The sequence below is a fragment of the Octopus sinensis genome, linkage group LG1 (genome assembly GCF_006345805.1).
Source record: "Octopus sinensis linkage group LG1, ASM634580v1, whole genome shotgun sequence".
In the NCBI taxonomy this organism is placed as follows: domain Eukaryota; kingdom Metazoa; phylum Mollusca; class Cephalopoda; order Octopoda; family Octopodidae; genus Octopus; species Octopus sinensis.
In genome coordinates, this window is record NC_042997.1 from 97,549,756 (window position 1) to 97,621,844 (window position 72,089).

The following is a 72,089-nucleotide window of genomic DNA, read 5'->3' on the forward strand; positions in this document are numbered from 1 at the left end:
GAGGAGAGAGAGAGAGAGAGAGACAGACAGACAGACAGACAGACAGAGACAGAGTAAGAGGGAGGGAGGGAGAGGGAGAGACAGTAAGTCTATTTTGTCAAACTTCTAAGTTCCGGGGACGTAAACACACCAACACCAGTTGTGAAATGATGGTGAGGACAAACACAGACATAGACAGACAGACACACACACACACATACACACATACATACATACATACATACATACATACATACATACATACATACATACATACATACATACATACATACATACATACATACATACTTCCCGTCTCATATCTGACGGGTTTCTTTCAGTTTCCGTCTACCAAATCCACTCACAAGGCTTGGTCGGCCTGAGGCTATAAGTAGAAAATACTTGCCCCAAGGTGCCATGCAGTGGAACTAAACCGGAACCATGTGGTTGGGAAAAATGACATTGGAAAGAAGAGGTGAAAATTCACCGAGTTACAGAGAGAAGTATGAATTAAGTAAAATGGCTTAACGGAAACACAGACTGTATAGCAAAGAAGTATTTCCAAGACTTCACTGACATTCTATGACGCAGCTACTCGAAAAGAAACAATCAGTTTTGATAGAAAAGGAAATACTCAAAAGGGACAACGACGCATTCAACATTTTATTTCTATTCGTAAAACTAATAAAAAAAAAAGACATTTTAAGTTCTTTTATATTGCATCAATGTCGTTAAATTCTTGAAAGAGAATTATTCTCAAAAATTGGAAAAATTCTGAAATAAAATATTTGTGATCATTGAAGGGCAACGAGCTGGCAGAATCGTTTGCATGCCGAACAAAAATGCTTAGTACATTATTTAGATTATTTACATTCGACGGATATTTGTCCTCATCTTGTTCGTTGTTAACACAACGTTTCGGCTGATATTCGGCTGATATTCTAACACAACGTTTCGGCTGATATGGCGTAATGGTTAAGAGCGCGGGCTAATAACCCCAAGATTCCGATTTCGATTCCAAGCAGTGACCTGAACAATAATAATAATAATAATAATAACATTGAAAAATACCTTAGGAATGAGAACCCAGGTTCAAAATTTTCCCAAGACACCTGAAGAAGGTTGGAGGGTATATCAGCCGAAACGTTGTATTAACAACAAACAAGATGAGGACAAATATCCGTCGAATGTAAATAATGTAAATAATGTACATAATTCCAAATCTCTTAAATAAAGAACTGTAAAAATGCTTAGTGTTCTGAGTTCAAATTCCACTGAAGTCGACTTTGCTTTTCATCCTTTTGGGGTCGATAAAATAAGTACCATCCGAGCACTGTGGTCGATTCAATCGACTAGCCCCCTCCCCCAAATTGCTGGCCTTGTGCCAAAATTTGAAATTAACATCTGTGATTAATGGTGATAGTTTTATCGACAGTATTATTATGGTTTTCTATCAAAATACAGTTGACATTAAAAAAATTCCGACTCAGATATTTTTCGGTTGAACCAAAGACCACATTTCTTTAAGTGAGCGCAAGCATATTTGATGTAGCAAACCAAGAAGCTTCTATCTCCGCATTTTTCAACTATAATTAGTGATATAGACAATGATTGTTCTTGTTTCTTTATTACCCACAAGCGGTTAAACATAGAGGGGACAAACAAGGACAGATAAACGGATTAAGTCGATTACATCGACCCCAGTGCATAACTGGTACTTATTTAATCGACCCCGAAAGGATGAAAGGAAAAGTCAACCTCGGCGGAATTTGAACTCAGAACATAGTGGCAGACGAAATACCTATTTCTTTACTACCCACAAGGAGCTAAACACAGAGAGGATAAACAAGGACAGACAAACGGATTAAGTCGATTATATCGACACCAGTGCGTAACTAGTGCTTATTTAATCGACCCCGAAAGGATGAAAGGCAAAGTCGACCTCGGCGGAATTTGAACTCAGAACGTAACGGCAGACGAAATACGGCTACGCATTTCGTCCGGTGCGCTTTCGATTCTACCGGTTCGCCGCCTTTGATTGTTCTCATCACTAAGGATGTAGTTTTTTTTTAATAATTAAAATGTCTACGTTAGGCAAAAGAAATCGATGGAATAAGTACCAAATTTTAAAATTAGTTCTGCAGTAGATCTGTTCGACCAAACCCTTCAAAGCGGTGTCTCAGCATTGGTCACAGTTCAATGATTGAAACAAATAAAGATAAAGGCGAAGATTTTAAAGTTTTTAGGCAGTAGTATCTGCAATGTCAGATATATTTTTTTACTGACAGAGTATTCCTGTAATTTTGTGAGAACATGGGAGAATCGTGGTAAACTCTGACAAACTAAACTCGTGAGACATGCACTAACACAACGTATCTGTAATTTCGAGACATAATATTTAGCTCCTGAAAGGCGGTGAGCAGGTAGAATCGTTAGCACGTCGGGCAAAATGCTTAGCGTCATTTCGTCTGCCTTTACGTTCTGAGTTCAAATTCTACCAAGGTCGACTTTACCTTTCATCCTTTCGGGTCAATAAAGTAAGAACCAGTTGACTACTGGGGGTCCATGTAATCGACTTACCCTCTCCCCAAAATTTTCAGGCCTTGTGCCAAAATTTGAAACCAGTATTTAACTCCAGCTCTATACCTTGTTCAAGTTTACATACACCTGGAAATATCTTGACTTTTCCCTTTTCATACTGAGAACTTAGTAAAGTTTAGAAAAGTTCCCACCGTAAAAGTGTGTGTGTGTGTGTATAAACACACACACAAGTTTGGGGCTACTTGTAGATAAACGTCGCCCTTTTAAAGCCTAGCCAGGCTCATGGGCCCGGTTTCTCGGTTTCTGTGGCGTATGTGTCCCCCCACCCAGCTGGACGGCACGCCAATCCATCGCAGCGTTACTCAAGAAACAGGAAGAGAGAGTGAGAGAAAGTTGTGACGAAAGAGTCATCACCAACCCCCGCCAAAACCTCGTGGAGCTTTTAGGTGTTTTCGCTCAATATACACACACAACGCCAGGTCAGGGAATCGAAACCACGATCCTCCGATTGCGAGTCTGCTGCCCTAACCACTGGGTCATTGCGCCTCCGCTTGTAGTTAAAAGCAACATATATCAAAATGGACTTAAAACAGAACTTGGTTTTTATCCTTGACGCAATGTATGAAATCCGAGTTTTCAGTAGTGACCTTTCGCGAAGATCTTATTAAACGAAGATCTTATTTCATATTCGATTAAACAGACTACAGTTTATTACTGGTACTCATTTAACTGACGGGTGAAATGAATAGATTTGCTTATAAACTAGCCTCTGCTCTCTTAGTGATTCTTGATAAACGTAGGCGAATTAAATGTATGATTCACGATCGATTACCGTTTACATTTACACAACTCACTTCATTTGCTCCATTGCATTGATATTTCATCAACGCATCTTTGACTTTGATTCAGTCATCAATACTAACTCAGATTACACATGGGATCTTTCCTTGACCCAATTTTCAATAAATCATTGTAAAAAGCATTTGAAATGATTTTATCATTCATAAAGCCTTGTAAAAGAGACAATCATTATTCATAAAATAATCTTAATATACTCTTAATATAATATATTAAGGTCGGCTCATAACCTCCACTCACTGAATAAATGGTAATATTTGTTACTATTTATTCAGTGGGTGAAGGTTATGAGCCGACCGTAATATGTTATATTTAGCTCATTGCTATATGACATTTTTGTTCAGCAATTTATCTGAAAGCAGTTCTCCATTAACAGTAAGTGTTAGATTTTGTTTTGTTTTGTTTTTTACAGTTTCGTCAACATCTGTTCATTTTATTGAATTAATATGTGTAACGTTAAATGTGCAGTCAGCTTGGTTAAATGTTTTGAAATAAAAGCAGACTTTAATTATATAACGTCTTGTTAAGACCAGTGTTTAGCTCCAGTTTATATAGCATCAAGCCGACGAGAGTATCATATTGTCTTGTAAGTAGCTTTTCTTGAGACACATGGAATGCAATTATCTTTTATCTTTTTTATCATTTACTTGTTTCAGTCATTAGACTGCGGCCAGCTGGGGTACTGCCTAAGAATTTTTTGTCGAATGAACTGATCCCAGTACTTTTTTTAAAGACTTGTAGCGTAGCTAGGTGATGTCATCACTGTTTGAGAGATATATTAGAAATGATCTCGTGTTAGATAGCAACCATCTTCGGATATTTTGACCCTGTTGTGTCCCCTGCTCTGATTGGTTGACAGTGGCACAGTTTGTCTCTTGACTTATTTCGCGCGAATGTGTAAACCAACCAATCACAACCTTCCGATAAGGTCCCATGACACAGTCTTTTTGGGGTTTCACTGGAGCCCACCTCAGGTTATAAAAGGCGCCAGCAAATCACTATTTTTCGTCTTGGGTTCTAGTCCTTCTCAGGACTAATCTCTGACCACTGAGCGACTCAGTTCCTTGTTCCAGTGACGACCTGACCAGCTTGTTTCAGCGACACAGCCATGTTCCTGCTCCAGTCAACGACGATGCTAACATACACCAGCAACGCAGGACGTTCTCCATCTCCGTCGCCTTCATCTCCAGCACCACCAATATGTTCACACCAACTCGCTCAGGTTTAACCTACACGCTGTTGTGATATTCACCGAGTTAACAGCACAGCACTTCCTGCGAGATCATCTGTACCAATGTAACCTGGCACAGCATTGAAGTCACAACCGCTACACGACATGTGTTCAACCGGCATTCTGCCTTGTGACCCCTACATCCTGTTACAGAACTACAACTATTGTGTAACCTTATTATGAACTGGTAAATTAACTCCATATTATCTGAAATATCCTGAGAGACTCATTCTATGCTCTGTATTGTATTCTGTTTTACTCGCATATACCTTTGTTTGTACTTCTGTAGCACACACGAACACAACGGACACACAGACACATGTGCACGCACTCAGACACTCCACTTTGCTAGCACTCACATACGTTCTTATTGTACACATCTGTAAATAAAGTCTTTCTTCTCTCAAACAGTATAACGGTTGTGTCGTCTTTCTTATTCCTTTTGGCACTCATTCTTTATACCATGTATTTGGCTTCTTTGTTCGGGACGACTGTGTGGTGTTTAAAAGGAGACATTTCTGTCACCAACTCCTTACGTACGGTCGTATTATCCCTACAGCCTGATACTTATTCCATCGGTCTCTCTTGCCGAACTGTTAAGTTACGGAGGTGTAAACACACCAACACTGGTTGTCAAGCGGTGGTGGGTACACACACACGACTGGCTTCTTTTAATTTCCATCTACCAAATCTACCGACAAAGCTTTGGTAGGTCCGAGGCTATAGTGGAAGATACTTGCCCAAGGTGCGACGCAGTGGAACTGAACCTGGAACCATGTGGCTGGAAAGCAAGCTTCTTACCACACAGCCACGCCTGTGCAACGTTTTTTTCTCTATCTCACCTTTCCTGCTTGAATTAAAAGCTACATTTCACCGAATTGATATTGTATCAGTAGAAAGGTAGGTGCCTCGTATCATGATGGTTCTTGTCCCAAAATAATAATAATAATAATAATAATAATAATAATAATAATAAAATAATAATAATAATAATAATAATAATAATAATATAATAATAATAATAATAATAATAATAAATAAATAAATAACCTCTCAGTTTCATTCCACAGAGAGGTACATGCAAACACATTGCAAGTATGTACGCAAACATGTGCTCACATACACAGATGTATACTCACTATCATTATGGAATTTTTCAAGGCGAAACAAAACTGTTTTCAGGCTTCGGAGAAAGAGATATGTTCGTTTCAAAATTCAAGGGGGCTGTTACGGTTTTGTTTTAAGAGATGAATCGATCAGATATATAATCGTACCCTTACCGCTATTTCTCTGTTGATTCGGACCAATTTACCAGTCGAAATATTCTTATATAACCCATGTTATATAACCGGGATCCGGACAAAAGCCCCCTAGGACAAAAGCTCCCTAAGACAAAAGCCCCTTAGACAAAAGCCCCACGGTTATATTTTCGGTAGTTTTTTCTCTTCACCTTCCACTTGTTTCAGTCATTAGGCTGTGGCCATGCTGGGGCACCGCCCAGAAGAATTCTTAGTTGAACGTATCGACCCCCAGATTTTTTGGATTTTTTACTTGTTGCAGTTATTAGACAGCGGCCGCCCATGCTGGGGCACCACCTTGAAGAATTTTTAGATGGCTGGATGGAACCAAGAATTTTTTTAAAGCGTGATCAAAGCCACTTCTGTGATATATTTCGTTTTCTTTTTCTTTTTACTTGTTGCAGTCATTAGACTGCGGCCATGCTGGAGCACGACATTAAGGAATTTTTAGTCGAGTGTATCGACCCCAGAATTTTTTTTAATGATGTTCAATCAGCTCATGAAGTTAAGCCTAGGTTTCTCTACATGCCAGAAATACCAGCCAAATCTCACAAAATTTTCTTTTTATAATTTCACGTAAGCAAAAACGGAAATCGCGGTAGTAAAAAAAATCATTGGCAAGACTTCCGTCCCCCCGCCCCCAAACCACCCTTTAAAAAATTTTTTTCGACCCCCCTACCCCCCTTTTCGGCTACGGGGAATATGAATCAGCAAAAAAAAATTTGGCAAAAATCAACATTTCTAAATTACCACCCCCACTTCCATTTCTTTCATTTTTAACTTTTTTCACAATTTTTTTTCAAAATATGCAGAAAAATACGGAGATTATGATTCTGAAAAAAATTCCAAAAATCTTTGTAAAATTTTCTTTTTAAGAATTTTTTTTCTAAATATGCGGAAAAATACGGACATCATGATTCGGACAAAAATTTCAAAACATTTCTGTACTTACAGTTACGGTTTTAGGGTTAGGGTTAGGGTTAGGGATTTATGGTTAGGGTTAAAGTTTTATGGTTAGGGTTAAGGGTTAGGGTTAGGGTTTTAGGGTTAGTATTGGGGAAAAAAGTAAAAATTGAAGAAGTTGGGGGAGAATTTTGGCAATGCTGATTTTTGGCAACTTTCCGGAAGCTCCGTATCCGAAAACGGGGATTTTTAGCAGAAAAAAAAAATTACAAAAATAAACAAATTTAGGAGAAAATTGGGGAGGGGGGGAGTCTTTCCAAATTATTTTCCAAAATTCCAGTTTTTATGTAAACAAAATATATTCAATCGAAAAACGGTGTCAAATCATCTGTGTTCCTCACAATGGTATGCTCCATGTGTTTCAATTATTTTCCTCGTTTTTAGAATAATTTTGAAGTTTGAAAATGAAAATAGGGTTAGGGTTAATGTTAGGGTTAGGTGTGGGGGGAAGGGTATCTTTTTTTTCTTCAGAAATGTAAATAAACCCAATCTGTTTCTTAAACGAATATATAATATGTAATGTGTGTATCTGTGCAACAGAGAGGGAAATTAAAACTGCATACGTTGTGAACTTAGAATATGTGTTTATTGATAAAAAAATTAATAACGATAATCTTTTATTCAAACGAACGTAACTGATACGAAATATGTCATAAATAACAGTGACGAATTGATATGACACCGCCAGAAAATGTTGTTGATAAAGAACCGGAGAAATTGTATTCACCTCAATAGACGTCATTGATTGGTTGAAATTGCCGAAATGATAGAAATTAAACAACAAATAGCTTACAAACTACAGAATTTTCTCAAGAAAGCCAAGAGAAAAAGATGTTTTATGTAACACATTCTACCAGTATACGAAGTTTAAAAGTGTTTAGTTTCAAAGAAATTATTTTAAAAATCTGCCGGTCAAAGCGAAAAGATCCGTTCCATCTAATGTAACTCCGTTCAGAAGGTTGTGTTGTTGTGGCAGGAACCCGATAAAGAATGTATAAAACACAAGGTGGTAACTTTGACACGTTTATTGTGGTCACACACACGCACACACACACACACACACACACACACACACACACACACACACACACACACACACATATACAAGCTACATGGAAGGTTGATGTACATTTATATATATATCTCCAGGCATCTGCCTAGGTTGTATGTAAGCTGTTAACCCTGGTGAGAAGCTCACGAACATCGATGTAGGAACCAGAGCAGTGTGTTGGTGCTGTGTAGACATTGACGACATTGGTGAGAGACATCAGTGGTGGCGACGAAGATGGAGGTGGCCGCAACGTGATCAGTGATTAGAACTTAGACAGTCTAGGACCAACTGACGTCGAGCCTAGGAAGAGGTAAGCTTTTATAGCTAACGGGATGGCTCAAATGCTTGTTTGGAACATGACTTATCTGCAGGTTGTGATTGGTTGGGTTGCATATTTGCGCGCGATAGAGTATGAGACGAATTGCGCCAATATCAACCAATTGGAGTGGTGGACACAATGGGGTCCAAAACAGAGCCCAAAGGCTAACTGTTACCTGCTACGTTCGTATGTACTTAATAAAAGAGGGGTAGTTCACTAGGGTTCGCTACACACTTAACTAAATCATGTATATATATAAATAAATAATAAATAAATAAATAATAAATAAATAAATATATATATATATATATATATATATATATATATATATAATATATATATATTATATATATATATATATATATATATAGTACCCATTAAGATGTTATATCTGATTCGGCAATGATTTTACTTGGTTAACGCTTTCGACATACTCCTACATACTGGACCGGTCTGAAATCGCAGTCAAACTTTTGGGTGTACCTCGACCCGTTGAGAGTGATGCTTGTTTATTTCTCTCCCCTTAATGCCACCCTCTGTACAAAATTGATCAGCGTGTCAACTCGCAGCAAAATCCGAAGAAAAGTATTAAGGTTATGTCATAAAATAGAATCCATGTGACCATTTACATGAAAATATGCCATTGACTTCCAATACATTATATGAATAATCGATATTTCATATGTCGAAGTTCTTAATTTTATTCATGGGTCAATTTTCTTCAAAATAGTTCATTATTTAATTATGAGTGAATTTTGACGATTTCTGCCTTTCACCAGTTTAATCTTAATCCTACTACACGACTCTGACCATAAACTTCACCTAAATGTCAAATTTCATGAAAATCGGATGAATTCTGTAAAAGTTATAGCATAAAATATTAATCCTATGCATAATTGCATACAAAAAGCCTATTGATTTCTTAATCCCACCCCCACTCACGCACAATTATCGATTTTTTGTCAACTCTTCATGCTGGTATCAACTAATGGGCACAAACTGTAATGACGTGTAAAATTTCTACAAAATCGGTAAGAATGTCTATAAGGAAATACTTTTATGCATTTGTGCCCTTTTCAAGCCCTTTTGAATTAAATAAAAAGCCTTTACCGTCTCCCTCTCAAATTTCATTAAAATCGGATAAAAAATATAAAAGTTACGACCAAAAATAAAATCCATATGGGTATTTGCACGCACAAGGCCTATTGATTTTATAAAACCACTGCTCAGGCGCAATTATCGACTTTTTTTGTCAATGCCATATATATTGACATCAACTGTCATAAGACTCGTTCACTCATCGATTTTCATCAAAATCGGACAAAAAATGCAAAAGCTGCAAGAAAAATAACATCGTTATGGGGATTTCCATTCAAACGCCCGATGTAGCTCACAAAATCGATGCCAGCTAAGCATTATCAAGTTTTCGAAAAATTCCGGCTTTATTTGTACTTCAGGGCATAGGATCTACTTATGTACCAAAAATCATTAAAATCGGTTGGACGGTGTGGGAGGAGTTAGAGTAACCCCAAACACACAGACATTTATGTACACACACACACAAGCACACACACACACACACACACACACACACACACACACACACACACACACACACACACACACACACACACATATATATATATATATATAGGTAGCATACTGATATTCATGCTTATAGTATACAAAGTGGGCTTAACTCTTTTATCTACTTTTTTTTAACCAACAGGCTATTCAAATTGCCTATGTTGGTAGAGTTTCTCTTCCTATATATAAAGGTCTTACCTAACATAATCTGTATCACAAGAAATGTACTTGCTCTATCGTTGACTCAGTGACACGAATCCTCTTTCAAAGAATTTATGGTTTACCCACTTCTTCACAGGCACTTTTACCTAATCTGTTTCATCAAATCGTTGTCCCCCGAAGATTGACTTCTAACAGGCAGGAGACGAAGGGTACCAAATCTAGGCTGTACAGTGGGTGGGGGAACCACCGGCCAGCTCAGCTTGCCGATTGCCTGATTTCTTGCCAAAGATATGAGTGGTCCATTTTTGCTATGGTGAATGTGGATACTTTTCAGATTCTTGTTCGATCTCTTTGTCCTAATGGCTTCTCTAAACCTTTTGAGTTTCAATGTACCGCTTGCTGTTTATGGTACAATCGCGTTTCAGAAAACAATCCCGAAAAAGTCATCATGATTGTCTGTACCGATCGCTGGCTCTTGAACTTCTTCGGCTTTGGAAAAGAGCTTCGGGACCATTCATATACTGAGCCTTCGTTTCTGAACCATAAAGATACGGTCATGTTTCAGCCCTCTCACCAGATCTCTGGCTTTATCAAGGCAGACTTCTATCCTTCAAATCAAGTGTCAACCGCCGAGGTATGAGGTATACACTTTTCATACACTTTCCTTTACACAAAGTATTCCGCAATCTACTGTAGTGCATTCTGACTACAGTTCCCTTGTGCAGCAAGCTCACGGACTGTGGCTCATCATTCTTCACAAATCAATTCATCCACTCGCTGGTGATTTGTGTCAGTAGTCGCATTTAAATGTTTCTTACTGCGATGTTTGTCATTAATGCTGGTTTCCCTTCATCTATCTCTGTACATTACTCTTGTCAGTTATGTCATCTCTATGATCAACTTGTAGACTTCTGTAAATGTTAGCGAGCCTATATCCCTCCTTCGTCAAGAACTCACTGACAGTACACTGCTTCGGCTTGAACCTCATTATTTGTTTGCAACAAAGAAGAACGGGAAGAAGAGTCACTATAGAAGAAGAGTTACTCTACAAACGTGCAATTTGAATGACTTATGTCATTTAATAAAAATGTTATGACCACTTTTGTATTACTTTTGAGACAACCCTCATATGTGACCTTTTCGTACTTTTACGGCTGCGAATACACCAATAAAACTACTTGTTGACAAAATCTGCAATTTCTAAATTTAGGAAAACAACATCAATATATAAAGTTATATATTCAGTAAATTATTTACAATCTTTGGTTCAGAAAAGTCGGTCTGTTTTTCTTTTATCGATATTCTGCTATCTTTAATTTCTCTGTATAATTCTAGCTAGCTAGTATTACTTGGATAGCAATTTTACGTCTTCTGAATCTCCATAAATATTATTTTGCATATCTGGTTGAAATCCAAACCGTAAGCAAGAAAATATTTTGGCTATTTTTATAATCACGCAATCAATATATCATTCGTAATGCGACAAACTTCCTGTCCAGCAATATAGCATCTGTTGCATCTTCAACCTGCATTTATTTATAACATATTTGTTCTTTCAATAGTTAATACACATGTTTCACATTAATTCTCCCCCACTTTAAGGGCTTCTTGAGAAAACTATTCATGTGAAGCTATCAATTTCTTTTTCAAAGAATTAATATCAGCAGTTATTTTTAAAAAATTCGTTTATGTGTCTCCAAGACGTTTCTGTATTCGACTGATAAATGATAAAAGGTTTTTCCAAACGCGCATGAAAATGAAATGTAAGCAAACGTTGCAGAACCTTATAAGCTCTACTTTTTGTTTCAGTCGTGTTGCCATTCCCACTTAACTGCTCGAACAATTCTAACAATTATTAATCCAGTTTTCATGTATAACATTTATTACCCTTTCTTTTGTATTCCACCGTCTTTCTTAGTTTTACTTTTACTTGTTTCAGTCATTTGACTGCGGCCATGCTGGAGCACCGCCTTTAATCGAGCAAATCGCCCCCAGGACTTATTCTTTGAAAGCCTAGTACTTATTCTATCGATCTCTTTTGCCGGGGACGTAAACACACCAGCGTCGGTTGTCAAGCGATGCTAGGGGGACAAACACAGACACACGCACACACACACACACACGCACACACACATACATATATATATATATACATATATACGACGGGCTTCTTTCAGTTTCCGTCTACCAAATCCACTCACAAGGCTTTGGTCGGCCTGAGGCTATAGTAGAATACATTTGCCCAAGGTGCCACGCAGTGGGACTGAACCCAGAACCATGTGGTTGGTAAGCAAGCTATTTACCACACAGCCACTCCACTTGTTCACACTTAACAGAGATCTTAAGCTCCTGCTGTAATTTTTCCCATCAAGTTGTCAGATGAATAACTGGCACTCCGTCGGTTACTATGACGATGACGGTTCCAGTTGATCCGATCAACGGAAAAGCCTGCTCGTGAAATTTATGAGAAGTGACTGAACACTTCACAAACACGCATACTCTTAATGTAAGTCCTCAGAGAGATCCAGCGTGACACAGGGTGTGACAAGGCTGATCTTTTGAAATATAGATACTACTCATTTCTGCCAGCTGAGTGAACTGGAGTAATGTGAAATAAAGTGTCTTGCTCAAGGACACAACGCGCCGCCGGGAATCGAACTTACGATCGTGACTCGAATACCCTAACCACTAAGCCACGCACCTTCACTGTCGGATGAATATACAAATAATAAATGGTTTTAGCTATACTTTTTGTTTAAAAAAGCTAATAGCTTGTTTGCAAATTTATAGGAAGAAGAAATATTCAATTTAAATATGGCCGTCACAGTTTATAAACACTACTTTTGAATTTGTCGAGAATTCTGCTGAACGCCTGACAGATAACCTGACATAACAACAGGATCGAAACATGATGACTCAATAAAATTTTATTTGCCTCTGATTTTGTGCTTATTGTCTTCTCAATATTCGCAGTGTCCATTCTGCCGAGGTCAACCTTGCATTTCATCATTTTGGGGTCGATAAAACAGGTCCCAGTTGAGAGCTGGGATCGATGTAATAGACTTATCTCCGCCCCCGAAATTGCTGGCCTTGTGCCACAACTTGAAACCAATATCTGCGGTATATAAGGCGGAGAGCCGGTAGAATCGTTAGCACCCGGGCGAAATGCTTAGAGGTATTTCGTCTGCTGTTGCGTTCTGAGTTCAAATTCCGCCGAGGTCGACTTTGCCTTTCATCCTTTCGGGGTCGATTAAATAAGTACCAGTTACGCACTGGGGTAGACATAATCGACTTAATCCGTTTGTCTGTCCTTGTTTGTCCTCTCTGTGTTTAGCCCTTTGTGGGTAGTAAAGAAATAGGTATTTCGTCCATCTTCATGTTCTGAATTCAAATTCCGCTGAGATCGACTTTGCTGTTCATCCTTTCGAGGTCGATAAAATAAGTACCAGCTGAGCTGTGGGGGCGATATAATCGACTTGCCCCTTTCCCCAAATTGCTGGCCTTTTGCCAAAATTTGAAACCAATTTTTGCAGTATCGTTTTTCTTTTACATTCAATAAGTTACCAAATAACTCTTTGACTTTTCTTTTCTAGAAGTTATTGTCAACTAAATGAATCACTCGGGCCAATTGTGTCGATGGCCTAAATCAGATGGGGGATAAAATATATTACCATAATTTTTTTTTCTATGACTTGCTGACAAACAATAATTTCGCAAATGCGAAGCGGTAATATTGATAAGCTTATTTTGGATTTCAAAATAAACTAAGATATTAATTTTTTTTTTTACATGCTCTTTCACAACTGGATCATATTTTGCTTATAACTGCAAACGGCACAGAAAATTTCCAGGGTTTTCATTTCAAGTTATATACTCAGTATTATCGCAAAATACAAGACTATGCGTAGCTAAATAGGAGCTTTTCTGTTTGAACGGCAGTTTTTTCTAGCGGTGTCATATGAAATTGTCACCTATAATTATGACCCTAGTATCGATCTATTGCATTTCAATCTGTTTTAGGGTTAGGGTTAGTTAGGGTTAGGGTTATGGTTAGTGTTAGGGTTAGGGTTAGGGGTGGAGGGAAGGGTATCTTTTTTCTTCAGAAATGTAAATAAACCCAATCTGTTTCTTAAACGAGGGACATATTCATACAGCACAGAATGTTTTCACCTCAATAGACGTCATTGATTGGTTGAAATTGCAGAAATTGAAGAAAAATAAACAAATATCTTACAAACCATGGAATTTTTTCAATGAAGCCAAGAGAAAAAGATGTTTTATAAAAACATTCTACCAGTATACGAAGTTTAAAAGTGTTTAGTTACGTGGAAGTTATTTTTAAAAACTGCCGTTCAAACCGAAAAGATCCGCTAAATATTGTGTAAAACCCAGCAACCATCGCAGTACATCTCTCCTTTTATTGTTCTTCTGTTGAATTTGACTTTTCAGCCTGCTCTTCGTCAATACCACTTTGAAGACAGTTTCAGCGCTTAATTTTTTTGTTTTCAAGTAGAATATGACTCACAATTACTATCGCTATTTCAATGGGCATATAACATTTCAATGTTTTTCCTTTTCGTTTTTCCATTTAATGAGTCCATCCCCTTGTTTTGACAGCAGACTAACAATCGGATGCCATATGCGTTGATGGTAAAGAAGACAACATAAACAGTATACTGCGTTATGCAGAAAGGAATACACTAAACAGAAGAGATTGGCCTCTCGTCTATTCAGAATGCGTCATTTGAACCAAAATGCGGTCGTAGAACTCTGTCATCGGCATCAAAATGACTGTTTTTTAATTGAAACCAGTCTGTTCCAAATTTAACAATTTGTGTGATGTCCAGTGTTACAACTGTTCGGCTGTTGTACCAAATTTAACAATTTGTGTGATATGTATGTGTTACAACCGTTCGGCTGTTGTATCAAATTTCATCAAGTCAATATTAATAAAATATTTATTAGGTTATCCTCTTAAGCATCACAATCCTGTAGATTTGTTTGTGGCGCAGTGCAATCCGATTGTTTATTATTGTTGTAGTTTTCGACAGAACTGAGAACAGTTCAGTCATTGTTTTCGTTTTCAAAGGATGTAGAGTGTTCATGATTTTGCACTTTGACCACGGTGCTTCCTTCAAAAGGAACAGATGCTAGCTTATTGGAGCCATCACTTTCACCTCTCGTGAAATTGTTCTATTCAACCTTCGAATCTATAAATTATAGTCGTTATTTTTTATATTTAATTTTTTTTTTACCCCATATTTGTGTTCCGCTTTCTTTATTTCACATAATGAAATAAAAAATTAATTAATACATTGAGACTACGCAGTTTAGTCTTAAAGCAGGCAAACTGTTTATTTCAAATCAAACAAACTTTCGTATTTGGTTCAATAGGCCATGATGTCGAAAGAGATCATAATGCATATTTTTAATAAAGATATCTGGAAAACAAAAGCACGCATCTCTGAAAGTCTTTCGAATTCGGTCATACATCAGAATATTTTATTTTATTTTTATACATGTTTCTTAGATAAAGCAATTCAACGAATCCCTATATCCAGTATAAAACCCCATGTTCCTGATTGCCTCAGTAAAATATCCATTTATTCTTGTTCTACACGGGTCGTCATAATTTCGGTCGGGTGAAAAATTCGATCGAGACATAATTTTGATCTATTTTATTAAATTTTGTTAAACATAGGTGAAGGAGTGGCTGTGTGGTAAGTAGCTTGCTTACCAACCACATGGTTCCGGGTTCAGTCCCACTGCGTGGCACCTTGGGCAAGTGTCTTCTACTATAGCCTCGGGCAGACCAACACCTTGGGAGTGGATTTGGTAGACGGAAACTGAAAGAAGCCCGTAGTATACATATATATATATATATGTGTGTGTGTGTTTGTGTGTATGTTTGTCCCCCCAACATTGCTTGACAACCGATGCTGGTGTGTTTACGTCCCCGTAACCTAGCGGTTCGGCAAAAGAGACCGATAGGATAAGTACTAGGCTTACAAAGAATAAGTCCTGGGGTCGATTTGCTCGACTAAAAGGCGGTGCTCCAGCATGGCCACTGTCAAATGACTGAAACAAGTAAAAGAGTAAAAGAATATGCTCAATAAAGGAAGGGGGAAAAAAGGCAATAAAATGAAAGGTATTTAATACTTATTTCAGTCAAATATTTGAGTTCAATTCTAATGTTTTCACTTATATTTGGGCAGAAATGACACCTCAAGCAGTTAGTATACATTTTCATTCGATCGCATTTTTCATTTTTTTTTTTTTTCTGCAATAAGTAGATGTTCTTCGCAGATGACTTCTTTAGACTCTTGCAGATTTACTCATATGAGTGTGAACATCACTGGAATCGTCTTGAGCAGTGGTTTTCAACCAGGGTCCATCTGACCGCCAGAGTACATGTGTGTGTGTGTGTGTGTGTGTGTGTGTGTGTTAAAATAATATATAAAATTAATCTCATATAAGGTTATTATGATTAAAGAGAAGAAAAAGAAAGTATGGAACACTCTTCAGCGGTATTCAACGAGGATGTAAAAAAAAAAACACGTCAAAATTATAACCGCCCCCGCATATACAAATAACGCAGCATAAATTCGACTTATACTGTAAAAGCTCTATAATGAAAACATTATCAAAACCACATACTTAACGTTTGTGCTGTTTAAACCCCATAAGATTTTGTTGCTAAAATTTTTGCACAATAAACTGGTTATATTTCTGCAATATAAGAAATATTTTAACAATTTTTTAAAAATATAATTCCTAAGAATATTTAATTATAAAAATATACTAGCAGTATAGCTCAGCGTTGCTCGGGCTTGTTTTCTTTTCGACCCTTTAGAATTGGAATTTTTGAAAAGTAAACATTTTGCATTATGTAGCTTGTTATTCTCTTTAAGGGAAAATTTTTCTGTTTGAAATACACCGAAAAATGACGACACAGCAGTTAAAAAACAGTAAAAAATAAGAATTTTCATAGAAAAAAAGCACCTTTTTGATGTAAATAATTTTTGGTGTTAACATGGTCCGATTTGAATTTTTTCTTCTACGGAAGGAAGAGCAAGCCTTCTTCTATCATACTCTCAATTTTGGTCAACTTGCGCCGTAGGGTCTCGGAGGAGATAGTGTTAATTGAAGGCTACCAAACCTGCCACACACACACAGACAACTTCAGCTTTATATATATAGAGAGAGATAAGATTTTTAAAACATCGAGTGACTATGAAGGTTCAGCGGAGGAAAATAGGAATCAAAGGGGGTCCATTAGAGAAAATAAAATGGTTAAGAACCACTGGTCTGAGGAAAGGAAATCCTGTCAGAAAATCAACCTCTATTTCAGGTCCTGAAGTTTGAGTATTGGGCTAATCACCTATTCCTGAAAGAAAATAAAACAGGAAACACTTCTGACTATAGAATCTCCAAACACTCGGACGAATTTACAACACCTTGGAGAGACAGTGGTTACTGACTTGGAAAGAGAAGGAAGCATGACGCGCTAGAATGAAAGCCGAGAGGAAGCTTAGGAGCCGATGATGGCAACCATGACATGGGTCCCTGATGGAAGGGGGAAGGGCAGAAAACCCAAGAACACCCGGAGAAGAAATGTTGGAAAAGAGACGGAGGGCAATAGATGGAGAACGTGAAACTAGGTGCGAACCACGACCATCGACTGGGCAGCATGGAGAGAGAGAGAGAGAGAGAGAGAGAGAGAGAGAGAGAGAGAGAAAGAGAGAGAGAGAAAGAGAGAGAGAGAAAGAGAGAGAGAGAAAGAGAGAGAGAGGAAACCTCATATGGCTGCCACCTGGCATGAAATGGAAAGAAGAAGAAGAAGAAGAAGAGAAGAAGAAGTGTTTGCAATGCGATCCTCAATAAAATATCCAGTCCTATTTAAAATGGGGTAAAATTCTGACCCCGCCGTTGTACATTCTGTGTATGTGTGTGTGTGTGTGTGTGTGTGTGTGGTGTGTGTGTGTGTGTTAAAATTACATATAAAATTAATCTTATGTAAGATTATTGAAGAGAATAAAAAGAAGTATAGAAAACTCTTCAGCGGCATTCAACGAGGTATTTTAAAAAAGAAAAAAAAAAAAAAAAAGAAACAGGCACAGGAGTGGCTGTGTGGTAAGTAGCTTGCTAACCAACCACACGGTTGCGGGTTCAGTCCCACTGCGTGGCATCTTGGGCAAGTGTCTTCTGCTATAGTCCCGGGCCGACCAATGCCTTGTGAGTGGATTTGGTAGACGGAAACTGAAAGAAGCCTGTCGTATATATGTATATATATGTATATGTGTGTGTGTTTGTGTGTCTGTGTTTGTCCCCCTAGCATTGCTTGACAACCGATGCTGGTGTGTTTAGGTCCCCGTCACTTAGCGGTTCGGCAAAAAGAGACCGATAGAATAAGTACTAAAAGGTGGTGTTCCAGCATGGCCGCAGTCAAAATGACTGAAACAAGTAAAAGAGTAAAAGAGAAAGAGAGAGAGGTCGAATTATAACCGCCTCCATATATACAAATAGCGCAGTAAAAATTCGAGTTATGTTGAAGCTCAAAAATGAAAACATTATCAAAACCACGTATTTAAGCTTTGTGCTGTTTAATCTCCAGAAGTTGTGGTTTATCGTATTGTCGTATTTGCACTGTATCCAAAGAGAGGAAATAATCATATAATTATGAAGTAATAACCATTATATGCAAAAGGATGCTTTGAGCGTCTTCATTTCATTTCACCGACTTTTGCTGACTTCTTTCCTATACTAAAGAGTTACTAAGAAAACATCTATAATTAGTATGTTGTGTGTTGTGATAGAATCCAAAGCAAATAAAAATAGGAAAAAACAAAAATTGCTATGACGAACTTCTTTAAGTTGGTTGGAATTAATTTTCAGAACTTCTGCTACGCTTGATTATTTTTTGGTATGACTCTCTCCCTCCCTCCCCATCACTCACTCTCTCTCTCTCTCTCTCACTTACTCACTCCCTCCCTCACTCACTCGCTCGCTCACTCACTCACCTCACTCACTCATTCACTCACTCGCTCACTCACTCTATCTGTCTGTCTATCTATCTATCTATCTATCTATCTATCTATCTATCTATCTATCTATCTATCTATTATCTATCTATCTATCTATCTATCTGTCTATCTGTCTGTCTGTCTGTCTATCTATCTATCTATCTATCTATCTGTCTGTCTGTCTGTCTGTCTGTCTGTCTGTCTTCTCTCTCTCTTTCTCCTTCTAACCCTTTCTCTTCCTCACCTCCTTCTCCTTGTCTGTCTCTCCCTCTTTTTCTCCCTACCTCTCTTTCTCTTTTTCCCTTCCCCCGTGTCTCTCTCTTTCTCTTTTTCTTTTTCTCTCTCTCTCTTTGTCTCTATCTAAATATAATTTATTTTATTAAAGGTTAGGTATATATGTAAAGAGGCATGCGGGTGTGTGTGTATATGCGTGTGTACGCGCACGCGTGCGTACGTGTACATGTGTGTATCTTTGTGTGTGTATGTGTGTATGTATGTGTGTGTGTATGCGTATGTATGTATGTGTATGAATGAAGATTCCGGCACAATAGCTACAATGAACAAGACCTAAGGTCAATCTGTCATGTCCAACAATTTTCAAAGAGAGGTTTGAAGCCAAAGTTCATTTTGTAATTCTAATACCATCTGTCGGTTTTGTGTTCATAAAAATTCCACCAAAGAACCTTCGTTATTAATTTTGAAACACAAACGAAAATCATCATCATCATCATCATCACCATCGTCGTTATCGTTATTATTGTTGTTGTTGTATGCACTCAAAGCAACAGGACGAGATTGATTGGATGAGATCGATTGGAAAATTACCTACTAATGTCACATGTCTAAGTGGTTAATTGGTTAACCAATGAAGTTCCAGATGTCGAGAATGGAATTCTTCAGTTCCCTGTCATGTCTATTGTTTAAATTTAATATAAACAATTAAAACACATCATTTTCAATGGAATTTTTCCAAAATCTTTCTACTGCAACACCATATATATATATAAAGGTAAATAAAACTCTTGCAAATGGTTTTTAATGATAATTTTTATTTGTTCTACTACCATATATCAAAAAAATTACAAACAGAAAAAATGTTACAAAGACTGAAATCTGCCATTAGTTATGAACTTTTACCAGGAAGGTAGGTGAAATCATGATATATAATTAAGCAGATTTAAAGAAATCTTTAAGAGGTGAAAAAAAAATGGAAGAGAAAATATTATTAGTGCTTTTATTATTATTTATTCTTTTTTGTGTGTAAGGTGGCGAGCTGGCAGAATCGTTAGCGTGTCGGTCAAAATGCTTAATGGCATTTTCCCCGGCTTTTTACGTTCTGAGTTCAGATTTAACGGGGTCGATCTAGCTTTTCATTCCTTTCAGAGACGATGAAATAAGTACCTGTTTTACTCTGGTGTTGGTGTAATAGTCTAATTCCTTCTCCTGAAAATTGCTGGCCTTGTGCCAAAGTTTGAAATTATTGTTATCATCCTTAACTTTCTGTGTAGGCTGGCATGCTGGCAAGCCGGGCAAAATACTTAGCGGCGTTTCGTCCGTCTTTACGTTCTGAGTTTAAACTCCTTCGAAGTCGACTTTGCCTTTCATCTTTCGGACTCGTTAAAATAAGTACCAGTTGAGTACTGGTGTTGATACAATCAATTTACTCCCACCGCCGAACTTGCTGGGCTTGTGTCAAAATTTGCAACCATTATTAGCTTTTGGTGAAAGGTGACGTGTTGGAAGAATCGTTAGCGCATCGGACGAAAATAATTAACGGCATTTCTCCCAGTTCTCTTTACGTTTTGAGATCAAACTTCACTGAAGTCGAGTTTGAAGTTCCTCCTTTCGAGGTCGATAAAATATGTACTATCTGTACACTGGGCTTCATGTAATCAATTAGTTTCCTCTCTCTAAAATATGCCAATGTTTGTATGGTTTAAATATTTGTTTTACAGGTCAATATTTTTCCATATTAGAAATTGTGACTCATCTGAAACATATCTCTATCATTTCATTTTTGTATTTCGTTTGCGAGATTCTTGCTGAGACAGATTTTGTTTTATCTCGAGAGGGTCATTTTACCAATAATAAACACAAGCACTGGTTATATTTCATTTCTTTATTATTCGTCGATTAGTTAAATATTTAACCAGTTATTTGATTAATCATTCGATTGATCAGACAGTCAGTCAGTTATATTTGTCAAGTTCTCTCTACTATATGTCAGCTTTAGGTCTGTCTGTCTATGTGCACGTGGACATGTCTTATAAGACGGAGAGGAAGGATGTCAGTTGGTACAATGATTCGGGGAGCCGGGAGCCAATGAGGGGCCGTGACTATCTCTCAGACCACTGTATGTATGTATGTATGTATGTATGTATGTATAGGGCACTCCGTATGTATATATGTATACGTACGACGACGAGGGTTCCTATTGATCCAATCAACGAAACAGCCTATTCGTCTGTTTGTCTATCTCTTATCTCTCATCTATTTATTTGTATGCCTGTCTGTCTGTCTGTGTCTCCGTCTCACTCTCTTTCTCTGTCCGTCTGCCTGTCAATCCCTCATTTCTCTGTGTACCGTCGTAAGGAGAATGATTTTTTTATGCTAAAACAAAAGAATTCATTTCCTCTAAAGGGAGGGTCTCACTAATTTTCTTCACAGTTCCTTTTTCATTCTTAATCGCCGCAGAGCATCGCTCGTTTCCTCGGACACAAAATTTTGCTTCTGTTTAATTTTTTTTAGTGACCGTAATTGTTTCTGTCAACCTGTCATTAGATCCCAGTTTTGTGTGTATGTGAATGTGTGTGTGTGTGTGTGTTTTAATTATATGGACTCTATCTAATGGGCAGTTAGCCTCTTCTTCGTTTAACTGCTCACTCACAGATAAAGAATTCCTTAGCCACAACCGATTTAAGACCAAAAACAAATTAGAGAGACAAAAGAATCGAAGCCATTGTTGGTTCTGTGATCACTGGTTCACTTTCCACTCTCTAATTTTTAGAAATACCTGTGTCCCTGCCGTGTGGTGTCGAGAGCAGCTTTGATTAACTATTAAACAATACATGCATAATGTGCTTAGAACACCAAAAGAGACATTAGAAAGATTTTCTTTTCTTTTCCACAACCATATTTACTATTATGCAAATGATAAAATTATAGCAGCTTTTGTTTTTCATTGATAAAAGAAAAAACTTTGAAAATTTGTATATTTCTTTTCTCGCTCTAAAGCATTGGTCTCCACCCTTTCATGTACTACAGAGTGGTTTCATACAAGACTATTTTCCTACAGACCGGGAGATAATGCGCATAAAATAAAATAGAAAAAACCCAATACAGTGCATAACATACAGGGGTGGACAAATGTAGGTATACACTTGGTTAAGATGAATATAATGTTCTTTTCATTTCTTTCTTTCTTTTTTTTATACCTAAGTGATTCAAATGTCGACTTAGGGATCTGTGGGAGATGCCCTAGTTCACTGGAAGCCCTTTTTAAAAACAATTTCTGGTGACTTTGAGTGTCTGCTTGAGTCAAGCAACTGTAAACCTACCTTTGCCCACTCCTGTATAATTTAATTATTATAAGGATAATACATATGTATTGTATATATAATCTACATATAATGCAAAAACACTCAACAGATTGCAATAATAGAATAGAAATAAAATTTTAAAAATATTCTTTCTATGCGGCCCGGGACCAAATGGTCCGCAGTCTGGTGGTTAGAAACCCGGGCGCCATTTGCAAAGACTTGGAAAATTTACATTTTCTTGTTGATCTAGTTATAAATAAATACGTAATGTGTCCATAATGCTTACAACTATTTTGTGCTAAATAAATATAATTTTTAAAATTATTAAAAAAAAAAAAGAAGAAAAGCAGTCTATATTCAGTATAGTTGCGGGATCTGAGCTGAGGAATGAACTCGAAGAAAACGGTATTTTTAATTATATTATTTCACATTTAGCACATTATTATGACTTAATGTCTTGTCAGAATGATAATGGAAGGGTCGAGAGGGCAACATTGTTAGACTGTGCTTAGAAAATTAGTTGACCTTAATCCGGCCCTGTTCGGAAATTACATTAAAGGAGGGAAAATAGTCTAAATATAGAGAACTGAGTAATTAACGTCAACAGCTTGTTTATCTAAATATAAACAATTTACATAGTAAGTAGTAGTAAATACGAGTAATTAAAATAGAATATTGATTTCCACAATCTGACCAAATAGGTTTTGTACTATTAACAGATAAACAGTGGACGACATTTCATAAATATCTCGCATCTATCGTACTATCATCTAAGCTACGTATTGCACTATTCTATATTATATTGATTTTGAGTGATTCAGCATTAACGGCGCGGGGGAGGGTGGGGGTGTTATGTGAGAATCACGGACGATCCACTGATTCAATATGGCTTCGAATAACGAGCAAGAAAACTTGACTGTTCGTACACTAGCTAGTACACTAGCGAGTAGCATTTATAACCAAGACATTTATTTCCCAACTGTCCGGTCCATTTAGCTTCAAGTCGGTTCTGTAAGAGAAGGAGCTGCGGCTTTTAGTTACGCCTTCTGTTTTTTTTTTTTTTTAAATTCTGCTGAGGTTGGCTTTGCCTTCATTTTTCTGGCGGTCAAATTTAATTAATGTTTACTCTTTTACTTGTTTCAGTCATTTGACTGCGGCCATGCTGGAGTACCGCCTTTAAGTCGAGCAAATCGACTCTAGGACTTATTCTTTGTGAGCCTAGTACTTATTCTATCGGTCTCTTTTGCCGAACCGCTAAGTTACGGGGACGTAAACACACCAGCATCGGTTGTCAAGCGATGTTTGGGGGGACAAACACAAACACTAAAACATATACACACACATACATACATACATATTTATACATATATACGACGGGCTTCTTTCAGTTTCCGTCTACCAAATCCACTCACAAGGCTTTGGTCGGCCCGAGGCTATAGTAGAAGACACTTGTACAAGGTGACATGCAGTGGGAATGAACCCGGGACCATGTGGTTGGTAAGCAAGCTACTTACCAGATTTTCAAAACACAAATTTCAGTTATTCTGTTACGTGAAAAAAAAGTACTACTATTAGTAGAATAGTAATCTGTCTAAGCTACAGAAAACGGAGATGAATACTAACTAGCCATATGGATCCTTAATATTCGGAAATGACTAGATATCTTTCTCAAGAGTTTTAACAGGATTATTAAGGTGAAATGGAACATCGTGTGTTCAGCTTCATTATGTTATGAGGAAAGGGAGGTTCACGTGGAAAAAAAATATCTGAGTGAGAAGATCATCAAAGGAGGGGAAGTGAATTAGAGAGAATACACGGAGATTTCCCTTTGTCTAAAGGATTCCTTATGGTGACAACAGTGGAAAAGTAAAATTTGTATAAGTGTGTGTGCGCGCGCGTGTGTGTACGTGTGTGGGTGTGTGCATGTGTGCGTGTGTGCATATGCGCGTGCTTGTCTTTCACCGCTTGACAACTGCTAGTTTGTTTGCATCCTCGTAACGAGAACGACAGAATAAGCACCAGATGTGAAATAATATTGGGACCGATTGATCGATTAAACTGGTCATGGGCAAACTGCGGCCCGCAGGACTCTCCGACTGGCACGCCTAACGAAAAAATTTACCTTGAATTTTTTAAGTGGTGCGGCCTGCCTGATGATGACTCCTGTCTCATGCAACCCGTCTCCCCCCAAAAAAGGTTGTCTATACCTGGTCTAACCCTTCAAGGCGATGTCTAAGCACGGCTACAGTCCAATGACTGTAACAAGCAAAAATAATTTGTGACTGTGTGGATAGGCGCAGGCGTGTCTCTGTGGTAAGAAGCTTGCTTCCTAACCAGATAATTCCGGGTTCGGTCCTACTGCGCGGCACCTTGGGCAAGTGTCTTCTACTATAGCCTCGAGCCGACCAAAGCCATTGTGAGTGTATTTGGTAGATGTGGAAACTGAAGGAAGCCCGTCGTATATGTATGTGTCTGTGTCTTTGTGTCTGTGCCTTTGTGTCTGTGCTTGTCTCCACCATCGCTTGACAACCGTAACTTAGTGGTTCGGCAAAAGTTACCGATAGAATAAGTTCCAGGCTTATAAAGAAAATAAGTACTGTGGTCGATAAGTTTGACCAAAAACTCCTGAAGGCGGTGTCCCAGTATGGCCGCAGTCTAATGACTGAAATTATTAAAAGATAAAAGATAGAAGATATGTGGTTTCTTCAATTGAAGTAATCCCACTTCTTCTCCGCTATTAGTACCCATGGTTTCAGGTCCAGGAAAAATATACGAGGCAAAAATTTTGCCTAATACCCTAGGCAAAAACATAAACCTTGCAGCTCCCAGTTTCATCTTCCTCTAGAGTCTTGGGAATTCTTGGCTAACGAATCAACAATCTATTTTATATTTTTCTGAATATCAAGCACCATTGAGTGAACAATGGGAGTTTCCTTGCCAATCGAGATAAAATAAATGACCTGGTTACATTTGAAACATGTTGACGACATTTACATCGTAATGTTTTTTGGAAAAGTAATGAGTACCACAACGTTTCATTCTCACCTTTTATTCTTCTGTCGAATTCAATGTATATGGTATTACATCATTGCAAACGTAGTCAAGCAGCTGTTCTCCCAATGTAATTTCCCGAAGAGGCATTCATTTCTAAAAGGAGTCATTTACTACCCTAACACCACGAATATTCCTCCAGGAAAGGAATCATCATCATCATCATCATCATCATCATCATCATCATCACTACTATCATCCGGTTTTGTGCAAATGTTAAAAGAAATCGCATTAATTATTGTTTATAATTTAGACTTAAGGCTAGCTATAAGAACCGCAACTACACAAACCAATGCATTTTGTTGGACGCGCTAAAATTTTTACTTTTCCACTTGTCACCGTAATAATTCTTTCCAGTTTTGGTACACGGCCAGCAATTTTGCAAAATTACATTGATTCCAGTATTTGACTGGCATTTCATTGAGCCCGGAGGGAAGAAAGACGAAGTCAGAACGTAATGAGTTGTAAGAAATAGCACAAAGCACTTTTTCCGGCTCTCTTAGTGATTCTGTCAGCTCGTCACTTTGCTCTCACCATAACAACAATTAGGTTTAACATAGACAAATTACCAGAAATATAGGTGAGGAAGAAAGAGTCGATTAAATCGACTCAGATACTGGGCTTGTATTATATTTTATCATTCCGAAATGATAAAAGGCAAAGTTGACCACGATTCTGATTGATCTCAGAATGTAAAGAGTATCGGAAAAAGAAAAAAAAAACGCCTCAACCTTGAGGGTATTTTATCCGACGCTACCATAGCAGCATTACTCATAAAACCAACCATTCATCACCTTCGACCGATGTGTTTGTCTGTAATACACCACCATCAGAGCTGAGGAAAGAAACTTTGAAACTCTTAATCATATGCTCTGCCTTGTAAGAGACAACATTTATTGATTTCTGGATTTTTGTTTTATAGTTCGGCTTTAACGGCGTCATTTATTTTTAGTGCATATTTGGCTCTTTGTTTGTTACCAAGCCGGTTTCTAATGATTTTTCTATGACGTAAGCTACTAGAGTTTTTCAGTCTATTTCTTCTTCCATTTTCAAATATCACTCTTGTTCACTTTATCTGTGTGTTTTTGATTATTTTTTCTTTTTTTATTGTTGTCCCCCCCCCCCTTTTTTGTTTTGATCAATTTCTTTCAATTGATAGCATCTATATAAGATATTTTGTTCTATCAAATGACCTTCATCTATTCTCATTATATTCGAGATCTTCCAACCTAACACATATTTTACTTCAATAGGTGCATCAGTTGGATTTTTTGCTCTCGTTGGCCGACTGACTGGAAATGAAAATAACGAATGGCAGAGACAAAAAGAAAGACAATGCTACTTTTCAAAACCATATGTTTCATAGAACGATAAAGAGATGATGGAAGAAGGAGGAGAGAAAGAACAAATGTGCTTGTGTGTGTGTGTGTGTGTGTATGTAGTGCATGTGTAGGTGTGGATGTAAATAGGAATATATTGAAACATGGCTAAAGCAATTTTTCCCCCTATTTGAGTATTGCCATCTTCAGATTCATTGTATGTATGTATGTATATATGTATGTATGTATGTATGTATGCATGAATGTGTGTACGCTTTTTCGTTCTTTCTTTTTTTTTCTTTTCTTTTTCTGAATTCTTCCCACAAGGATAGAGAATTGGTTTCTTGCATAGAAACAAAGCTTCATGCCTGGAATTTGGGTAACAAAGACAATGAGTGTGCGTGCGTGTGTGTGTGTGTGTCTGTGAGTGTTATATCTAATACGGAACAATAATGTTGCTAGTCTATTAACGTTCCAACGCAGAATCTTTTGAGTATGGGATAAATGCCTTGACGTATTTTTCCGACTCAATGCTCCGGATTCAAATTCTGCCGATGTCGACTTTGCCTTTCATCCTTTCGGGGTCGTAGGCCTTGTGCCTTTGGTAGAAAGGATTATTATTATTATATTATTATTATTATTATTATTATTATTATTATTATTGAGTGAGAGGGCAGTGCATGCCATCAAAATGACACTGGGGTAAAATATACGTACGAAGCCCAGAATACCCATCATGACTACCCGTCTGGTAAGAGTACACCAGGGAGATGCATCACAACCATATGTGCGCAACATGGTGATCTCATAACAAGATAAACAGCGCATGACCTTGCAGGTAGGGCCCAGTTAGAATTTTGTTCAGGTCGTGTAGCCCGTCCCGCTCAATGGTCCTTGAATAAGGGTTGTTTAAGAATGTTGAACGAAACATCCGTGTTTCCAGAGGTGAGTTATTCAAACTCCATAGAATTCCTCTCAATACATGGTTTTGATGCTTCCCCACTACTTCTGCTCGTGATCAGAGATGCTCATATCGTCAGCCACTAAAGGACATGCTCAATTGGTTATGGTTAAACAAATGACAAGCAAATCTGTGGTATTGAGCAGAATATTTGTTGTAGCCCGTCTTTTATACCAAGTCAAAACAATGTACATGATAACATTCCAATCAATTAAGACCAGAAGCCATGAGAGCCACTGCCTGATCGGACAACATTCTTAGCGGCATTTCGTTCGTCCTACTTTACTTTCTGAGTTCAAATGCTGCAGAGGTCGACTTTGCTTTTCATCCTTTCGGGGTCGGTAATATAATTACCAATTGAACACTCTGGTCGATGTAATCGACTTATCTCCTCCCCTGAAATTGCTGGCCTTGTGCCAGAATTTAAAATCATCATCATCATCATCATCATCATCATCACACAATATTAACGTTGTAGCAGGTTTATTAAGCTTCCTATCCGATCAATGGTGAGAAGCAGCCTTGTCCTTTCTTCTATTATGATATTCCATGCTACTCGTATCTATTCTTATTTTGTATCGTGGTATTTTCACGTTATTCTTGCTGATCCAATCAAACAACTTCTCTGCACACCACTCACTCCGGGATTAGATTGTAGTTTTCCAAGTTTCATTCTCAAATTCTTCGTCACAGTTTCCAAAGCCCCAATAATAACTGGTATGGTCTCGACCTTATCAACGCTTTTACTTCAGTATTTGAGAATTTCATAATTGAAGTCAGTATAATAATTCTACTTTTCTTTTTGCCTTCCCCTTCACTTAGCTATCAAATGAGCATGCCATGTCAATTACTTTGCTTTGCTCTTTCAGTTCTGTTCAAATAACACTGTTCTATTACTTCTCTGTGCATGCAAAACCGAACGCCTTGCAAACATTTTAGCGAATTATTATTGCAGTCATTTTATCACATCTAAATTTTTTGAACTCTTTACAATTGAGTACATACTAATACAATGTCAAAAAGGGCCTCATCTGTACCATTACACATTCTATGTTTGAGCAAACAATCCTGTCTATCTGTCAGTCACTCGATCAAATCTACTCTTAGACCTTATTTCTGAGCTACTAAAATCAGTCCCACGGACTCTTTCTTCAGATATTCTTGTCATACATTTTTTCTTTTTCTCTTTGGAAAACACTCACTGGAACTTCTTTTCTTCGAAGTTAGATATTTCTTTTTTCTTCGTTGTTTTATTTTTTATCTTTTGCTGGTCTCAGTCATTGGATTGCAGCCAAACCGAGACACCCCATTGGGAAATATTTGTCGAACACTTCAACCCTGGCATTCGTATTTTATATTTAAGTCTGGTACTTATTTTTTGCTGAATTACTTACGGAGATGCAAAAAATATAACGCCGGATGTGAAACGGTGTGTGTGCGTGTGTGTGTGTGTGTGTATACGATGGGGTTCCAAACAATTTCCATCAACCAAATTCTTGAAAAAACATTGATCGGTCCAGTCTGTAGTAGAAGGCACTTGCCAAAGATATCACGCAGTGGGACTGAACCCGAAACCAATTGGTTGCAAAGCGAGGTTTTTAACCACATGACCACGCCTGCACCTATTTAGTTTTTTTCTTTTTTGTTTAATTCCTCTCTCACTTCTACATATATAACCTTCCCTTTTCACTTCCTAAAAAAGAACTTTTCTCCTCCGGAAAGAACCCTACATTTATTTTTTGTGATTCTATAATCTCTTCAACACTCCTATCTTTTTTCTGTTTCTTTCTCTCTCTCCCCCTCTTTCTTTCTTTCTTTCTTTCTTTTTCTCTTTCTTTCTTTCTTTCTTTCTTTCTTTCTTTCTTTCTTTCTTTCTTTCTTTCTTTCTTTCTCTTGCCCCTCTCTGTGTCTCTGTCTGTCTCTCTCTCTGTCTCCTCCCCTCTCTCTCTGTATAAACGGTCTACATCTGATTAGTGGAGCGTACGTTTATCTGTGCATTGGGATCTGCTTCCTCATCTTTGTGTTGATATTCTTCCTCTTTTCTCTTCTCGATGATTCCTGTACCATATTTTAGTGATTGCTATTATGACGTGTCTCTACCCATTCAATTTAGATTTTAAATATTCTATACTGGAGGCTTCCTTCATTTCTATACTTTGAACTGCCCCCCTCTCTCTCTGTGCATATATATATATATATATATATATATATATATATATATATATATATTATATATATATATATATATATATATAATATCATCATCATCATCATCATTTAGCGTCCGCTTTCCATGCTAGCATGGGTTGGACGGTTCAACTGAGGTCTGTGAAGCCAGAAGGCTGCATCAGGCCCAGTCTGATATGGCAGTGTTTCTACGGCTGGATGCCCTTCCTAACGCCAACCACTCCGTGAGTGTAGTGGGTGCTTTTTACGTGCCACCCGCACAGGTGCCAGACGGAGCTGGCAAACGGCCACGGACGGATGGTGCTTTTTACGTGCCACCGGCACGGGGCCAAGCGAGGCTGGCAACGGACACGAACGGATGGTGCTTTTTACGTCCACCGGCACGAGGCCAGTCTGGGCGGCGCTGGCAACGGCCACATTCGGATGGTTTTCTTACGTGCCACCGGCACTGGTAACTCAGCTGAAATTTCCATTGATCGATTTCGATTCTGATCCTATATATATATATATATATATATATATATATATATGTGTGTGTTTGTGTGTGTGTATGTAAAAAAATACAAACTGGGACAGGAACGCAAAACATTTAGAAGACGATACAAAAAACACGGACGGGACATTCGAAGCCTTCAATCTTCAGTCAAGAACCGGATCATCTTCGCAATTTTGACTGATTATAAAATACGAAATGGGACAAGAACGCAAGACATCCGGACAACTAGATGATGCAAAAAGGGACAACAAAACATCCAGATAGACGAAACAAAGAAAACAAGGAGGGGGTCATTCGAAGTTATCTATCTTCAGTCAAGAACCAGATTATCCTCGCAATTTCGTTCTCTCTCTATATGTAAACATACATACATACATACACGCACACACACACACACACACACACACATATATATATATATATATATATACATATATATATATATATATATATCGTTAAAGGCACAAAACTGTTATGATTTTGGGACGATAACTGACGAGGGAAGACCATTCCACGTCTTGTGTGCGATATATGTATGTATGTATATATATATATATATATATATATATATATATATATATATATATATATATATATAGTGTAATAAATAAAATATATGCATACATACAAACATATATGTACGTACCTACATCTACATGTATATATACATGCATATATAAATATATATATTCGTGAGTACAGGATACCACAACTAGACGTAGAACTCAACGAGAAACGAAAACGGAAAAAACATTTTTTTACAACAGAAAAAACAGAGTACAGGACATACAACACAAGGAAAAATCCCCTTCATCAGCTGTCAGTAGTTATATATATATTGCCATTTTTGTTTGGAATTTAAAATTCCCCTTTGAACAATTTATGAGAACAGTAGGTTTTAATAGCATTAATGACCGAAATCTGTCACCAGAGGCACCTCAATTTATGTTCAATCCAATTTCACGTATCAAGATTATGTGTGTGTGTGTGTGTGTGTGTGTGTGTGTGTGTGTGTGTGTGTGTGTGTCTGCGTGTGTGTCTGCGTGCGTGTGTGCGTGTGCGTGCGCGTGCGTGTTTGTATGTATGTATATGTAAATAATCTATATGTTTAATATAACCAATAGACATTATAATGGAACAAGCTAGACAAAACTTATAGGTAATTGTTACCGTCAATAATGATATAAAATACATTTATTTGACTATATTACAAGGGCATTGACGCAAGTGAAATATAATAGCCCCAGTTTTGATCTGAAATTGGATCGCGCTTTCATTAAATATCACTCTCATAGTTTGCAACGCTTGGCATAATGGGTAACTATTTTAATGGTACAGCGAGGTTTTGATCATCTGGAATTACTAATATAAACCTGCGTCTCAGATTGCTGCTTTTCTCAGTCAACAGATATTTTTAAAACACTGGATATCTTTCTGAAGTAAGGGAAACGGTATATTTTAAGGCGGCGAGCTGGCAGAAACGTTAGCACGCCGGGCGAAATGCTTAGCGGTATTTCGTCTGCCGTTACGTTCTGAGTTCAAATTTCGCCGAGGTCGACTTTGCCTTTCATCCTTTCGGGGTCGATAAATTAAAGTACCAGTTACGTACTGCGGTCGATGTGATCGACTTAATACCTATGTCTGTCCTTGTTTGTCCCCTCTATGTTTAGCCCCTTGTGGGTAATAAAGAAATAGGTATATTTTGACAGCCATATCTTTCCACAAGACAGAAATTATTGAGTCAAGTGACTTGATTTCAAATCGTAGCCGTACGAAGGGGTGCTGAAAAGTTCCTGACTTTGGGTAAAAGAAAATACAAGAGGATTAGTTCATTATGATTTTAGTCAACATATTCCCCTCTCAGATTCACACACTTATTTGTAAAAGAACTCGGAAGCCTGGGCCTCTTGCCAGGCCTTTTGCGATACCCTTAAATCCAGGAACAAATTTCTTTTTGTTCAAACGTTTTCGCTACAGATATTTGTAAAAAGTAGTCCTCTGTGTATCGTACTTTTGTGTATATAAAGTGTTGATAGGCCAGTTATTGCAGTATCTGTCTAGAGATGACATCTTTATGGATGTGCTGTTTTATAAACTCAACACGTCCATAAAAGAATGCTATCTCTACATGTTTCAGTTAGTTTAACAGTGACGATTATTACTATTATCATTATTATCTACGCGCATCTCGGTCCTCAGCTGACGGCACTTCCGTGCCTGTGAAGTTTATCTCGAACGGGGAGCTTTGCCTGTTCGAGATAAACTTTACAGGCACAGGACGACGAGACGGTCCTACATGCACTCGTCCAGTGCCCGAGCATTGCTGACCTATGGGTTTATGTTGAACATCTGCTGTCGCATGTGGGATGGATCCGGCTATCAACTGAATTCATCGTGAAGATCGTCCCGCCGCCTTCCTTTAACCGGGAAGAAAAGGCTGTTTTTGTATGCCTGGTGACCATGGCGAAAGAGGTTGTATGGCAGGCGAGATTGAAGGGGCTGAAGAGAAACACTTTTCTCTTCGGCCAATCCCTGATCAACTTCTTCAAGTTTCACTTGAAAAGTTAAATAAAGGTAGACAGGGAAGTGTCGTCTTCTAGTCAGTTTGCTGAGAGGTGAATGAAAGTGGCGAGAATAGTGCGGGTGAACGGGCCTGCTCTGAGCATACGCCTGTAGTTGGAAAAAAAAGGAAAGAAAAAGGCGCCAAAGTCAGGGTACCCATGGTTTTTTATGGGGTTTTTCCATGAGCAGTCTTCGAACGTTTCCTCCCTACTGAGGATTATACAGTGTTGATTTCTTTCTTTTTTTTATAATTTTGTTAATCTCTCTCTCTCTCTCTTCTCTCTCTCTCTCTCTCTATATATATATATATATATTTTACCGTTCCGATAAGGTTAAATCAACAGAAAACGTACTCCATCCAGTGAGAGATAAACATCATTTAATGTCAGGAGTATAAAGGTACAAGCTACTAATACTTTCTTGTGTTGGAAACGCGGGTCTAGGTAGGTTTTTATAACATGTATTGTACCTTTCCCATGAAACCCTTTTCGTTTTTTTTTTTCTCGTGATTTCTCTTGTACAAAGTTCCTGATTTGCAAATGTGGTCAGAGTATTAAGGTTGCTTTGAGACGCACAGCGTGTTAAAAAAACCTGCCTAGACACGCGTCTCCAAAGTAAAAACTGTTAGCAGCTCGTATCTTTATACTGTGTACATTAAATGATTACACACACACACACACATGTCTTTTAATTATTTCAGTCATTTGACGGCAGCCATGCTGGACCACTGCCCTAAAGGGTTTTAGTCGAAGAAATCAACTCCAGGACTTATTCTTTGTGAGCCTAATACTAATTCCATCGGCCTCTTTTGCCGAACCGCTAAGTTATGGGGACGTAAACACACCAACATTGATTGTTAAGCGATGGTAAGACACATACACACATAAATAAATAAATACATATATATATATAAAGAAAACATATATATGTATATATATATATATATATATATATATATATTATATATATATATATATATCTTTATATATAAAAGTAAGGTTGTGTGTCTGTCTCCTACGATTTAGATTCCTAACTACTCCCACATTTTGCGGTGCAGTTTAACCAAAACCGGGTATCTTATAGTCGTGATATCGAGCCCTTCTAGGTATTAGCGCGCGTCTACGATGAGTCTACGATTTAAAAAAAAAATTTACCATAATTTTTTTCCATTTTAATGCATTTTTTCGCTATTATATAAGAGAAGTAACTCTCTAAAAGTGTCTACGATGAGTCAACGATTTAAAAAAAATTTACCATAATTTTTTTCCATTTTTAATGCATTTTTTTTGCTATCTTTTGGCTATAACTCTCTAAAAATGCTTATATAGTTATTTCCCTTACAAACCCGAGCAACGCCGGGCGATACTGCTAGTATATGTATATATAAAGAAAACAGAAAATCAAGAAATATTGATGAACCACAATTGACGTACATCAATTATCATTTATTAATTCAATAGACTGCAGTCCATTTGTATTGAATTAATAAATAATAATTGATGTAAGTGAATTGTTGTTCATCATTACTTCTCCATTTTCTGTTTTCTTTAAATTTTGATTCTTGATAAACTCATGTTTATCCTTGTCTTTACCTATAATTTATGAGCATAATATGCTTGCATACGCATTCCCATGATTAAACGTAGGTAATATACCACCGGTAGTGTAATGGATGCTTCTATCCCTTAGACGGTTATTTTAACCTCTAACTCAGCTAACTTATATATATATATATATATATATATATATATATATATATACTAGCAGTATCGCCCGGCGTTGCTCGGGTTTGTAAGGGAAATAACTATATAAGCATTTTTAGAGAGTTATAGCCAAAAAATAGCAAAAAAATGCATTAAAAATGGAAAAAAAATTAAGGTAAATTTTTTTTAAATCGTTGACACATCGTAGATATTTTTAGAGAGTACTTCCCTTATATAAAAGCGAAAAAAATGCATTAAAATGGAAAAATATGATGGTAATTTTTTAAAATCGTAGACTCATCGTAGACGCGCGCTAATACCCAGAAGGGCTCGATATGAATCTCGACTATAAGATACCCGCTTTTGGTTAAACTGCACCGCAAAATGTGGGAGTAATTACGAATGTAAATCGAAGGGGACAGACACACAACTTCACTCTTATATAAAGATGATTTTTTTTTCAGTCATAGAGTTAGATTTATGAAGGTCTTCAGTAGAAAATCCTTCGAATTCTGACTCGCTGCTTGATATAATGAAATTCGTATCCATTTTTTGTCAGAATTACAAATTTTGAAACACACATAGGAACAAATTCGGAAAAAAATCTCCCATAATTCACGGAATTAAAATTACAACATTCGATTTTTGTACAAAACTGTATTTGAAGTGTTTACGAAGTATAATACGTGTTTTCACGAATGTACTAAAGAGATTTACTCTGATATTCTCATTTAAATATGAATAGGTAAATTCAGGCGGTTTGGTAACGAAAGGGTTATATAAGTGTCGTCTGTTATACATAAACACTGTTTCATAGTTTCAGTTTAGTCTTCCTCAAATCACTGTCGCTAATTTACTCTCTTCCAAGAACATTTTCACTCACTGTTATCTGTTAGCTTCCCATACATTTTACTCATGTATCTATCAGCGTGATAGACAGAAAAACAATTTACATTTACTTTCATTTATTCGTTGCCCACTGTGTGTGTGCGTTTGCGTGTGGTGTAAACCAGACTAAGAAAAGCATTTGACACACACACCAGAATGTGAGTTTTCTGTAAATTTTGCTTAATTGGAGTTTAAATTTTAAAAACTGGACCTGGCATGACGCGATGCGTTGTACTCTTAAAACTGCTAGGTAAATTGTAATTGAAGAAATCCTATATTGTAGATTTCTATAACTCCCAAAGGGAGGCAGATAAAATCTGCCTTTTATAATAAGATGTATGTATGTATGTATGTATGTATGTATGTATGTATGTATGTATGTATGTATGTATGTCTCCCCTACTGTCCCTCTCGCGTCTGACCATTGTCCGAAGTCAGGACGCCATGATAGATCGTTAGCTACTACACGCATTTTTTTCCCTCCTTGTTTTTCTCTCCTTGTTTCTCTCTTTGTTTTTTTCTGTGTATCTTTCTGTCGAAGGGCGTAGGCTCGAAACGTAAAAGACTTTTTCTATTCCTGAGCGCTATACTAATACATTTGTTTGTTAGTACTCCACCTGCCTTCGTATTTTGTTTATTTTCGCAAACTTTCCCTTTATATATATATATATATATATATATATATATACACATACATACTTTACTTATTCCACGTCCTCGCATTGTTGATTTTTCTTGCTTGTTCATGTTTGGATTCACTATATATATATATATATATATATATATATATATATATATATATACGAGGAGCTTCTTTCAGTTTCCATATACGAAATCCACTCGGCCGAGGCAATAGTAGAAGACACTTGCCCAAGGTGCCACGCAATATATAAAAATTCTTTATGGAAACACCATATAACACTATAAATAAAGTATGCAGATATTGCGTTGAAAAAGTTGGACAGAAAAAGTTGAAGGTAGGTTGCCTGTTTATAAATTCTTATGAGGCTCAGGAGTGGCTGTGTGGTAAGTAGCTGGCTTACCAGCCACATGGTTCCGGGTTCAGTCCCACTGCGTGGCACCTTGGGCAAGTGTCTTCTACTATAGCCTTGGGCCGACCAAAGCCTTGTGAGTGGATTTGGTGGACAGAAACTGAAAGAAGCCCGTCGTATATATGTATATGTATATGTATATATATGTGTGTTTGTGTCTGTGTTTGTCCCACCAACATCGCTTGACAACAGCTGGTGTGTTTATGCTCTTGTTACTTGGCAAATGAGACCGATAGAATAAGTACCAGGCTTACAAAGAATAAGTCCCGGGGTCAGTTTGCTCAACTAAAGGCGGTGCTTCAGCATGGTCGCAGTCAAATGACTGAAACAAGTAAAAGAGTATGTCTACAATATATGATGTGATGTGTGTGTGTGTGTGTGTGTGTTTGTGTGTGTGTGTGTGTGTGTGTGTGTGTGATGGGCTTCTGCACAGTTTCTGTCAATTAAATTTATTTCACAATATACTTATTTCTTTACTACCCACAAGGGGCTAAACACAGAGGGGACAAACAAGGACAGACATAGGTATTAAGTCGATTATATCGACTCCAGTGGGTAACTGGCACTTAATTTATCGACCCCGAAAGGATGAAAGGCAAAGTCGACCTCGGCGGAATTTGAGCTCACAACGTAACGGCAGACGAAATACCGCTAAGCATTTCGCCCGGCGTGCTAACGTTTCTGCCGACCCAAAGCTACAAAACGCATTTTTTCCCCGATACGGTATAGTGATATCGAATCCGGTAGTACGGTCGCGAAGCAAACTTCTTAACTACACTGCTAAACCTGCGCCTATGCTGCATCACATTTTCGATATAATACTTTGAAATTCATTATCAATCTTAGATTTTAATTTCATTTTAGATTAATACATTATGACAGGAAATTACTTTCCGTCTCATCATATAAACAGTTTGCTTTCATCTAGCCAAAGAAGCGGCGAGGAAGGTTGAAAATGCCAAGATCCTGGTTAGCAGCGGCTATGAGTTAGTTTCAATCACCGGTTGAAGCCAGTTCTCTTCAGTTATTTTGCAAATACTCATGAAAAAAGCATAAACATTGTAGCATAATCTTCATTCTTCTTATTAAATATTATAAAGATAAAAACAGGTTGCTTCGTAACTTAGTAATAAATCAATATTAAAGAAGAAAAATGTTTTAGGAGAATATCTCGCATGTCAGGTGTTTGTCCTTGAACAAGCTTATCACTTGATACAAAGCAAGTGTTCACGTGGAAAAGAGAACAACTGCCGGATACATTACGACCATTGTGTGTGTATGTGTGTGTGTGTGTGTGTGTGTGTGTGTGTGTGCTTATTTCCTACAAAAGACGGATTCCCCTTAAAAAAATGACCCAGCAGTGACTAAACTCAGAATTATTATATTCTAGCAAATCTGCCCATCTACGATGGAGGCATAAGATGAGAGAGGGAAGTCATAACTGCAGTTTGTTTGAGAAATGTGAAAATGGACTTGATAGATATATAATGTAATAGATATAATGTGATAGAAATGTGAAAATGGACTTGATAGATATAATGTAATAGATATAATGTGATAGAAATGTGAAAATGGACTTGATAGATATAATGTAATAGATATAATGTGATAGAAATGTGAAAATGGACTTGATAGATATAATGTAATAGATATAATGTGATAGAAATGTGAAAATGGACTTGATAGATATATAATGTGATAGAAATGTGAAAATGGATTTGATAGATATATAATGTAATAGATATAATGTGATAGAAATGTGGAAATGGACTTGATAGATATAATGTAATAGATATAATGTAATAGAAATGTGAAAATGGACTTGAAAGATATATAATGTGATTGATATAATGTGATAGAAATGTGAAAATGGACTTGATAGATATAACGTGATAGAAATGTGAAAATGGACTTGATAGATATATAATGTGATAGAAATGTGAAACTGGACTTGATAGATGTATAATGTGATAGAAATGTGTAAATGGACTTGATAGATATAATATGATACAAATGTGTAAATGGACTTGATAGATATATAATGCGATTTCTTAGAGAAATCACATAATTGCTGGTGATACAGCACTCTATTGCATTCTATATAACATATGTTTGCGACTGACATGTGATAACGATTCACTCCTGAACTGAAATAAGCTCCCAGCCACTGTATCATGAATGGTTATGTGGACCACTCCTAATGAAAGCCAGAGCTTCCTTCGACCACTACATAAAAAGTATTAAGAAAATATGTTATTTAGATATACTTTTATTTTAGTTGTTTACACTATTTCACGCTTGTTTATACTCTTATACATTCAAAGTTCACAAATCTCTTTATTTAAATTATGAATTATATTCCTTTCGATAATATCAATATGATTACAAAACTTCTTTGTAGACGATATTTTCTGTTTGATCGACACTAATTTTCAAATTACTGGAATCCGTTACTCTGCTCTTAGCGACGTATAGCTGGCCGTGTGTAAACATCGGAATGGGTAAAAATACACCTACATGATCTAAAGTCTGGCCTTGTGTCTTGTTTGCCGTGAATGCGTGAGCGGAATCTTTAGGGTTGCAAAAAATCAAACTAAGACATACCTCTCACTGTTCTATGCGAATAATATCTGGATGTTCTGGTACTAAGGGTTATTTTGATTGACAAAACTGAGATGTAAACAACAGCCGTTTCGAATCCTGTTCAAGACTGATGCACTTCAATAACCACTAAATAACACATTATATACTGACACACACGTTTTCCATTTTATTTTCGCTATTAACCGTCCTCGCGACCCCCTTCGTATCTACAATGGGGCCACGAACTATACGATGAAAATCCAGAGTTACTTGTGGTCGATGATTTTTTAATAAAAATGTGATGGTGGTTTATCAATTCAAAAATCGATATCCATGAAATAATCAAACTTTCTGATTTTTAAATGCTAAAAACCTTCCTGACGATCGTCTTTGTAATTCCGAAAAATATCGTAACCATTGGTCCAGCCGTCTGGTCGTGAAGAGGGAACAAAGAGATGAACAGACGGACGGACATAACGCCCATTATAGTAAGATTGTTTTGTGTTCTGTGATGCGTGCCAGCTCGCCGCTCTTCTGAGCGAGTTATCTTGAAACTTGTTTCGTCCTGTTCTCGATCATTACTTCAAGTCTATATTAATCTTCAGATATACTTTTCTGTGTATTTTCTTGTGATTGTTTTCTTATCCTTGTGCGACATCTGACCGTCGATTTTGGAAAATATTAAGGACGAGCAAAACGCCTTCCGTCCAATGGACGGTGCTGAGTTGTCAAACATTTAAACCAAATTTTCTCAAAATAACTTGCCCGACCGTCCCATAGGCCTCCCCTTTGAGAAACACTGATGTAACCTGGAACACCAGCAAAAGAAGAAATAAGGATAGACTATTTTTCTATTCCAAAGAAAAACGGTTTTATTCACACAAATATGCAACCGAAGACTTTAAAGTACCAGGAATGATAAGGCTGTTGACTGGGAGAACACAAACATGGTTTAAACAGTAAGCTTGGCAGGAAAGGAAGGTGCAGTTATATACAGGTTGACGGAAGAAAAGCAGGACAAAAACGGCTTTATCGATTGCATTCTCACCTGGAATATATTTTTGTAATTTTTTCAAGACTTATACACGCCTGATACTGTCGGTATCTATATATCAAATTTGAGCGCAATCGGATGGAGGATGCCCGAGATCCGAGAAGACACATTCAGAGAGACAGACAGAACGGATTTTATATAAGAGATTGTTTTGTGTTCTGTGATGCGTGCCAGCTTGCCGCTCTTCTGAGCGAGTTATCTTGAAACTTGTTTCGTCCTGTTCTCGATCATTACTTCAAGTCTATATTAATCTTCAGATATACTTTTCTGTGTCTTTTCTTGTGATTGTTTTCTTATCCTTGTGCAACATCTGACCGTCGATTTTGGAAAATATTGAAGGATTAGTGAAAATTCATCATATTTGTTTTTCTACATTTCTAGAATCCACATGAAAATGAACGAAAAAAAACAATATAGAAAATTTAATATGTGTTAACCTATAAAGCATAACACACACACACGCACGTACACACACACACAGCTAACATGAAAGACGAGTGCAAACAGAATCATTAAGACGGGTACAATAACAGGATCAGATGCGTTCTATCCTGTGATGCACCTGTACACATCATCAGTGATGTTTCGAGGAGTCACTTAGATATTTCGGGTCTTTTAAAACCAGACACCCTCACCTAGACAACCCAATTGGGATTGATGAAACCCCAGCTTGGGTCCAGTTACCGCTGCCTCTGGCAACACTGCTCCTTCCAGTGATCGCACCTCCACCTCCACCTAGAGGCAACCTTTGCAACCTCCTCGGCCAACCTGATGGCCTTCGGCTTTGCTGGATCAAGCTCTACAAATGAAGTGGCCTGCAAACCCTTTGTATCTCACCCCGATGTGATCATAGCTTGCCCTTCACCTATTAATGCTCGTCACTAAGGAGGTGCACTGGGCGGTACTTTCTCCCCTCACAATTCAATGGTGCACCCTCAGGTTTAGAAAATGCAATTTACAAAAGTCTCCTCGCAAATTAGTGCACATCTAGAATATTCTGCAGCACCCCCAGGCACCAAATCTGGTGTCGGATCTATACTCATTGCTTTGGCATAGCTTCACCAGCTCAGCATACCTCTTTTTCTTACTCTCATTGGCCTCCACGATACAGTCTTCTTAGGGAACGGTAACTTCTAACAGAATCACTTGCCTGGATGCTCCTGAGATCACTACACTATCCGGCCTTAATGATGTTGAGGCGACAGTTTCTGGGAACTTTAGTTACTTCTCCAGGATGATTTTCAGCTCCCAGTCTTTTACTGTTAGAAATAGGCCGAGGAGGCGGGCCTAGCAGCTGGCGTCTTCTCCTCGCCAACCCCGTCAAAGGTAAAACACTTTCTCCGTTGAGCAACGTGTTTCCTCACAGTATGTGCTTACCGAATTCACTCACAAGGTATTGGTCAGTCTAGGGCTATAGCAGATGATGCTTGTTCAGTTTTCTGCATGGGAGAAATGAACTCGAAACTGTGGTTGCGAAGCAAACAATACAACCGAACCTATGTTTTTCTTTCTTCTTCCAAATTTTCACAAAGCGGTAACACTGAAAACGTAAGACAGGATCTTTTCGGTTTGAACGGCAGTTTTCAACATAATTTTTTAGGTAACTAAAAAATTTTAAACTTCGTATACTGGTAGAATGTGTTTATAAAACATCTTTTTCTCTTGGCTTTATTGAGAAAATTCTATAGTTTGTAAGATATTTGTTGTTGTTTTTTTCTTCAATTTCTGCAATTTCAACCAATCACTGACGTCTATTGAGGTAAAAAACATTATGTGCCGTATGAATATGTCCCTCGTTTAAGAAACAGATTGGGTTTATTCACATTTGTGAAGAAAAAAAAAGATACCCTTCGCCCCACCCCTAACCCTAACTAACCCTAACCCTAACTAACCCTAACCCTAAAAGAGATTGAAATGCAATAGATCGATACTAGGGTCATAATTATGGGTGACAATTTCATATGACACCGCTAGAAAAAACTGCCGTTCAAACCGAAAAGATCCGTAAGACAAGATGCTTATTACAATGTACAAGGTAATGACAGTTCAAATACAGCATCGAAGTTTCTCAATCTTTAGGGTTATCTACGAAACACTTTAAAATAAGCTTGACTCCACTCAAAGATTTTTTTGCATGTTTCTCTTTATTTCTATATTATATATTAGTATTTGTAAGGTCCCAACACATTGCGTGACGTTCCCCGACCCCTCCTCAAGCATAAGACACACTGGGTGAATGCCCGAGTTGCCCGTACCTTAAAGCCGAGTCTCAGTGATTCTGCAAGTGTTCGCTTGGATAATCTCAATTGATCGGAGATTTGTTTATTAAACACCTTCAGAAGAGAGAGAAATATTGCCAGGTATTGGTAATGATATTGTAAAAATGTCTTTTCGCAACTGGAAACAGTTTAATTTCTAAACGGACTTGAGTAAAGTGGACAGCTGTGGGCAACACTACTCTCGCAAAAAAGATAAGCTATTTCTGGGTACTACTTCATCATCATTGTTCGACCGTGGTCGAGACAATGGAATTTACCATGCTACGCCAGACTTCACGGTCCATCATGGCATTACGGAGGTCCTGTTGCTGGATGCCTGTATCCTTGGAGATTACATCAGGGTAGGAGAGTGTGCGCCCTCTGGTATTGCGAGTAGATGGCTTCCAGAGGAGAAGAGTAGAAATTACTTCTTTTTCAGCTCTACAACAATGTCCAGCAAACTGGACTCTCCTACCTTTCACAAGAGATGACACAGGTGGTAGTTTCCCATATATTTGCATTTTGGTTGGATGGCGCTTCCACGAGAGATTTTGAGCTCTCATAAGGAGGCTACTTAAGGTACTACTTAAGAAGAGTGGTCCTGGTGCGCGCACTCGCGCTAGCTAGTCGTGACTAGTCGATCCTTACTTTGTGTTTTTGTTTTATTTATTTTGTTTTTAAAAAATTATTTACTTTGTGTAAAAAATTATTTATTTTGTGTTTTATTTACTTTGCTAGTCACGACTAGGTAATGCGAGTGCGCGCACCGGGACCACACTTCTTAAGTAGTACTCTATTTCTGAATCTGAGTTCTGTTTTCTTTTTTTGAAGTTAATGTTTATACACGAGCGTAACAGTGTTTTGTTTAAATGCTTCCGAAGACAAAATATGTTTGCAAATTTAGCTATCTTTTGCAAAGCGTACGTAATATCTTGAAAATGGTCAAAAATCTAGAAAATATCATCTTTTAGTAACAACGATAAAGGAAATGACAAACTGATTTAGGCAAGAAATTAACAGATTTCATTCAATATATTATTAAAGTAGCGTAAGGAAGAAAAATCTCTTCCACGTGCAAATGTGTTTATTTTTTTTTCTTTTCCTCAGTGATCGAAGTAATCAATTTCGACTTATCTGCCCTTGGTTTGCATTCGTGTGGTTACCGAAAAGAGAGAGAGAAGTAACACTAGATATAGATATATACATAGACAGAGAAGGGGAATCGGAGAGAGATAAAGAGAAAGAGACAGCAGAGGAAGAAAAAGAAAGAGAGAGAGAGGAAGAAGGTGAGGCGAGAGCGAAAACGTTTAAAGCAGAAGTGCAAAGAAAGAAGTCTTGACGCATTTCGGTCTGGAGTTGTCACGTGACTCGCTGAAACGGGCAGAATTAGGGAAGATTGACAGAATATTTTCTAACTCTGGCAACATATACATCATTATTTATTATAATAACGCACTCCCACTTAGACACATGTGGCCAGGAACACAGTTGCTGGCAGATACCAACTCGTTCCCACGAACTCCTCTTAAATCTGTGCATTTAATACAAGTGACTGCACCCTATATCATTACCAATCATTTTTATCTTTCCCAGGTATGGGGTCTGTTGACCTCAACGATCCCTCAATTATCTACAAAAAAAGGTAAATACTTTTTACATAGATAACTGGAAAAAAAAAATGAATACTTCATCGTTGATTTCAATTTTACTTTTTTTTTCATTACTTTCCCTTTCATTTATCAATTTTGTGGAGTATTCTATGAAGTTTATTTACAAAATTAAAGCTGGCGATGCTTTATCTTACTCGAAGATGTTGAATGAAAAATGTTAATATATCCGATAAATTATTTTTTAGCAAGAATTGTTAATTCAGTAGCGAAATAAGCAAGTCGTATTTCAATGGAGCATGTGCATAAAGAAAAAATATATATATATATTAAAGTTTTTTTTCGTATCGTTATGTTTTATGACCATTAAAACTTAGAACCGGCCCACAAGTAACAGCTTAGAAAGAGAAGAGAATATTTGTCAGTCTGGATACAAGTACCACTTTAAAATTAAACCCAATTCATAATTGAAATTCCCCGCCCAACCAGCAAACGCAAACAGATAAATGTAATCTGTCTATTGATATATATAGATAATGTTTTAAATGTTTAAAGCCTTGTATTGTTTACTCGAGCTGTTACTCCCACCCCCGTATGACGCTTATAGATAAAGCGTGGCACTATTTGACAAATAGACACATGTATACGCACACGCACGCAACACAACACAGCACAGCACAAGTGTTTTCGTTTCGAGTTTTCTGTTAATATGAAACATGGAACATATGATGCAGGAAAGGTAAATATTTATTGTACCTTTTAAGTATTTTGTTTTATCTTTAGGATATATATACTTAACTGTATATATATATATATCTATATATACTTACTTACTACATAGCACACAAATAGACTCAACTAAGGAGTTTGACCTCCTACCACATAATGAAAAATAAGAATGAATAGCTTCCTTGTCTTCAGAAGTTCTAAGAAAAGGAATGTAATATATGTAGTTTTGTTTTATTCATCTTAAATTTAACCTTGATGTGAAACTTTTAAATCTTCAATACAGAAAATTCTATTCCACCATAAACTATTGAACTCTTGTATTAGTGGATCTTACTTTGCATGGTATGATTTCTTTTTCTAATGCATAACTGTTTAAAGTTAAAACTATGAGGATAGGAAGTTATAATAGTTATATATTTCAGAAGGGTATTACATAAGCAACTTTAAATAATAATAAGTGCTGAGAATGAATCCATCGTATTCAGTAAAAGTAGCACCCGCTACTTTGTATACAAATGTAATTTGGAAACCTTAAAATCGGTTCGACGTGTCTTTCCGGTTTTATGTTATATACCACAGATGGAATTGTAGCAGAGTATTGTTTTTAAGTACTTTGAAGCTGGAGGATTTATAAGGATCGAAGAATGGGGAGTTGTTTATGCTTTTAAGAGAATCGACGTCATCAATTCGTATTGTGACACTAATACTCCGAAATCTTGCGGGCGATCAAAAGTAATGAATTTACAGAATCTCGAATATTTATGATTCTGAGATTGAATCTAACTGGAAATGTTCATTTACAGTTGAAATTGTTCACATTCCCTTTTGATATATTTATAAATATATCAGAAAAAAAAATGTATTTTGACAGTATAAATCCTCACTACTGCTGAGAGATTATCTGGAGAAATTTAAAGGTTTGTTTAAAGAAAAACGGTGATATTGCACAAGGTAATTCCAGATATCCAAGCTCTACGAAAATTACTTTTTTTTTTCTGTTGTCATAAGGCTACAGTTCTTAGAAAGGTTTAGTCAATTGACTCAACACCAGTAAATAACTAATTTATTTTATCAACTCTGAAAGATCAGTCAAACGTCAATCCCAGTAGTAAAATCTAGTTACAGCAATCAGTTGTTTTGCCTGTGTAATACAGTAAAATCAAAACCGCTTTGAAGAGAGTTAGGGTAAGTTCTCTGGTGCCGACCCTTCTGTTTCATAGGCTTACTCAAATTCAGCTTTGCACGGGAAGCCAACGAACCGCCCGTCGAAAAGCATCTCGTCAAGGCACTTAAAGAAGGATCAGCATTGCAAACATCTTGATTCTACTTTCATCAACTATTTGGTGGGACCTACAAGTTGAGTTGTTGGTTTCTGAAGACATGTATTTGTAATTTGTTATTTAAAAATCCAATATAGTATATTTTCTAAACTAGTGCTTTTCATTCAGGATGACATGGCTCTCTGCATTATCACCTATATAGAGTTCAGAGATACAACAAGGTTGAAAAAAAACAAAAACGTATTGGCTTTAAGCATAAAGAAAGAAAAAACAAAGGCTTTAAACATAAAGAAAACAAAATGAACTTGACAAAAGTTATTTTGAAAAAAAAAGGAGAAAAAAAGGCAAAAAAAAAAAAAACTGTGGTTGCAACAACAGTTTTTATAGATTTTTTAAAATATAGTTTTATCCGTGCGCCAAAATAAATCATTTAGGGGACATCGTTGTTGAAAATATATATCCCTGACAAAAATATAATTCTAATTCTTATGTACAATATATATGTTGTTGGCACACAAAGGATGACTATTAAAATGTTAGGTCTTTGTCGTTTATTTGAAATCAAAATAAAAGCAATATTTAAATCGATATTTTTCTCTTGCTAAGTACCTTCAGTTTATATTGTTTAGTCCCAAGTCTATTATCACAGGCATTCCAGCTGTGATCATTCTCGTCGTTTTTTTTTTTTTTTCAATGTGACCATTTCAATGACTGCAATTTTGAAAATTTGGTTGCTATTTCTAACAGGTTCAGTGATCACGTAAAAGTGCTTTTGCTGAAGGTAATAGTCGTTGTTAGTCACTGGTTAGCCTTGATCAAAGGCATTCTAGCCATCATCTTCCTTTTTTAGAATCCCAAAGACTACACTGAGTGTCCATTCTCTTTTTTTGAGAGCACAGAGGTTTAATTTGTGAGGGATGTGGCTGTTATTTTTAGCAGGTCGAATAACTGCATGGAGGTCCAATCGCCCAATATCCAAGTATTAAGTGGTTGAGTTGGGTAGCCTTTGTTTTATCTTTATGAGGCTAACTATTGTTAATGGAAGGTTTGATAGGAATTAAATAGATAATTTTGCTGAAATTATTGCACAAATTCAAAATCTAAACTTTGTTGCCAGAAGAATAATAATTATAAGTAACAGGGATTTCTAATATAGACTCAAGGTCTCACATTTGGGAGAAAAGAATACTTTATTTAATCAACACGGTATATTTGATTACACTGGAAAGCAAAGGCTATACCTCCAGGGTTTGAACTAATAACCTAAAATAGCATTTTTGTGAGTGATATTATATTAAAGTCAGTAAGCTGGCAGAATTGTTAGCACTCCAGGAATAGAATGCTACATTCTGAGTTCAAATTCCACCGAGGTCAACTTTGCTTCTCATCCTTTCGGTGTCAGTAAAATAAGGACCATTTTGAGCCCTGGGGTTGATGTAACTGACTTAACCTGTCCTCTGAAATTTCAGCTCTTGTGCCTGCCTATATTAGAAAGAATTATTATAAAGGCAGCAAGCTGAGAGAATCGTTTGCACTCTGGGAAAATGCTCAGCAGTATTTTATCCATCCTCACATTCTGAGTTCAAATTCCTCTGAGGTCAGCTTTCCTATTCATCCTTTTGGGATCAATAAATTAAGTACTAGTTAAATACTGGTGCTGATGTAATCGACTAGTCATCTTCTCCAAAATTTCAAGCATTGTGCCTTTAGTTGAAAGGATTATTATTAAGTGAGAGAGCAATGCATGCCATCAAAGTGACACTGGGGTACAAATATATGAAGCCCAATGTATCCATCTGATAAGGGTACTCTAGGCACATATATCACTACTATATGTGCATTACATGGTGATTTCATGTCAAGATAAACAGCACATGACCTTGCCGGTGGAGCCCAGTTAGAATTTTCTTCAGGGCAAGTAGCTCATCCCACTCAAAAGGTCCCTGAATAGGGTTTAAGGATGATGAATGAAACGCCAATGTTTCCAGAGGTGAAATATTCAGACTCTAAAGAATTCCTTCTCAACACATGGCTATGATGCTCCTCCATTACTCCTGCTCATAATCAAAGTTGTACATAGCAGCAGCCACTAAGGGTCAATCAGATCTGTGATATTGAGCAGAATATTTGCTGTAACCCATCTTTTATATCAAGATAAAACACGTACATGATAACACTTCCAATAAGTTTTATTATCATTATTATGTGGCAACTGATCTTAATGAATAGTTTAATATAAAAATATGTTAGCAAATGTTTTCAAATGTCCCTCTTTGGAGATAAAAAGCCTACGATGCAGCTTGCATGACTAAAAGGCTATAGTAGAGTGGGAAGCTGTTTTATGCTAGAATGTGAGGGGTTAAGACAAAGAAGGGGCTTGAAGAGTACAGTTTTCTTGTACAAGAAATGACTACTCACATTATAGAAGAAAGAATGGGAAAAGAGAGGTAAAATAGTGGTGATAAAGTGTTAGGCAGACCCTCAAGATACAAGGTAAATAGAAATGATGGGGAAAGGCGGCGAGCTGGTAGAAACATTAGCACGCCGAGTGAAATGCTTAGCGGTATTTCGTCTGCCTTTATGTTCTGAGTTCGAATTCCACCGAGGCCGACTTTGCCTTTCATCCTTTCGGGGTCGATTGAATAAGTACCAGTTACGCACTGGAGTCGATATAATTGACTTAATCTGTTTGTCTGTCCTTGTTTAGTCCCTTGTGAGTAGTAAAGAAATGGGTATTTTATCTGCTGCTATGTTCTGAGTTCAAATTCCGCCAAGGTTGACTTTGCCTTTCATCCTTTCGGGGTCAATAAATTAAGTACCAGTTATGCACTGGGGTTGATGTAATCAATTTAATCCCTTTGTCTGTCTTTGTTTGTCCCCTCTATGTTTAGCCTCTTGTGGGGAATAAAGAAATAAGAAATGATGGGGACAGAACAAAAAGTGTGGGTGGGTTTGGGATGGTTAGAGATGGGCACATATATAGGCACAGGTATGGCCGTGTGGTAAGAAGCTTGCTTCTCAACCACATGATTCTGGCTTCAGTCCCACTGTATGGCACTTTGGGCAAGTGTTTACTATATCCTTGGGCTGACCAAAACATAGTGAGTGGAAAGAAGCCCATCATGTATATATCTCTGTGTATGATTTTGTGTGTGTTTGTCTCCCACCACTGCTTGACAACCGGTGTTGGTGTGTTTACATCCCTACTTCTTAGCAGTTCAGCAAAAGAGACCAATAGAATAAGGACCAGGCTTAGCAAAAAAAAACAAAATAATATATAAATAAGTACTAGGGTTGATTCATTTGAGTAAAAATTCTTGGTGGTACCTCAGCATAGCTGCAGTATAATAACTGAAACAAGTAAAAGATAGGAGATATATTTTAATTAATAAATAATAATTTATTAATTATCTCTCTATTTTCTTATCTCATTATAATAAATATATATAAATTACTGTTTATATTGTTACCTTGTAGTTGAATATTAACTGTAATGTTCAACAGTCTTTGTATAGGTAAACTAGCCAGTACTGTCATAGGATTTTGCCATCCCTCAATGATGTTTGTAACCTTTGTCTGTGTGTGTGTGTGTGTGTGTATATATATATATATATTTATATGTATAGTTCACTTTAAACTCTTCTTGTGGCAATGCTGTGAATAAAGCTACATGGATACATTTAGCCTGGATGAGATCTTAATGCAACAGGATGCGAATGGACACCATATCCTAGGATACCTTTGCAGTAGCAACGTATGTTGAACACTGGTTTAAAGGGAATAAACATATGAAAGACTAATTTTAAAAACACTGTAGATGTATAATTCTCCATCTTTATGATCTATATATATACACACACACACACTAAATATGATTAGGGTGTTACCTACTTTGCTAGAAATAAGAGCTAAAAAGCTCTAGTCCCTTCAGTACATATGTAAACAATTAAGTGCTTTTTAGCTCTTATTTTTAACACCCTAACCATATTTAGTGACAATTATAGTTCTCCTTTTTGATAAAACATTGTACACCTATATTGTACAGCCTATATTAATTATATATATATAAGGTTAGATACATGTATTTTTGATTTGTCCTTTCATCAGTCTGTCATGAAAATAGCAGTCTGATCTATTGATTTAACCTGATTGTCCTGTGAGAACCTTTTGTGGACTTGGGTTATAAATAGAAAGATGGGCTATATGAACAAAACACACCAACATATGTTGCACATTGTTTATAATTACCATTATCATAATTAATGCTATAATATATTTTTTTCAATGTTGGCTTCTGTCTGATATGTTATATAGTGCAACATATCATTTCACATCATCCTAAATCAGTTCACTGCTATATATATATACATATATATATAGTTATGATATTGCATATATTATATCATATTTTCTGTTATCATATGTAATGTTATATATCAGACAGAGTTATTGAAGCAGATTTTTCTGTGGTTAGATACCCTTTCTGTTACCAATAGTTACGTTTCCAAGCAAAGCAATATTTCTTCATGGCCAGAAGTGTTTTCATAGAATATTGGAAGTGAATGATATCCATTTACAACAATCACACAAGAAGACGCAAACATACACTCTCACATGTGCACATATACATATGCACAACGGGCTTCTCTCAGTTTTCGTCTGCCAAATTTACTCACAAGGCTTTATTGCCTCTGGAGCTATAGTAAAAGACTTACCCAATATGTTTATAACATTTCAAATTATGAACCTCATCTGTAAAAATGAAATGTTTTTTTAAAAATTATATCTGCACTAAGGTGGCAAGCTGGCCGAATCATTAGCATGCGGAGCGAAATACTTAATGGCATTTTTGTCCATCTTTACATCCTGAGTTCAAATTCAGCTGAGGTTCACTTTGCCTTACATCCTTTAGGAGTCGATAAAATAAGTAGAAGTTGATGTAATTGCCCTATCCCCTCCCCTGAAATTACTGGCCTTGTGCTAAAATTTGAAACCAATACTTTCATCTGCAGTGTTGGCTTGATCTCTGATTATCACCAGTTATCTTATTCCAGAATGTGTATTTAGTTTACATCCAGCCTTATAATTACTGTATTTCTAAACTAGTTGTCTAGTGGGTAGATAAAAAGAAATTAAAGTTCCCTACCAAATTATCTTGTCTTAGTTATAATATATACTTTATTATCTTTGCGAAAGGCTCACTACTCTCCCAATTTTTTGGTCCCAAGTTTGGTTTAGTCGATCATCCATTTGTAGATATCTCTAATCATGAGGTCTAACAATTGAATCATTGCTACACATTTTCATTGGAGAATATAAGTATTTATCCTTTTTATTATGAGGAAAAATTCCTTTTATTATTTTCCATGAACATTTCTCATAAAATTTAAGCTTAAAGAATTATGTTCTAAGAATGTTCCTCTTCATTCAATTATTCAGAAATAAATGGTGATGAACAAGTACTTTTTCTTTTCTTATACTGAGAATTTGAAATTTCAAACCTGCTTTAGCTTTCGGAAACAGAATAGCACAGTGATTTTATACATATATATGTAAAGGGTAAGGGTAAAGAACCCCTTTGGTTATGAATGACCATGGGATTGCACCTAGAAAGTTACCTTCCGAGGCACAAGTTCCGGTAAGGTTGTTTATTGAAGACCAGCAGTCGCCCATGCATACCCCCCCTCTCCATGCCACTGATGTTATCCAAGGGAAAGGCAAAGGCTGATACAGCTTGGCACCAGTGAACTAGAGCAACATGAAATAAAGTGTCTTGCTCAAGAACACAGCACACAACCTAGTTTAGGAATCAAACTTACTGCCTCATGTTTGCAACCCTGGTGCTCTAACTACTGAGCTATGTACCTTCATCACACACATTCATTCATTTGAAGTAACTATTTCACTCAACTCCTTATCTAAGTTTTCCTGTTTCTCCCAGTTGCCTTAAGAAACTCAGTGGGACAACATTTTCTTATTCTATTTAAACTCATTTCTTTGTGTAAGTAATGATGAGAGAACATCTCCCATATGGTTTATTGTTGATATTTTAAAACACTGCTTCTGATTCCAACTTTTACATGATATGCTTGTTTGTGTGAGGCTATAGTGATATTAATAACATTTAAAAAAATAAATAGATCCTTTATTATTATTAAATTTTGTTAATGAATAGATCCTTTATCAAATAAATATGCCTATCTGTTTTTTTCCCTCTTCTCTCTCCATCCTAGAGTTAAATTGTATAGGAAATTGTTTTAAGGTTAAGATTTCATTTCACATCATATCCTTAAAGTTAAAAATATAGACTTTATTTTTGAAATGTTTATGATACTTTTATTGTTATTTATTCCTTAATGTAGAAGTTAACTGAATAATATACAATTAAAATCGCTGTAGGAGGAAGTTCTCTTTGTAGAGTTTGCATCACAGGAAGACTGCGTCTAAGGAGAGAGGGTGCTTAGCTGCTGATATATTTCTCAGATATTAATCTTTTCAGACATTTACATTTCTTATCAGCATCCTGTAATTTAAAAAATCTATTTCCTCTCCCCACAGACAATTTTGGGGATTCTTGCCGTGTTATTCATATAATATTTGAAGCGTGGGTCTCGATCTCTATCTAGTATCGTTTTTCTATAAATAAATATGACAAAATCGTTAGTTTTTATGTTTTTCATCTTTTCCTGGTTGTTTATGTGTCAAGAGTAAACAATTTACATCGTTTTCAGTAACATTGGCAATTAATAGGATTGATAGTTGAGGGTAACAGTTTCAACAGTCTGCCAGGTGCAGTATGGGGCATATTACCGAATCCTTTGGAGGTCTGGAGTCGTAAAAAGATTTAAAAAAAAACAACAAAAAATAACGATAAATACTCTACTTTAATATAAAAATTATTATCAATGTTTTACATTCGTTTATCTGTGGTGACATAGGCTGGATGGATTTGTAATGTTGCAGTGGCCTTCCATATGCTTAGTCTTTTCAACGTAAGTAAGCATATGATGCTGCCTCTGCAAATGGTTTTGGTAGTGTTTCCATCTACACTCTTAAAAACAATAGAAATTTATATTATAAGTTACTATGGTTGTTTTAAGAGTGAAGATGAGATCTTTATGCTATTAAAAGTGCTCATACTAAAACTTTGTTTACTCGTCTCACGACTATTTATAGTAGCCTACATAATTACACCAATATGTTGAAGTAGGTAATTGAGTCTTCCACGAGTGAGAGCCGCCAGGATAGGAATTTAGATTAAGAACTAGAAGACCAGCTATAAATTCTACATGAACTCGCTTATCTGGATTTCAAGGCGGTGGAATTTAATTGTGTAGCCTTGACAATGTTTGTCTCTGTTGACTCAATCTCTGTCTATTTATTTTAACTATAGTTTGCGGTTTGATTGTTCATATACTTTTTCGTTAATTGTATATACACTTCCTCCTTGAATCGTTACTAACAACTTCCTTTTGGCTTCTAATTTTAATATGACATTTTGTTTTGTCGTGGTGACTACGCGTGAATAGTAAAACAATACATACACTTTACCAAATTAGTTCTAAAACAAAACAAAAAAAAGTCTTTGTAACATTGCAACAAAATTTAATGTCATTTTACTGAGGTATCTGCATCGTAGTAATTTCTTACTACAAAACCAACATTATTTATTTTCATCTGAACTATCACTTATATTAGAAGCATAGCTTAACCCCTTAATGACTTAATTCTTAGTTGTGTCATCCGAGCTCAACTTCTGATCGACTAAACATGATTCACAAATCTGTTCTTTAAGGGTGTAACATGCCCCCTCTGTCCAGCTAATGACCGTTCTGCACACTCTAACATGTAGCGATAAATCTTATTTCTTTATTGCTCACATGGGGCTAAACATAGAGGGGACAAACAAGGACAGGCAAAGGGATTAAGTCGATTATGTCGACCCCAGTGCGTAACTGGTACTTAATTTATCGACCCCGAAAGGATGAAAGGCAAAGTCGACCTCGGCGGAATTTGAACTCACAGCGTAATGGCAGACGAAATATCGCTAAGCATTTCGCCTGGCGTGTTAACGTTTCTGCCAGCTCGCCGCCTTTGCAGCGATAAATCTCATAAGGTTGCAGTTTGACGACCTGGACATGTTATACTGTCCAGCCTATACTCGCATATTCTGTGATGGCCGTAGGGAAGTGAGCAAGGCGGACTCGATCTGGGCATGACAATTGCTGTACTTCTATATTTGGTACTCATCCCTGCACATTGTTTTGGGGGTCAGTGAGGATGTTAGTGTTGCAGGGATTTCAGCGTGCGTGCGTTCCTTATAGTTATGTGTTTGAGTTAAAGGAGAAAGACGTTTTTTAGTATATCAATAGTGTTTAGACGCATTTTTTCATGAAGTGGCAGGAGCTATGATGATTGAAACTTGCCGTACGTAGCAACAAACTATGCTCCTCGCATGTCCAAATGCTCTAATATTTTGAATATACATACTTCTGATGTTGTGCAGATATCATTTGTACAACCAATAATGGTACACAATGTACTGTTTGGTATATTTCGTGGTTTATTTTGATTTGTTGCAATTAGTGATGGATCCAGTATATTAGGTATTATTTTATCCCTTTACCCGCACGATTTTCACTCAGAAAAAAGAAAAAATCAGATTTTTTCTTTTCTTAACAATTAGCCAAATATATTCATACTTTTCGTGGAAGTACATACCTTGAGTCTAGCAATCTGGAAGATCACATTTATCAATATCATTTGAAACACCATTATATGTATCTTTAGCATCAGATGAAATGATAGCCTTTGGGGTATCATCATTTTCAAGTAAATTTTTATCATCCTAGTTGTTTGTTTTTTTTCATTTTTTTTTTACTGTTTAATTCTTCATGAAGCTCTCTTAAACTATTTTATTATACTCATTTTCACACGAGTACAGATTAATTGTTTAGATATTTGATATTTATATATAATGTGTGAAACATTATTTTTTACTACTTGCATTTTTGCTGAATGAGACTGCTTATAATAAATATTCATTACTCACAATTTAGTCTGAGAGAAATTATAGAAATTTATTACATTTCTCTTGGTCATTCTTATATAACCCAAGCGCAGAGACCATATCTAAAACTGCAATTTCTTATTGGAGAAGACAAAAAAAAAAAAAATCTATTGAATTATGCATTATTGAGCATAAATCTGACCTTCCATAGTAATTTCTATTTCTACAAGCTCATATAAAAGCTGGTCTGAATACTAAGCCACAGTAACTTAAATTTTTAATGGAAAACTTATGTGAACTACACTACTCGTACTTTTACAAGTACTATGTTGTATAATAATGTCATTACACAGGAAAACACTTAGCTCAAGTGGGTTAAAATACTGTGCATACTCATCACGTATGTCCAACCAAAACCAAGTTGAAAAAACAACTAGACAAGCTGAAGCATGAAGCATAGTAGCTCATGTAACTATTCATCTTCTCTACCTACTTTTCTTGGGATGTTTGTTAGGGTAGAGTCGTTGGACATCTCATCGATATGGTCCTTTAAGAAGCAACTGTACATAATGATTAAATGTGGTTGTTTATTGATGTTGTGTTTTAGTTGAGACACATGGATTAAAGTTCAACTGTCAGGTGGCACTGAGTGTTTAATGGATTTGTTGAAAAGTCCATGGAATAAATGACAGAAGAAAATAATAGTTGAAGTGACCCTTATTTTACTGTTGCCATATAAAAAACAACTGCTTTGAGCTGTTGTATAAAGATTATATGAAGTTCTGTCATGGGTAGTTGTGTTCAACTATGCTAGGAAAAACGGAAGGAAGAGAGAGAGTAGTAGATGGTTGATGAGTAGAGAGGGTGAAAGTTGTGTATTAACCCCACCCCTATGACATGCCAAAAAAACGTACTCCCTCTGCCAGGCGATAGGGAGATGCTCTTCAATGAGGTGCCAAGAGAAAGAATCCAATTTGGGTTCTGATTTATGTTTTTCTACTTAATTTTAGGTCGGGCTAAAAAAAGATTTTTTTTGCCTGTTACCTGATCTGAACTGTATTTAACCTAAGGATTCTCAGAAAACAATAGGATTTACCTAAATATAACAGTTGACTCTCATAAATTTCTTGGTGCTAATGCTGAGAAAAATAAGAAGGGACTCAGGTAGAAAAATGTACACTGGGTTTTGAAACCTGGTTATGAATCCAGGTAGCAATTTGCTTAATGTTATTAGACTTTCCAACTGGATTCCCAAGTGTGATCAAATGAGACTATGGATATTGTTCAACCATGTTGTTCTTGATCTACTCTTAGGTCTCTTGCAACTTGGATAGGCTTGAAGAATCCATCTTGTGGTTCTTTCCTGTGACATTCTAATTACATGTCCATAGTACTGGAGCTGTGACCTCTCAATGCAGTGAAGTAGCAACTCAACCTGGAGAGACACTCTGATCTCTGAGCTACAGACCTGTAGAGTAGCATTAATCCAAAGATCCTTTCAGAGGAACCCCATTTTGGCTGCTTGTACACATGACTCTACTCTTTCAGTCATTATTCAATGTTCATGACCGTAAGTGAGGATAAGCACAAAAACCAAATTGAAGATAGCAAGCTTGGTTTTCTTATCAACTTCTCGTGTGGATTGAATGCTGGAGCTAGTTCATAACTGTGCCAGCATCTGGAATTCTCACATCCAATCCAGCCTAGAGGTATTGAACTTTCTCAACTTGTCTCACTGATGTTCCACTAACATGCAGAATGCATTGGGAAGAACTTGAGAAGACAAATGTCTCATGTAATTTGAATCAATTTTTAGGAATTTGAATTATAAATCATTGTTACTATTAGAATATCTAATTTAACTTTTGGAATTCAAGAGAGATGATTTGGGTAACTTTTGGTTTCTTAATTTAAACTTAAATATACACATTCATCACTGAAATATACTTCCAAGCCCTTAATGTTTTTGGCTGTAATGTCAATATAATATATAAATCTAATATGTATAACATCTCTTGCTTTTGATGGAGATCCAGGCCAGAGGCTTCCCTTACAGTATCCAAATGCAGCTCTACATACATGTTCACAGCTTCATAACCTATAATCACATTACAAAGATCTATGAATACCTTTATTACAATAATACAATGGACTATAATGAAGTTGGAACTTATGGCAATGGGAGAAAGTGGCATAATTCAGTAGTTTCATTACCATATTCTTTTATTTGTTTCAATCATTTGACTGCAGCCATGCCGGAGCACCACCTTGAAGAGTTTTAGCCAAACAAATCGACCCCAGGACTTATTTTTTAAAGCCTAGTGTTTATTCTATCAATCACTTTTGAACTGCTAGATTACGGGGACATAAACACACCAACACCAGTTTGTCAAATGGTGACGGGTGGACAAACACAAAGACACACACAGACATACATATGTGTGTCTGTGTGTATATATATATATATATGTATATATGGCAGGCTTCTTTCAGTTTCCATCTACCAAATCCAATTAGAAGGCTTTGATTGGCTTGAGGCTATAGTAGAAGACACTTGTCCAAGGTACCATGCAGTGGGACTGAACCCAGAACCATGTAGTTGACAAGCAAGCTTCTTACCACACAGCCATGCCTGTGCCTATAGAAAAAATACAAGACAATACTCACATTTGAAGTATTCTGGTTGATGGTGTACAACAGTGGGATAGGACTTATCTCATTATCTCTGCTATAATCAGTAAGCTCTTGCTTTGGTTGGAGGTCATGACTCATGCACCACTGTGAATTCTTCTTTAACATTCTGTGTCTCCTCAAGGTGGTGAGCTGGCAGAATCATTCGCACTCCAGGCAAAATGCTTAGTGGCTGAGGTCGACTTTCCCTTTCATCCATTTGGGGTCAATAAAATGAGTACCAGTTGTGTACTGAGGTTGTGTAATTGACTTGCCTCATTCCCCAAACTTGCTGACCTTGTTCCAGAATTTAAGACCAATATTTTATGTCCCCTCCCCCCCGTACAGTACTCCACAGTAAAACATGTGCCATGCTGATATTACTAGTGTTAAATTTCTGTTTTGACATCTGACATATCAAAATGAGTACCAGGCTTAAAAGTAAGTCCTGGGGCCAATTTATTCAACAAAACACTTCAAGGTAGTGCCCAAGCAAGGTCTCAGTTCAATAAATGAAACAGCATTCAATCCACACAAGAGTAGATCAAGAACAACATGGTTGAACAATATCCATAGTCTCATTTGATCACACTTGGGAATCCAGTTGGAAAGTCTAATAACATTAAGCAAATTTTACAGAATACTTTACAACCACAAGTAATGGTAATGTGATCTTCGAATAGAACTATAGTTTGGTAATCTACAATCAAACCAGGTCAGGGACATTCTAGAGCTGCAACCATCTCATCATTTTGTGTATCTTGGACTTTATCATTGAATGTGCCTTGCATTTTTAAACACAGTAAAGTCTGATTTTATTGCTATTTCTAGCAGGTCAACTGATTGCCTAGATACCTTCTCCTTATTGATTCATGGCACAGATGAAATAGCTCATAATATACTAATAAATTACCTTTACAGCTATAAATTATCAAAATATAAACTCGTATTTTATCAGTTCCTTGTCTAACACTAATAATATGACCTTAAACTGTGATCTCTGTGTTGTTATATGTACTATTGTTACATATAAAGTTTTAGAATAGCTTTATAATTGGTCTCTTGAGACAGTTAATTCTGCTCACTATCAGCCTTTTCATATTATTACAAAATTATTATTTCATATAATTATTCAATTATGATATACCACTGGTACTTGTGGTATTAGGGAGAGATGGATAGTTAAATGGTAGGATTTAATAATCAACAAGGAATGTAAACATAATGGCTTTTCACTTGAGCAAAGCCATACTATATCAACATTCATGCTCATTCACATATGCATGCACACACACAGATACACACATCATGGGCTTCATACAGTTTTCAAATACTAAATTTCACACAAGGCATTGCTTGGCTCAGGTCTATAGAAGACATTTACTCAAATTGCTTCACAGTCAGACGTTGTCTATTTATTTATATATGCAATCATTTTAATTAACTTCTGTGTGTGTGTGTGTGTGTAGACACACACACACAAGTACATAGCTCAGTGGTTAGAGCATCAGACTCACAATCATGAGGTAGTGAGTTCAATTCCTGAATCAGGTTGTGTTCTGTTCTTGAGTAAGATACTTTATTGTATATTGTTCCAGTTCACTCAGCTGTAGAAATGAGTTGCAGCATCATCGATGGTGTCAAGCTGTATCAACCTTTGCCTTTCCTTTGGATATAACATCAGGGAGGGGAGGCTAGTATGCATGGGCGACTGCTGGTCTTCCACAAACAACCTTGCTTGGGCTTGTGTCTGAGAAGGGAACTTTCTAGGTGCAATCGCATGGTCATTTGTGACTGAAGGGGTTCTTTATCCTTTACCTATATGTAGGTGCCATATAATAAGCACCTGTGCATCTATGCTGACGCCACATAAAAAAGCACTCACGCTGGCACCACGTAAAAGTACCCAGTACATGCTGAAAAGTCGTTGGTGTTAGGAAGTGCATCAAGCCATAGAAACCATGCCAGAACAGACGACTGGGGCCTGGGGTAGCCCTCCAGCTTGCCACTTCCCATCAAACCCATATCAGTATGGTAAATGAACATTAAATAATGATGAGCAGGAGGATACACACATGCACACACATCAATGACTTTAACCTTTTAGCATTCAAACCGGCCATCTCTGGCCAATATATGTAACAATTTTATGTTGAAGTTGGCCAGGTCTGGCCTCTCACCTCAACCCTACAATGTCATTCTAAAACTAAACTATCACATCATTGAAATCTCTAAACTTCATCATCATGAATGATTAATTCAAAACAATATAAACAAACAAACTAACATTACATTTGACAAAATAATCTGAATACTAAAGGGTTAATTTGTTGGTGAGCTAGCTTTTGCTGATTAGCCAAATGGTCTTTCAGATGTTGTGTAACATGTTTGTCTGTGTCTGTAGCAGAGCCATACCTTCCAAGATAGATGTAGACTATAGTCTAAGGTTCTGCTTGTAAAGGTCAGCAACTAATAAGGACTGAAGCATTTTCTGTCCTCCAAAAAGAATCCTATGCTTAAAGTGTAGATTTAGTAGTATTCATTTTTGTATCTGTTTAGCAAGATTCTTTATGTGAATTCGTCTGTTGAAACAAATTTTGTTGTGTCTGGGGAGAGTCATACAGCCTCAATATCTAACACATGCACCAGTTCCAATTTTCTACTCATTTATTTATTTATTTATTTTTGTGTCTTCCAAAATTTTTGCTGCTTTTGCAACCTTGTCAATGGATGTTGACTCTGTCCATTATCAATATTATATATCTTTTATCTGTTTCATTTATTGAACTGAGACCTTGCTTGGGCACTACCTTGAAGTGTTTTGTTGAATAAATTGGCCCCAGGACTTACTTTTAAGCCTGGCACTTATCCTATCAATTAGAAACAATTTTGAAGCTGTTAGTTGTGTGTTGTTATTGTCCATGCTTGTTTCCAGGAAATATAGCAACTAGGTTGTCAACATCTTTGTTCATTGAAGCATTTATTATGTGTTGTCTTTGATTTGTGATGCGTTTGTAAAGAAGGTTAAAAAAGGAATGAGGTCATATCATTTGTGTTGAAATATAGCTGGTTCGAAGTAACATGTTTGTTATTAGAGTACAGAAAAGGTGTGGAAGATATTACCAAACTTTGGACTATTCATATTGAGTGAATTTTGGGGAGAGAGGGAGAGAGAGATCTGAGGTAGTCTAACATAAAATAGATGATCTAGAAGATGGAGTGGATTAATACTCTTACTCTTTACTCTTTTACTTGTTTCGGTCATTTGACTGTGGCCATGCTGGAGCACCGCCTTTAGTCGAGCAAATCGACCCTGGGACTTATTCTTTGTAAGCCCAGTACTTATTCTATCGGTCTCTTTTGCTGAACCGCTAAGTGACGGGGACGTAAACACACCAGCATCGGTTGTCAAGCAATGCTAGGGGGACAAACACAGACACACAAACACACACACACACATATATATATATGGCCGATGCCAGCGCTGCCTCGATTGACTTCCGTGTCGGTGGCACATAAAAAGCACCATCCGAATCGTGGCCGAAGCCAGTGCCGCCTCGACTGGCTTCCGTGCAGGTGGCACGTAAAATGCACCAATCCGACCGTGGCCGATGCCAGCCTCGCCTGGCACCAGTGCAGGTGGCATGTAAAAAGCACCCACTTCACTCATGGAGTGGTTGGTGTTAGGAAGGGCATCCAGCTGTAGAAACATTGCCAAATAAGACCGGAGCCTGGTGCAGCCTTCTGGCTTCCCAGATCCCCGGTCAAACCGTTCAACCCATGCTAGCATGGAGAACGGACGTTAAACGATGATGATGATGATGATGATACGACGGGCTTTTTTCAGTTTCCGTCTACCAAATCCACTCACAAGGCATTGGTTGGCCCGGGGCTATAGCAGAAGACACTTGCACAAAGATGCCACGCAGTGGAACTGAACCCGCAACCATGTGGTTGGCTAGCAAGCTACTTACCACACAGCCACTCCTGCGCCTAATAGGTAAGAAATTTTACTAAGAAGGTTCTGAGGCTAAATATGGTTGAAATCTTTGTCGGTGTTAAGACTAACAATATTGCTTTTACTGAGTGACCTAGTAATTCCTCTCAACCTTTCCTTCATTTACTCATTACATATTGGTGTTTTCCTTGCTGTCTTTCTCTCTCTCTCTCTCTCTCTCTCTCTCTCTCTCTCTCTCTCTCTCTCTCTCTCTCTCCCTCTCACACTCATTTTCCTTTTTCCTTTCTTTAAATTTCTGCCTTGTATTTTGATTACTGTTGAATAATATGATGCACATTTTTTATATTTGCAGCCGTTCAAAATGGTACCATGGAATCGCAGACTTCGCCAATGTAATGAAGGCATTTATTGGCACCAATTATTTATCTGTACCATATGCTTTCAGTCAAAGTGGAATTATTGTAAGTAATGTATATTTAAATAGATGTGTGTGTGTGTGTATATATGTACATATACATTATTGTAAGTAATATATATTTAAACAGATGTGTGTGTGTGTATCTATATCTATCTATACATACATACATACACACACACACTCACACACACACACACATATATACATACATATACATATACACATATATATATACATACATACATATATATATATACATACATATATATATATATATATATATATATATATATTATGTGAAATAGAAAGATGAATAATCTTGTAGTAGATTAATCAAAAGTTTAACCGATACCTTAGTAGCAAAAATCACAGCAGTGAACAGCACGGTTGGAGGTACAACCATCTGGCGTTGCAACCGTGCGTTGGTGCGGATAATTGAAATTAAAACATTATTGGTGAATTGAAGAAATGGAGCTGAACGCAGATTGAACAGAAATCGTTTTATTTCATTCTACACGTGTTTCGAAAGGCACAAATTACCAAAATCCGATTGAATAATGGGACCATATTGTGTCCTTTCTCTTCAGGAAGAAAAAAGGAAATCCGTTGGAAAAACAAAAACAGAACAGAGGCAGAGCAAAAAACAAATCGAACTGTGCTCCTAAGAGCCCATGTCGAAACTGTTTATCAGTGTATGTTGAGAACCGGTGGCTGAAGAATTCAACAGGTCAGGCATCGGTCAATCATGTGGGTGAGGGTGTATAGATGTTCTTTGTGACCGAGAATAAAGTTCTGACTATTTAAAGAATATTGGATGTTTTATAAGGGGCGAGAAAAAATCTACTTAGAGACGTGTGTGTGTGTATACTGTTCTATATATGTGTGTGTTGGCGTAGGGGTAGAAAACATTTTTTGTGTACGTGTGTGCGTTTGATCGTTCGGCTGTCGGCGGTCACAAAGAACATCTATACACCCTCACCCACATGATTGACCGATGCCTGACCTGTTGAATTCTTCAGCCACCGGTTCTCAACATACACTGATAAACAGTTTCGCCATGGGCTCTTAGGAGCACAGTTCGATTTGTTTTTTGCTCTGCCTCTGTTCTGTTTTTGTTTTTCCAACGGATTTCCTTTTTTCTTCCTGAAGAGAAAGACACAATATGGTCCCATTATTCAATCGGATTTTGGTAATTTGTGCCTTTCGAAACACGTGTAGAATGAAATAAAACGATTTCTGTTCATCTGCGTTCAGCTCCATTTCTTCAATTCACCAATATGTTTTATATATATATATATATATATTTATATATATATATATATATATATATATATATATATCTTTTATCTTATTTTGTACTTGTTTCAGTCATTTGATTGCGGCTATGCTGGGGCACTGCCTTGAAGGGTTTAAGTCAAATAAATTGACCCCAGGACTTATTTTGTTAAGCCTGGTACTTCTATTGTTCTCTTTTGTCGAACCAGTCAGTTATGGGTATGTAAGCATATCAATACCAGTTGTCAAGTGGTGTTGAGGGACAAACACACACATATATATACGATGAGCGTCTTTCAGTTTCCTTCTACCAAATTCACTCAAAAGGCTTTGGTCAACCTGAGGCTATAATGGAAGACACTTGCCCAAGGTACCACACAGAGGGACTGAACCTGGCACCATGAAGTTGGAAAGCAAGCTTCTTACTAGCCAGCCACACCTACACTTACAATATGGCTGTCTAGTTTAGAAGCTCACTTAGCAAACCCATAGGTTGAAGTTCAGTCCCGCTGCAGAGCACCCTGGGCTAGTGGGTTCTGTTAAAGCCCTCAGCTTTCCAAAGCTTTGTGTGTGGATTTTGTAAATGAAAACTGAGTGGAAGACCATCATATTTGTGTGTGCAGGTGTTTGTATATATGCATGTGTGCATGCATTTTTGTGTTTGTGCTTCTTCACCACTTGACAAACAATTTTAGTTTTACCTGTCTGTAGCTCAGAGGTTCGATAAAGGAGAGCAATATTGTAAGAACCAGACTTAAAAGTTAGTCGATTTGCTCAACTGAACCCTTCAAAGTGAGGCTGCCTTCCACACCTTCAGCCTGCTTTTGTTTCAAGGCTGTTCAGCAAAAGCTCAACACTCATATGTCGTCTTTGATGGGAGAGTCCATCATATTCTCTTATTTGTTTCAGTTATTTGACTGTGGCCATGCTGGAGCACTGCCTTCAGTTGAACAAATTGACCCCAGGACTTATTCTTTGTAAGCCTAGTACTTATTCTATTGGTCTCTTTTGCTGAACTGCTAAGTTATGGAGATGTAAACACTCCAACATTGGTTGCCAAGTGATGGTGGTGGTGGGGGGCAGACAGACACTCAAACATATACACACATACGCATATATATATATGACGGGCTTCTTTCAGTTTCCGTCTACAAAATCCACTCACAAGGCTTTGGTCAGCCTAAGACTATAGTAGAAGACACTTGCCCAACGTGTCATGCAGTGGGAGTGAACCTGGAACCATGTGGTTGGTAAGCAAGTTACTTACTACACAGCCACTCCTGTAGTGTGTGTGTGTATATATATATATATTATATATATATATATATAATATATATATATATTATATATATATATATAAAAGAGCATAGGGATAGTTGTTTCATTCAGAAATTACTTTTACAATGTGGTTAGAGGTCCAATGTCAATGAGCCTACGGCACATTGGACAAGTAGTGTTTTCTTCTGTGGTCTTAGGTTTTGAGTGGGGTTGTATGATGAAAACCCTGCAGAAGCCCATTAGATGTGTGTATGACTGGGTTATGTTTTACAGAGGCCCAAAAGCTGTTATGGTTTATGTTGTCTTAAATTAGCAACTCAGCAAATACAGGTCAATGAAATTTATACAGGGGCTAATATTATCATCATCTTCATTTAATGTCTGTTTTCCATGCTGGTATGGGTTGGATGGTTTGACTGAAAGCTGGGGAGCTGCACCAGGTTCCATTCTGATTTGGCATGGCTTCTACAGCTGGATCCCCTTCTTAATACCAACTACTCCAAGAAGCTAGTGGGTGCTTTTTATGTGCCATATATATATATATATATATATATACTGAGTTATACCAGATATTTTTTATCAATCTTTAACATACCCCACATATGTTAAGCCTGTTAAACACACACACACACATAAAAAACTTATCCCCCAATACTTACATTAAAATAAAACTACCTAAAATAACTGATTTTAATTTACATTAAGATGTAAAAATCAATAAACTGGCTACCATAAACATCGAATAGCATTTCTCTACCATTTGCCTTTATGTGTGTGTATTTGCACACATTTCTTTGTGTAAACATACATATATCTGCACGCACGTGTATTATATATGTATATTATAATGTGGAATTTAATAATTGTAACTTAGCCATAAGTTTCACCTGTTGGTTTGTCAGGCTTGGCAAACTGACAGGTGAAACTTAATCTTATTCAAGAATTATTAACTTGTACTAAATTTTATAATACTCTTCACTTTTAATGAAATACTTGTTTTTCTCCTGTTTATAGGCAATAGTATAATCCACTCATATAAATATATATATATATATAAATACACACACACACACGCATTATATATATTGGCGCAGGCATGGCTTTGTGGTAAGAAGCTTTCTTCCCTACCACATGGTTCCAGGTTCAGTCCCACTGTGTGGCATCGTGGGCAAGTGTCCTCTAGCACAACTTTGGGCTGACCAAAGCCTTGTGTGTGGAATTTGTAGACAGAAACTGAAAGAATCCCGTCGTGTGTATGTGTGTGTGTGTGTGTAATATATATATATATATATATATATATATTGTGTGTGTGTGTGTGTGTATATATATATATATGTGTGTGTGTGTGTGTGTATATATATATATATGTGTGTGTGTGTGCGTGTTTTGTCCCCCCTCTTCGCTACTTGAATATCTGTGTTAGTGTGTTTACATCCCTGTAACTTAGTGGTTCAGAAAAATAGACTGGGGTCGATTTGTTTGACTAAAACTCTTGAAGGTCATGCTCCAGCATTGCCGCGGTCAAATGAGTGAAACAAGTGAAAGAATAAAAGAACACACTCACACACACACACTGTGCTTTTCAACTAACCTGTTTTGTTTTCTGGCAGTGGTCAACCAATCTTATTAGCATGTTACTACTTGTCATAGTCCTTATTCATTTGGCACTCATGACAACAGAGAAAAGTAGCAATCTTCCTTATTGTGTATGTCATTATTTTGTTTGATTTTTTTTTCCATCAACCTAGTTTTCATGGTTGGTTGCTCTTCTCATGCATTATTTATTTATCAAAATAGTAGTGATTGTTAGAGGGTAGAGGTAAGAGTTCGGGGTGTGCCTGTACTTGTTTTTAGTACCTTGATTCAATTCCTTTCAGAAGTTGGAGGAAATATAACACCTGCTCTTGTTTCTTGCAACACAATCCACTGAAGGCTTTTTATTGTAATACTGGTTAAATTTTTCTTCTACATTTCTTTAGGTCATCTAGATAGAGACAGTTATAGGAACATCTGAGAATGTTATGTTATAGAAAGGTTTCCTTAACCAAGGACTATTATATCTTCACCTGTCTGCTCTGGATTTTGTGGTTGAAACTTATGAACTAGCTCTCATAAAGTTCTTGAAACAAATTAATTGCTCATTTGTTGTTTAAAGCAATTTTAATTTCTTTGGACACCTTAACTTCTTTTCCCTTTAAAACTTAAGGCTTGCAGCCTGTTGATTTGGTTTCTTAAAGTGTTTAGATTAATTAAGTCTGTTATCATGGGCTATGTTTTTAAAAGTATTACCATTATTTTTTTAGCAAATAGTATGTTTTGGTCAAGATCATTTTGAAGCATGTTATGTCCAAGCACTTAATATTTCATAATATCTATAGCAAATGTTTTGTTCAGCATACAGCCATGTGAATTTACATTTTTAATACTATCATTATCATATTAGTGTTGTTCTATGTTGATTGTACAGTAGAAAAGGTATAAGCTTATGGAGAGCAGGCTCGGAGTAGCTCCATCATCTTAAATTACTCTCCTTTCTTAGTAACCAGATCTATTGAAGATCAGCTTGCTTATCACTCACCAGTGGGCCCTGGCCCTCCTTAAAAATAAATTCAAAAACAATGTTGTTAGGCATAGACATGGCTGCATGGTAAGAAGCTTACTTCCCAACCACATGGTTCCAGGTTCAGTCCCACTGCATGGCACCTAGGGAAAGTGTTTTCTGCTATAACCTGAGGCCAACCAAAGCCTTCTGAGTGGATTTGGTAGATGGAAACTGAAAGATACCTGTGATATATATGTGTTTGTTTGTCCCTTCCCCCATACTGTTTGGTGTGTTTACATTCCCGTAACTTAGCAGTTTGGCTTAAATGACTGATAGAGTAAACACTAGGCTTTAAAAAAAATAAGTCTTGGGGTCAATTTGTTTGGCTAAAAACCCTTCAAGGTGATGCTCCAGCATGGCTGCAGTCATCACTGAAACAAGTAAAAGAATACTTGACATAAAAAAAAGTATTTAATGTTGTTTGGCAAACAAATCTCATATTCTGTCCCCATCCCTGGTCTTCCACTAATCACTACACTCCCTATTTTCTCACAAGAATATTGGTCTTCTGGAATTCCTTCTTCGCCCATGTTTTTTGTGAAACCTTCAACTGGCAACTATGCAAGAAGAAGATTAATTCCATCAATCTCACTGGCTTCAGTGTGCTTGTGTAGGCCCAGTCCCTTCCTACAAGTCAAACCAATAAGAAAAATATTTAAAATTAAAGCTGATGCATGATAATAAGAGTGATCAAGATGCTGTTATAATTTACAGTTGGATGTGGAACTGTAGGAAATCTAATTCTCAATAAATAACAGCAAAAAATCTTTTCAATTGTCAGGGTACTATAAGCCTTTGATAAGCTCCAGTGCTATATAGTCTAGTGTGAAATGAGAACCCTGAATTTGAAAGGCTCTAGAGAATGATTCAGAACATTTTTGTTTCTGGGAGCAGTAATTGTAGGATAAAGCCAGCAGTAGAATTAGTGAAGAATTTAATGTTGTCATCACATCATATTAAGATTCCATCTTCTGTCTGCTTTACTTAATTAGTTTGTTCATTCACTTGTATTGTGTCCATTTTTCCATGCTAGAATGAATTAGACATCTTATTGAGGCATTGTTTTACAGCCAGATGACATTTTTGATGCTAATCCTTGCCTATATTTTAAGTTAGAGATCATTCTCCACATGGCTTCAAAGACACAAAACAAGTAGGTGATTTATTGACAAGAAATGCCAGCAGAACACTATACAAATACTAACTTTTGAATAAACGAGCAGCAGATGTTAACAACCACTGCACATATACATACATCATCATCATTTAAAGAAGTCTGTTTTCCATGCTGGCATGGGTTGGATATATTTCTTTTTTTAGTCTTTGTTTATCAAATCTACTCACAAGGCTTTGGTTGGCCTGGAGTTATAATAGAAGGTACTTGCCAAAGTTATTGCACAATGGAACTGAACCCAAAGCCACTAAGTTGAGAATTGAACTTCTTAAACATACAGCCATACCCTTGCCTATTTTTGCCCGAAGCAAACAGATTCAGGACTGGATATCCTTAGGTGTTGTAAAACTAGAAAATATATGAAATTTGAAGGAATGGGTTGGAAGCAAAAACCCTAAAATTAAAAAAATATATAAGTAGATATCAAGACAGTACATCTTGACAGCACCATGGAAGAGGTCTTCAGTTTACATGAACTCATTATTGTGTGTATTGAACTCAGTGTTGTGTGTAGCTAGGGCAAACTGAGTATACAAAATCTGCAATAGGATCGCTGACAAAGAACCATGAGTAAAGGTGCAACAGATGTATTGACCAAAGACTGTAGCTGTGATTATAAGTGAGTTGATTTGGTGGAAATAATTCTGTTTCATTGGTGATGTAATTAGCACTAGAGGTGATTTTACTGAAGAGTTATAATTGAAGCAAAAGAAATTCTGAGAACTGTCAGATCACTCTTGATCATGTAAGCCTATGATTTGATGCAATATAGTTTCTAAATCAAAAAATATCAGCTCCTGCCCCACTCACCACCAAAACAGTATGGTTAAAATGTTTAGCAAGTATATAACTGCTATTTCTTGTAGATTGGGTAATTTATGAAGTAACTATCTTATTGATTAGGCTGAGAAATATTATCCCTGATGACAAAAAAAGACATTTCTCTCTTTGTAAAATAATCAGAAAATTAGAGATATGTGTAAGAAGTGCAATAATACTGTATAACAATATTGTATAACAATAATACAATATACGATGGGCGTTCAATAAGTAATGCCCCTGACCCACCTGCAGTTGTTTGATCTAGCTGAAATTTTGCATGTGCACTTATTTATACCTCTATAGATTAAGTGGCGAATTACAGCTCTGAACTAATTGTGGTTTCTGATTTACAGGTGTTTGAACTGAGTCAAGTGTGAAATGGAGCCTGTTGAGTGTCGAGCAGTGATCTGGTTTTTGTATTTGAAAGGACGCACACCACGGGAGACTTTTGATGAAATGAAAGTAACTTATGGTGATGATGCCCCATCATATGACCTTGTAAAACGCTGGCATTGTGAATTCAAACATGGTTGGAACTCTGTGGAAACAGCTCCCAGATCTGGTCGCCCCCTTCTGCCGTTGATGAGACGTCTGTCCGTCAAGTTGAGGCTGCCATTTTGGAAGGTCAACGCATAACTATTCGCCAAATAGCCCATAAGGTCAAGATTAGTACCGGGTCTGTGGAAACTATCATTCATGACCATTTGCATATGCAAAAGGTGTCTGCCAGATGGATTTCCAGGTTGCTCACACCTTTCCAGAAGCAAGAACGCGTTGAGTGCTCGAGGATGAATTTGGAGATGTGCCAAGATGAGTCAAAATTTTTCAAAAGACTGATCACACAGGATAAAACCTGGGTCCATCACTATGATCCATAGACCAAAGCCCAGTCAATGCAGTGAAAGCACCGTGACTCACCTCCTCCAAAGAAGGCAAGGGTGCAGCCCTCTGCTGACAAGGTTATGCTCACAGTCTTCTGGGACCAGGACGGAGTAGTGATGACAGATTTCCTGGCAAAGGGTACCACAATTACAGGAGCCTATTATGCTTCACTTTTGAGGAAATTAAGAGAAGCTATCAAAATCAAGAGGCGGGGCAAGATCAGCAAAGGCATCCTCCTCCTGCAGGACAACGCTCCGGTCCACAACTCGCGTGTCGCCAGATCACACTATGAACTCCTCCCCTTGCACCCTCTGATTTTCACCTCTTCCCAGCCATGAAGTTGATTTTGAAAGGAAAGCGTTTCCCAGATGATGCAGCCTTGATTTCTGAAGTCACGTCGTGGTTGGAGGACCAAGCTGGGGTCTTCTACAAAAACGGTCTCCAGAGCTGTATCAAACGATGGGAGAAATGCATAACTCTGGGTAGTTCCTATGTAGGAAAAGACTAATAACTGTGCCAAGTGTCGTTGCTCTACTCCTATGGGAAGTGGGTCAGGGGCATTACTTATTGAACGCCCCTCGTAACAAGTTGAAGGGATTTGTAGCAATCAAGGAACTTTTAGTTGATTTTTTTTTTCTTTTAATTAGTTTGTCATTGAACTGCAGCTGGACTATGACATCATCTTCGAGGGTTTTGGTTAACTACATTAGCTCAGTGAAGGTGTTTGGTCTTGTGGGAGGCAGCGTTTGATTCCCAGTCTGTGGGGAATATGGCTAAAGTTCTTCATTTCACATTGCTTGAGTCCTCACTACTGAAAATGCAGCAGAGTTGCACCTCACATTATTAGTCCCTTCGGTGTGTGGTATGAAGCTTGCTTCTCAACCACATGATCCTGGATTCAGTGCCACTGCAAGACACCCTGGGCAAGTGTCTTCTACTACAGCTTCGGGCAAACCAAATCCTTGTGAGTGGATTTGGAAGGCCGAAACTGAAAGAGGCCCGTCGTGTGTGTGTGGATAGGTAGATATATGTGTTTTTGTGTCTGTTTGTCCCCACCCACCCATCGCTGCTTGACGACCGGTGTTGGTGTGTTTACGTCTCAGTAATTTAGCGGTTTGGCGAAGTGACCGATAGAACGAGTACTAGGCTTCAAAAAATCCTGGGGTCGATTTATTCGACTAAAATGCTTCATAGTGGTGCTCCAGTATGGACATAGTCAAATGACTTAAGTTGACGAAAAAAAGTTATAATATAAAGATGTCAACAGATCTTGACGGCTGTAAGCGCACTGGCTACTGGTATTTTTATCAGTTTTTGGAAGAGGAGATAACCAAAGTCATCTCCTGGTTATAAAGGGACATAACTGTGCTGGGACACGCAAATCTCAAGAAAATTTCGCTCGATGCACAGATTTTTAGATCTTACGCACGCACTCACGCACACACACACACACACTCTCTCTATGTCTCTCTCGCACACGTATTTAAGTTTGTGCGTTTCAGGTTACTCGTGGTGCTACTGGTAGCACGTAACCCAGTACAACCTGTCACAAGGTCGCGCCATCGACGACTAAACTAACGACCTTACCACGCTTGCTTGGTTATGAGGGTGCTTTTCGTTGGACAACCTGCACAACGAAAAACCTGTCGAAGAGCCGATGCACTTGGTAGAGTCAATGGCCAGCCAAGAGCTGGGAGTGAAAGATCTCTAGTCTTTATT

The 72,089-nt window shown here is 37.1% G+C and overlaps 1 protein-coding gene and 1 long non-coding RNA gene across 6 annotated transcripts in view; both read left to right on the top strand.

Annotated features, from left to right (window-relative positions):
- Positions 1 to 8,586: 8,586 nt before the first annotated feature.
- LOC118766322 lies at positions 8,587 to 34,586 on the top strand. The gene is made up of 3 exons (XR_005002259.1): positions 8,587 to 8,610; positions 14,296 to 14,302; positions 34,517 to 34,586. It is a non-coding gene; the product is annotated as an uncharacterized LOC118766322 (long non-coding RNA).
- A 9,325-nt stretch (positions 34,587 to 43,911) lies between these two features.
- Positions 43,912 to 72,089, top strand: part of LOC115218729 (vacuolar amino acid transporter 4) — a 72,309-nt gene continuing 44,131 nt past the window's right edge. For 3 of the 5 annotated variants that reach the window (XR_004999314.1, XR_004999315.1, XM_029788631.2), the window contains exons 1-2: positions 43,912 to 44,307; positions 62,272 to 62,380. Coding sequence is in view for 3 of the 5 variants with exons in the window: in XM_029788631.2 (XP_029644491.1) it covers positions 44,261 to 44,307; positions 62,272 to 62,380 (156 nt within the window). In the remaining 2 variants the exon portion in view is untranslated. Of the gene's footprint in view, positions 44,308 to 44,859; positions 45,012 to 58,638; positions 58,764 to 62,271; positions 62,381 to 72,089 lie in introns of those variants that run through there. The other 2 variants (XM_029788639.2, XM_036503146.1) reach the window with 2 other exon arrangements.